The following is a 72,089-nucleotide window of genomic DNA, read 5'->3' on the forward strand; positions in this document are numbered from 1 at the left end:
TCAGCATATGCAGGGTGCTAAGATCAAATCGGCGTATTTTTCAAAAAATATTTAAATTCCGGTGGATTTACTTAAAATTTGCTTGAGTTGTACATATGAATATTAAAAAACAGCTCATTTGATGTATCCGTCTCTAGCAATAATCACAGTCTGTATCCAGGCCCGAAAGGAGGAGGAGGCGTTGACGAGGTAGTTCCTTGTCATGTTGGTCCTATTACCAACATGGAACCAATCAGAGAGTCCTTAATAACATGATATGATCTATTGGTTTTAGATTCAACGTAGCCCCAGAGATAATAATCTGGACTGCTAGGGTCCATATTTCCTATTAATTATTGAATTATTAAGTGTTCAGATTTCAATAATCATCCGGTAGTAGTAAATTTCTTCTAGTTTCTTGGAATAACCCATTGCTGGTTTTGCATTAGCAACGACTATTTGAGTGTGGTGAGTACATTTAATGTTGAACTATGACATATTTTCTGATCTTTAAGCCTCAAAAGTATTTTTTCATTTATCTATTTGTCTTTCAAAACTTTCAAGTTCGTATACACATTATATTTTATAAAATATAGCTATTTGTAAATTTTTTAAGAGATAAATTGAGTTAATTGATGAAGAACTTTAGATAGATATATTGTTTAGAGCCAAGGACTAGCTGGATGTCTTGGCATACTGATCATATTGGAGCACAAATCGAATCCAAGGAAAAATGAAACATTTCCGTTATTTTAAATACCAATTTATATTTTAATTTGTAATTAAATCACTTTAATTATGTCAAGTTTGATATATTTCGGAAGTTATTGCTTAATTTATACATCTATTTTAATAAATTAGATGATTGGGAACATATTTTTTGGGGTTAAATTAGTGACATATTTGCTGTATATTTTTATGAAATTTGCAACAAATTAGATTTTTTAAAAAAACTTGAAATAGAGTAATACACTAGAAAGTAAAAGTGGCCCAAGTACTAAACCTGTTCTCCTCTACAAACAAAAATACTATATTATACATCACAACCTCTCTTCTGAAAAGAAACAGAAATTTTTTTAAATGAGCCTGATTCAGACCATTTTTTTTCTTTTTTGTGAGACCGATAGAAACCGATTTTTTTCTTCAGGACCGATCAAAATCATACTTTCTTGGAGATATGTCTACCCGTTGTTATTTACCTATTTTAAATCACAAGCTATTGAAGTCCTACGTGAAATAGGAAAAAAACTTAGTTACAATAAATTGAAACCCGAAGAACACATTTCAGTAAATGTATCCACCCTCAGAATTGATGGTGAGCTCCAGGCAGTGAAGGAAGCAGCTACAGACTCTCTCGATGTACTCGTATCTCATGGATTCCGAGGTCTTGATGACGGAGGTCTTCAGGGCATTGGACCCCACGTGCTCCTAGATGGAATAGTCTAGTGGTTTGTGGTATGGGCTCTGAGGCACCCAAAAGTATCTTATCCAGAATGGCATGTTGTCCTGGATCCAATCTTGGATTTTCTTTTAGGGTTGGGCAGTTGCTCTATCTTGTTGGAACACCCAGGGAGAATCCCTTATAATGAATTTGATCAATGGGAGAACTTTGGTGTCCAGAATTTCAGCCTGTTTCCTAAAAGGAACCACAGGAGATTTATGGACTTCCAGTTGGATAAAACCAGGCTTTAATTTCATAACTGAAGTAGGGTGTTTGGCGATGGAGACAAATCAGTACTCTTCTACTACGCTCCCAGATGTCACTACTCGATCAGTCTGTCAGTTGAAGACCGGGTGAGCAGTAAACGTTTTCTTATCAGATAATTCTTGTTCTGTCTACAGAGACCGCGGAATACGCCGTATAGACTTTCCTACAGCATTTTTTTTTACCTCTAGATACCTCTGATCAGGACTTTTTCTTTTCTTGAGCATGACAGCCATTGAGAAGTTCAGCTTTTTCTTGAAGGCTGATATCAGGTCATTGACGTACACAAAGGGGTTCTTGCCTGCTCCTAGAGAGTGTCTGAGGTCTTCTCCGAGCTTCAACCGCATTGGGACATTGTCAATTATCTTCTTCGATACCCCAGTCTGCTTTCAAATGGCCTTATAGGACAATCCCGTGCAGAGGAGTGCTGCGATCTCTATCCTCTTCCCAAATTGTATGGTCATGGTGGCGACTAGGACGATGTATTTATTAATAATCGACAGCTATTTTATACAATATAGCTCATCGAAACATTGTAAAAAATGACTCTTAATCCCTCAAAATTTACATAATGGAGATGAGTAAATATTAACGGTTGACCTGTTATTTAAAGGCCAATTAGTTAGGCCCAAAAAAGATCGTAATGGTTTTTTGACTGATCCCAACAACAAAATGTACATGCATTTTGGGTTGTCAAATCTCGATCTTTCTGCTTTTCTTTTCTTTTTGATTAGTTGAATTAGAATTTGCTCCTTTTAACAATTCCCAACATTTATTGACTAACAATTCTATAGCTCGGAAGAACTGACTCACTCCATACTGATTCCGAGACTTTTTTTTGTTGTTTCTCTGAGGAAAACATGCATGATACAATAAAGGTAATGACGTGGATGATTATTGGGAATGGGGTATAAGCAAACTATAAAATAAAGCAAGAAGGTACAACAACCTAAGGCCCTGTTTATATACTTAGGAACAACTTTTAGTAAGTAGTAGCCATTCACAAATTAAACACGCACTAAAATTTCAATGATTCTACAGTATAACCATTGTTAATTAAATGGTATTTACTCTATAAGTTGGTCAGAATTCTGAGTGATGTACTTCATTTTGATCAGACAAAATTTATGAGCTCTGGAGGTCAAGCTTGTTTTTTCACAAATAAGTTGATGTTTTTCATAAAACAAGATTGATTACTCGTGTTTTTGATAAGATATAGGCTGTCGATTTTAAAATGCACCAAAAAAATTAAAGATCCAAAATAACGAAGGCTTGTCCCAACGAAAAAAAGGAGATCGTATATTGAATACGAATTAAAAATAGGAATTAGGAAGAGGATTAGCAAGTTAATCTTCGTATATATCTTCATTATGGTTGAAGGAGGTACACATTTAGAATATAGAACTCGGCTATGTACTCTAGTATACATATTTAAGAAATATATTGCTTAATTTGCTATAACCCCTCAAGGCCATCCTTGCAAAAACTCCAGACTTATTATTAATGTATTCAGTATTCTAAGGCCTAACATATAGCTATTTGATTATTTAAAAAAAAAAACTTTTATATCTCACGCTTCATTATTCACAGCTTAACAAGAGCTCATTCTAATTCGAAAAATCGACGTTGCAAACCCTGATTACTTGCAAGGCGGCAGAAACATTGACAGCTGACAATAAAATACACCGTATATTTTTTTGTTAGCAAGGGAACGGATAATTAAATTCTGAAAATATTAAATAGGGCCTGGACAATACATATATGTACGTGTCTAATGGATTTTTTATTTTCCTTTTTTTCGAATGTATGGATTGATTCAATCTTAAACGATCAACTCGGCGCAACTCTATTTTAAAGTGAATATATTTATGTGTATCTGTGTACAAATTCGATACAGTAATTACTGTTTACATAAGAAACATATGTACATGGACTTGATTTGTCAAATAAATAAACATTCCCAGCCTAGGACATGAGCCAATTTTCCTTAAATTGCACCTATATACACATAACATTTAATAGGATCATTGAACTATAAACACATCAAGGTGAATTGTACACTTCCTAGATTTAAGTCAGTAGTATTTGGTTTTTTTAATATCTATAATTAAATTAAGTTATAAAAAAACCTATTATAGAGATGAAATATAGAGAAAAAAGTGATAAATCAAATGATCTATAGCCAAATTCGCAGAATAGCTCAATTTTTTTCCTCAGACAAAAAAAAACAAACAAGAACGTTACTATATTTTGTAATTATAGTAACGGTACATTGTATGGCGTTACCATATCTATCATTACTGAATAAAAAGCGTTGTTACTATAATTTAAAAAATGGCACGAACAAATTAGCTTGACCTCTCAAAATTTAATGGGGTCTTACTGTTAACATATCACATAGGCTGAAAAGTCACGGGCTTCACAAATAGATGGTGCTATTATTTTTTATTTTGACTCATTTGCTGTTAGTATCAATCTTCAAGAGACAGCTGTCAAAATTCATGAGAATCTATTCCTTAGTTTGTGAGTTATTGGGCTAAGCGTTACGCTAATTTTGTTATTTAGAAAACGATGGATCAAAAACCATTTTGTGTTTTAATTTTACACTGCTTCTTGATAGTCAAAAATACCATTCAACCTAATTAATATCTTCAAAAGTGTTATGAAGACTCCGTTCTATAAAGTGAATAAAAAAATATTATAACAACTTTTTTTTAAACCAATTTTATACCAAAAAACAAAACAAAAGGTTTTCTTTGTTAAACCCGGGACTTTTGAGCCTAAGTGATAAATAATCTTCCTAAAATGTAGTTTTTTCAGTAATCCCACAAACAAATGGACTCACAAATGACTTTCACCTCTCGAATTTAGTTGCCTCTTAGTCTTTCCTGAACTTTTTACTTGTTCTTTCTCACAAAAAATCTTAGGCTAAAACATAGACTTCATCGACGGAGGCAACTATTTAAATAAGTAGAGCTTTTAAATTTATGACATCACATCAATTCCAATAATTTTAGACAGAAAATTAAACAAATTTACAAATATGCTAATACATCACTTACAGCATACATAAGTATTGATAACATAATAGGCATACAGCGTATCTACGAACATTGACTCGACGTACATTATTGCCATTTGGGTGAGATTGAAAGAAAAATCTACTGTACATTTGAATTTATGAATAAAATAAACAATTAAAATAAAAAAATGACAGATTTAACGGACTAAATACTATGTCTAAAATTTAATTATCAACTATTTCATCGAATAAATAAATATCTTTGGATATACATATATGCTAAAGAGAATATATGTATAGTTATATTTCAGGGTGCGGCCATAACATGTTTATTTATCATCTGTTACTCGGCAAATAGTTTGATGAATTGAATTGGATTTTTAATTGCTTTAGATTTTTGAAATATTGTCAAGGGTTGGTAATGTACGTAAGTGTATCTTCGTCTGAAGACCCCGAAGGAAAGTTTTTATAGACCTTGAGTTTTAAAAGGTACAAAAAACATAGAATAACTCAAATAAGTTATTGAAAAATAAGAAAAATGCATTAAATTAAAGGATATAGACCATGATTAATTTGCAGTGCATTCACTCTTAAAATATCACTTCGCAGATATAACTTGAGAAAAGAAGAGGCTTTTTGAAACCCCTGCACCTTGTCATTAAATCAATTATTTCGTGAATATTCGTAGAATCAATGGCTGTAAAATATTTATATCCAATATGATATCCGTCAAAGATAAATTAAACTGACATAATAATAAAAGCACGTGACTGAGGACTACATCCGAAGCAGTTGCCTTGCTTTTCGCCACCACCTGGAAGCCATCTTATGGCGACTACATTAATAATGAAGAGAGCTCAGAAACACACTCATTTATAGTATTAATTTTGTTGACATTCTTTTGTTAATTAATAAATTATATCTTCTTTAAGTTTAAAATTCAAAGTGTTTAGAGTTTAAAGGACCAACTCGGAACTACAATGTTGACTTATAAATTACCAGTGGAACTCTAATTGACCAATTAAAGGAACAGTTAAAAAAATTATACATTTCAACTCAAAAACTTATCGAAATTGTCAAGAAGCCCCAAATCAGCCCAAAAAAAAAAACCAACAACCTTGGGTTCTTCTGGTGACGTAACCATTATAGAAACCCCTTCCACTTGCAAATGCATTCCGGGGCCGCTTTCCCATACCTATGTATATGAATGAGGTCTTTGCAGAAGCCGTCATGCCGATTTCTTGATACAAAGAAGGGAATTTATGTGTTGTCAAATGCATTGCAGTATTTGTTATTCATTTCATGTAAAATGTGTTTGTATATGACCTGTGAAATGTTTTTTCGATAAATTGAATGTGTATAAATTTTTCTGTGAGTAGGTCATACGTTTATTTCCCTCATGTAAAAAATAGAAAACTTTAAGCCCGACGAAGTTACCATACGGTGTAAAAATAATGTTAGTTATTGATCTGATTAATAACTATTTTAAGAAAGTATTAGGCACAGACATAAATTACTATGGTTGCTATCCTTCCATGTTCAGTGTTCACATGAATGAGCTGTTGAAAAGAAAAAGTGGGTCAAGAACAACGTATGCTCAACTTAGTATAATTTGATCCTTTGATTGCAAAACTGGCCTTATTTTTCCTCTCAGAGCCTCGTGGCCTTGAGAAAAAGACCAGACATTTTTTGTTATTTTTGGCTATTTTTAATGTTCAAAGCTGTTTTAAGCCCTTTATGCTGAAGATGAAGGAATAAATTATATATAGATATATTTTAAAGCCAAATGTTTAAAAATTCTATATCTATTTTTAAAATGTCTGCATCATAAATGTAACTCAAGTAATCGTTGTTTAAAGTTGTAAATAAGTACTTCTATTCAGAGGCTCATAGCTTCAAGACAAATATATTTAAAAAGTTTAAAAGTATCGCATTGGATAGCTGAAAATATGAACTTTAATTTAAAACAGAGAGCTTCCCCTAAAACGCTCTATATCGTTGTCAATTTGAGATAAGGCCACGAAAATATGTATTTCCAGGATAAAACTCATTTTTTAATATATATATATTGATATGCCCCAGCTAGAAGTGATAAAAACAAAGAGAGAGAAGAAGAAAAAGGAGGTGTATCAATTAAAAATGTGAAATGCAATCCCTTCGGAGTTTGGAATTCGGGATCGATGTTCATCAATGAATAAGAGTGCACTCGAGTCGGTAGGATTGTCTTCAAAAACTCCCTCAAACTTCATTCATTTGGAATCCCTCACTCACTATGGGTTTGCAACGAGTCATCTTGTGTCCATGGAGTTTGAAATAATAATGTATGTTCAGTATAATTCTTAATAGTGAATTTTTGAGTCAATGTAAAATAATAAATATCTTATCTGAGTTTAATTTGGGATCGGCTTTGGTGGATGGAGGTGTGCTGCCTAAGTTGTAACTAACTATTATTTACCTGATCAATGTGGATGCATCTAAACATCATGGGAAAAGGAGCCCTTGATATGTGATAACAAAATTTCTGGATAACGGCTCTTACTTACAAAGTTAAGAAGGTGTGAGGATCCACTTCAATATCAACTTCTATTGAGCTTTTTCATAGACGTTATAATTTCTATCAAAATTGAATAATCGACCATCACATTGGAGCAAATTGAGATGCATAACTCAATTAGATTTTAGGTGGAGGTTTTGCGCTCCACCGAGCTAAGTATTCAGTTTCATTAATTGATAATAATTTTGTACTTTCTTTGAATATTTGTTTTCTTTTTAATTTATTGGACTATTGTAACTATTTTGGTTACAACGGTTCTAATAGTGGTTCGAGCCAACTGTGGAAGGTTCCTATTAATAAAATGAATCAATTAGTGAATTAATGGAACCGTTCTCTCTACAAGTCTGACATAAATTCCAGAAACAGCCCAAGCCCTTGATCACTTCTAGCAGTTCTTTGAGACATATAAAGACTTATTTAAATGATTAATAATTAGTCTTTGCTCGCCTGAACAGAGAATATTCAGTGTATTTTGTAGTCCATTGTCAATGTTTCTACATATTTTTCCTAATCAGTCATTTTGAACGTTCATTGATCGAGTTACAATTAGCTCTTGTTCAGTCATGAAGAATTCTCTCATATTGAATAGTAAATCCATATTTAAAAAGAATAGGCACATTACGACTTTTCCGACGACCCATGTATATGGGTAATATCCAACCTAAAATTTTCATACATTTTTTTAAATGGCCCTTCAAGTATTGCCTAACTCAGTTTTTTTGATTTTCTGTAGGTGAAAAAGTATCTGCGTATTTTTGGATATTAGCTCAAAAACTAGACATTCTAATTTAAATAATAAATATCATGTTCGGCTGTTGAAATGAGTGACTTCTTCTTTTGCTATTATTTTATGAATGTTGTTAGATCACTCTCTACCCGCGGACTATACGTATTTACAACGTATATATAGGTAGAAATCGCCTTTCTCCTGTGAGATAAGTCATTTCTATATTGTACATATGACAATTTGTATTGTAAAGTGGAGTTTCGTTTGCAAAAAATAAAAGAAAATACATATTAGAATATACTTTTCTACAATCAGAGGCAAGGAAAATGTATTATACATTTCTTGTATGTGAAAACAAGAACGTAGTTGTCAAAATAACTTCTTGGCTTTAATGTGTGTCGCCTATGGGGGAATAAATATGTTTGCGTAGCTATGTAAAAAACACGAAGGTGTATTGTGATAGCTATAAAAGATTATAGCTAAATGCTATAAAGTTACCTTAGAGGGCTCATAGCAATCTTCCTTGCATCTCTCAAACTATTCTTCAAAAAGAGTACAAAAAAGCTCCAAAAATTAACAGCAGTTAACTAATTACGTCACTGTAATATTATTTATTTAATATGTATCCAAGTCCAAGTAAAGGGAAAGTCCTTGAATATTTTTATCGAAGCCAGTTCGAGTCCTCAAATTTATTTTGAGTTTATTTCCAGTCCATAATCTTTTATAAATTTAAAAGTATGTTTTTGATGTTATCAAACATGGAATACCAAAACGGTGGAATAGATATGTCTGAAGGTGGAGTGAGACTTATGGATTAACTGAATTAATACCTTTGTTAATATGAGCAGCCTACTATATGATTTTAGAGTAAACATGAATTAATTCTGTAAAAAGAATTAAGAACTTTCTACATTTAAAAGAACAATAGTGCAGGGAAAAAATTGTAATTATATTTAAATGCATGAATATTTTTATTTTAGCATGTATTATAAAATAAATAAGACCGAAGATAGGCAATAATGCTTACTCCAGAGGGAGACGCTAACACCAGAACAACGACCAATGAGCATTAAAGAACAAACGTTTTTCCTCTTCTAATTTCTAAATGTAGTTTTTTATTAGAAAAATACCAACTCTATTTATATGAGTCACTCCTATAACAATTTCAAAACGTGGAATTGTTATAAAATAGGAACCCTTGCTTTATAACGCTTTAGCTATATTTGCAATTGAGGGCCTTTGTCATGATGAGTAAGACTTGAGAGTTTAAATTCACATATGTTTATTGAAATTATACTAAACTCCTAATAAGAGGGTATTTCTGTAAATACCCATGATGATAATTACTAAATGGAACATTTCTTGTAACGTCAACTTTTTAACTTATTAAGGATCCCCTATTTTTTGTTTTAGAATAAGTATTTTCACCAAATCATCATTAATTAAAAAAATTCACAAAATTTATAAAAACTTGATTTAAAGAAGCTGGTCTGGCTATAAAAAATTTCTAAGACACGGTAAGGTTCTTTTGCCTTCCCTTTGTTGTTTGCTCCTGATCCCCCCTTTAGGTCCTAACATATCTGCCTTTGTGGTACATAATTTGAGCCCCCAAATCTATTTGGGACCACAAGAAGTTATTAACTTAAATGTTTCAAAGCATTCTCTTGATTTTGGTTGATTTTATATTACATTCGCCATCTTGTCTTAAATTAGATCCAGATTTTAGCAAAATATTTAGCTATGAAAATAAGAAATGATTGTGTTTGTCATAATTGCACTTTTACGTGACCATGAATATCTATTTCATACAAGGCCATTTCATAGCCAAAAGATTTGTAAATGGTGTAAATTACGAGACATTTCATAGAAAATAAACAATGCACACAGAAATGGATACCTTTTCAATATATATTAATTTTATTTTAGACAGTCTTAAAGATAATAATAATTAAGTATACCCATAATCAAGATTTTTTTAGTATTCTTGGGGGGAAAACAATCATATAACAGCCCCTTAGAGATATAAAGAAAATTAATTACAAAATGAACGACGTTCATTTATTCAAAATGAACTGAAACCGTGAACTCCGTCTATTTTCCTTTCAATTTGCCAGCCTGAATATAACTGATGAAAACATTGCTTTCATTGTACAACCTCCAGTATATCGAGTTTGACAATTATATTGCCATATATAATTATATCCAGGTACCATGTTTACAACCGGGGAATCGAACACCTACATCACCATCCTATTTTGTCTTGACCAGGAGATATACAATTACCATGTATGCAGTCATTGTTTGATAAGTAAGCTGATTTATTGTATAGAATATCTGGGATTTTATAGCCCTTCACGCAGATTAAATTAGCTTTTATACTCTAGATTTGAAGGTAAAAAATAGAGTTGTTTTTTGTTTTAAATTATGCTATTCTAAAAAAATTAATTTTTTGATATTTTTTTTTTTAAATATTAAATTTTTGGATAGAAATTTCAAAAATCCATAGATATTTATAGAAAAATACAATTTTTATTTATAAAAAAAAATTAATTTTTTGTTATAAATGAAAAATTTATTTGAATTTAAAATATTTAATCTTTTGAAAATAAAATACAAAATTAAATCACCAGAATTCCCTGGAGTAATTAGGAGTCGGCAAAGACAAATTTTGCTTTAATAACACGGAAGATAAATCCCGAAGAAATACTCTGTTATGACTTTTCTTTTTTCATGAGCACAGTTACACGTAACTACTCAATACTTATATCAATTCATATAAAGTGTTCTCTCCTTAATAATGAAATAATAATAATAAGAGATTGAGAAAAATAAATTATCACTCAGCTCATTAATATAACAATATTGTTATTTTATAGATCAAAAATATATATATGATATATCTGTATTTTATTTAAACAAGGATTCATACAGACAAACCTTGCTGTATTAATATAGCTATGTTCATGACTCTAGTAAAAAAACCCTGACAGTCTTTCATAAAGACCGATAAACTTTTCTTTATAACTTAATTTTACCAAAAAAAAGTTTTCCTACTATTTTTGATCCAGATAATAGAAATACAAGGTTATTCAATAACGCGACTCATGTTTGACTTCCACCACGCTTTTAATATTGACGTCATAGTAGATGAGTGTTTGCGTGTTTTGTCAAAATCTGTCTTTCTTCTCCAGCAGTCGGTACTTTATATCAAATTGAAAATTCTACCAATAGTGACGTGATAGACTATGAGTGGTTACGTATTTTCTCATAGTATGACTATCTTGCCCAGCAGTCGGTACAATACATCAGATTAAAAATTATAGTAAGCACATATAATGGTCTAACCTTGTATTTCTATTAACCTTGATTTTTTATATAAATCAAGAATCCAAACTTAGAGGTTTTGTGGATTTTACGGAAGGGATTCCTACATTTTCCTTCCTAATATGTAGTTTGGTATGTAATTTATACGTAGTTCACTCAAAGTAGCGTAGGCCCTTTTTTTTGCAGGAGATGCAACTCCTTGCAATTCACTCCCACTGCTTACATGCTTTATGTATTGAACATATCACATATGTAAGCAATGCTTTTACTCTCTAACTTCTTGTGCATGGGGGAAGGAAAGAAAGGTCAAGCTTTTTCTTTCACACGCCTAAAAAAAACAATCTCCTAGGCTGGATATGGGGAAAAAATACCTGAAATATTTTGAATTATTTTCTTTTTATTTCATTAAGGATATTAGTGAGGATTTATTTGTGCAAAGATGTGGATGTAATCAATTATTTCAATTGAGCCTAAGGGATTCGAGTTTTGTAATAATTATAATTTTGTTTGATGGTGTTGTTTGTATAGATTAAATATTAGTTAATTAACGATGGAGGATGGAAATCAGTCTGCAAGTGAGTTTCTATTCTTTTTTAGTGATGAATAATCATTATTTAAATAAAATTTGTCAAAAAGAGAAATAAATCGGAAATTTTTAATCTCTTCTAAACCTCTTATATTTAAGTATTTTTGGATAAATGATTAGTTTAAAAAGGTCAAATCAGATAATTACGTTAGGGGAGTAACAGATGATGAACAGTCGTTTTTACAGTATTAATATCTACAATGAAGCTTTTAGTATTTTTTTAAATGTCAAGATGAGCGAATAAAGACATTATTATTATAATTTACAATCTTTGTGATTTTTGTTTCTTATTTTTTTGGAAAAACTTCAATAATTAAATGCAAAGTAATCCTATACACATTCTTAGACCTTTATTATTTTATTTTAAAAGTTATTTTCTCCCATAAATATTTAAGGATGTAAAGACATTATTGTTTTTGTATGTACATCATAAAACCTTTCAAGGCATTATATTTTTTTCATTATATATTTAACAAGATAAATATGGATTCTTTTTATGCACATAGAAGTTAAATAGAGTGTCTCAACATAAAAACAATCCCAATTTTTTTTTTAAACTTTATATGTATGTTACATACAACCCAATATTTAATAGGCAGATTTGAGTCGATTATAAGCTTTTTTTTTTCAAATTTTTTGAAAGAGTTAAGATAACCAATAAGATTAGCTATAGTTTAAAAACTTTATTTGATTTAAAAATACTGATAATGTCCCCGATATAGGACTTTTTTTTAAATAAGATGGATCATTTTATTATTATTTTATTTTAATAATCCATTTTGCCTACATTAGGGAAAATTTGAAAGCTGGGGCCAATTGCTGCTTCAGCATTACTTAGCCCCCTCTGACAAGACATGCAATACTCACAAGTTGATCGTGTGATTTTGACACCCCCACACCTTGCTTCTTTAACTACCCCTCGTGGGTAGCCAGGTGGTCTTCATTTTATCTGTAGGGATATTTCTGTTTTGTAGAGACAGTATGAATTCATCCTCAGCTCAGTGTTTATGGCCTTGGATACTGTCACACGGCTTACTTGGAGGTTTTTAGCAAACGCGTTAATCGGAGTCCCAGGGGAGAACTTTAAAAAGATTTCAGGCCTACAAGGTGTATGGAAGTGTGTATTTTATCACTTCGGGACTTGTGAACTTTACACTTATATGCCCTTCCTCCTTCCAGCGGTTGGTGACGTCGTAGACTGTGCTATTGGTATATCTGCGTATTTTCTTGATGTATGCTGGGCTCTGTCCGACAAGCAAATTCGATGATGGTGATCCTTTGGGTCTCTTACTTCGTAAATACTTGTTTTGAATTAACAATTACGCAACTAACTTAAAGCCAAACTTACTTCAAAATTGACATAATCAATTTAAAATGTTAAAACCTATATGGGATGTAGTTAAAGATGGTAAGGATTTACCTGAACGACCCTCTACAAATGTAATTCACACTTAATTTTGAGAAAGATCATTCTAGCATATTTTTGTGCAAATATATACCTACAATAAGCTGGTTATTTAAATATTAAATCCGGGGTGTTTTTTTTTTTAAGAGTGTAGGGGGCAGCATAGTCCAAATTGGCCCATTCGAATGAAGAAATATGTATAAAATTTGAGAATTATCACGACGTTACCTTTATGAACCAAAAAAGGCCCAAAATCCTTTGGTAATCAACTGAATAAGTCAATCATTCAAACAGCTATTTTGCTGTTAAGTATTTCCAGACTAAAAAAAATCCACAACTTGATTATATCTTATAAAATTAAAATAATTAAACATAAAAAGTATTCCGCAAACATTTTTTGTATTAAATACAGTTTAAAGAGAAAAAGTGCATTCTTTGGAAAATGTCTCTCCAACATTTCGAAAAGAAACCAAATTTAAGAACCAATTTAAGGTACATATATCGATAATATGTATTTACTATAACGTCGCTCAGGGGTGGTGCTGTAGCCCCCCCCACCTCAAATTAATAAATTTCTTATTCGTTTTTTGGAATCCCTTACTCACCACTACGAGTATGCAACGAGTGAGTCCTCTTGTGTCCATGAAGCTTGAAATAATTTGTATACAGTTTGAGACATGAGGCTTAATGTTATATCAAATTGTATAATATATATTTTCTTTTTCTCTCTCTTTGTTTCTATCTCTTGTACTTGGGCATACGAATAATTATGGACTTTTGTTTTGAAATGAATTCAAAAATGAGTTATATCCCTGAAATATTGTCGTGGCTTTATCTCAAATTGACAACAATATACAGCATTTTTGGCGAGGCTCCTTTTATTCAATTAAAGTTCATATTTTCAGCTAGCCAATGAGATACTTTTAAACTTTTAGAATCTATTCGTCTTGAAGCTATGTGCCTCTGAATAAAAAGCACCTATTTTTCCACTTTAAACAAAGATAACTCGAGTTAAAAGTATGATGTAGACATTTTAAAAATGGTTTTTAAAATTTTTAACATTCAGCTTTAAAAGATATTATCATAATTTATCCCTATTTTCAACGCTGAGGGCTTAAAACAGCATTGAACCTTAAAAATAAATGGTCATTTTCTGATGGCTACAAGGCGATGAGAGAAAAAATAAGACCATATTTGGAATCACGGGATCAAATTCTAAAAAGTGTAATTTTCTTGGATAGTGTGATATGTATGTACTATAACGTGACTCAAGGGCGTCTGCAGGGGGAGGAGCTATAGGCCCTCCCTCCCAAAAAAATTAAAAACATTCTGATTCCTACTTAAAAATTTAATATTAGAATTATTTTTTTATCAAAAAATTTAATATTTGAAAATTATTTCTATTTTTCAAATTTTATTCCAAAAACTTCAACTTTCTGTGAGTAGATATTGATTTTGAAAATTCTCTAATCTGAAAAATTTAATATTTGAAATTTTTTCATAATTTTTAAAATTTTTTTCCCAAAAAATTTTATCCTTTAAATTTAATTTTAGAACTTTTGTAAAATATTTTGGATTTTGGAAATCTTTTTTAAAATAGCTATAGATATTTGAATTTTTTCATAAAAATAATAGTGAATTTTTGATATTTTTTTTCCAAAAAAAATAATATTTAAAAATTTTTTTTAAACAAATTTAATTTTTCAATTTTTTTAATAGTAAATTGTAATTTTTCATTTTTTTTGTTTTTAAATTCCGACAATCCCATCCTAACCCAAAAAAAAAGAAAAAAAAAATATATTTTCACTACTGACATGCTTCAATGAAAATTCCTTCATTGCACTTTTAGCTTATTTTTGACCTTGTATTTTTAATTATTATAAGTGTTATGCTACTGTTATTCCTGTAATGTAGCTTACCTATGTACAAGGATATCATTGATTATACATATATGTATATATATGTAATAACTACAAAATGACGTTCTAAAAGGTAGAAATGATACAAACTTCAAATTTACTTCAAGCAATTAATTTGATATTTTTTTAGAGAAAAAACCTTGTGTTTTGGTGTCCATTCTATGTCAAGGGAAATCATTTGAATACTTGCTTAATTATTCACACACTTATTTATGTGTACTATATACGCCCTATATAGCCATCTACATAGCCCATTTACAATTTTAGTTCCATCATCCAAACCAACAATGGATCAGCTGGAGAAAGAGTCAGGAATCACTTGGGAGGATGCCCTCGTCCGACTCAAGGGTTTGGAAACTTCCCTCAAACATCAAATTCAAACAGACATTCGGGAAATGAAACTATGCATGAGTTCGAATAAAATTGAAGACGTGAGTTTAAAGGCAGCTCGACTCCATGACATTCGACGCACTCTTGCAAGCTCTCGTGCCCTGGTTCGAGAGGAATGTGCCATCATGAAAGAGTTTGAGAAAATTAAAGGAATACTTGGAGATAGTCGAACCATGGATGAAGACGATTGGAGTAGTACAAAGGATCAAACTAGATACTGGGGTGACAAGTTAGCAGAGGTACGTCGGCGCCAAAGAAGGGTTTCTGGGGATGTAGAGGGATTAGATGGGGTTGTGTCAGATATTATTAGTCGAGGGAGTATGAAAAGTGATTCCATGGACTCACTCGATAACCTTTCCTTCCATTTAACAAACTATCCTCTATTTAATAATGCACCCTATGGGCATCATTTATCTGTGCCATCTCGTCCTGGATCAGCTATGTCAGATGTGTCTGCTGTTTCCACGGGCATTGCTGGGTATTTCAAGGGTCGTGATACGACAACAGACTTTTCACAGAGTGAAGCAGAGTCCAGCATTACTCCACAGACACAAAGAAAGAAGTTATTTACGAGAACGTCCAAAAAGGAGCCTAGTATCGATGGTTCTGAATGTGAAGAGTCTCAATACTCAATGCAGGAAATATATTTGATGGAGAAGCGTAAGTCAACCAAGGAGTTTAAAAGAAAGGCCATGTCAGAGAAGGAGGCTAATATTAAGGCCTTAGGTGATCATGAGGAAGCTTTGTCAGAGTATGAAAACTATGAGGATGAGGAGGAATATTTTTCCATACAGGATAGGTTGCCAGCTGAGCAAATCAAAATAGAGTCATGTAATGAAGAACTGGGATTGAAGGAAGAAAAGGAATTGAATTCTGAAATAGGAAAAAATCAAGATGAGTTAGAACCAAAGATAAAAGAAGAAAATGAAAGAATCGAAGCACTTAGATTAAAAGAAGAGGAGCAGTTTATAAAGATAGAGGCTGCTCAGAAGTTAAAGGCTGAAGAAGAGGAAATGATGCGGATTGAGTCTCAGAGGTTAAATGACGAACAGAAGGAAAAGGAAAAAATAGAAGCTCAGAAGAAGAAAGAAGCAGAAGAAAAACAAAACAAAGTGGAAGAAAAAAGGAGAAAAGAAGGAGAGAAAAAGAAGAAGTTAGAAGAAAAAACCCAAAAAGAAGAAGAAAAGAAAAGGAAAATGCAGTTAAAACAGAAAAAAGAAGAAGAAAAAAAAATGAAATTGGAATTAAAACAGAAAAAAGAAGAAGAAATGGAAAATACATTAGAGAAAAAGCAGGAAAAGATGGAGGAAAAAGAGAAGTTAAGACTCATAACAGAAAGTAAAAAGATGGAAGAAGAAGAAGAGTCCAAACTTGAGATAAAAGAAGAAAACCTGAAGGAAAAAGAAAAATTGTTAATCCAGGAGCAACAAAAAATAGAAGAGGTAAATGAAGGGGATCAATCAAGAAATGAAATTGATCAAAAAGGGAAAATGGATTTAAAAGAGGACAACACTAAAGGATCTGAGGTGGTAAAACCAAAACGAAGTAAAAGTAGGGAGCTAAAAGAAAAAAGAGCTACAGAACGTGAATACTCTCAATCTAGATCACAGTCCCAAGATCGGAAATCAACTCATTCCAACCAGGATGAAGTATTTGCTGTGCCAGAAAAAAATGAGACTGATGAAGAAGATGTCACTCAATCAACTAAAGAACCATTTATACTTAACAAGAAAACCACAAAATCCCGATCACAGTCACAAGATCGGAAATTGGTTCAGCCAAAGCAGGAAGAAGCATCACCTGAGTCAATACAAATGGATGAAGAAAATAACCCCAAGTCATTTGATGGACAGTCTAAACCCAAAAAGAATCCAATAAAATCCCGATCACACTCCCGAGATAGAAAGTATGAACCATCAAATAAGGAAGAAGCGCCAGTTGAATCAACACAAATTGAAATGGACGAAGTTAATGCCACACAGTCAACCCAAGAACAGTCCAAAACCAAAATAAAACCCACCAAATCACAGTCACGAGATTGGAAATCGGTTCAGTCGAAGCTGGAAGAACCATCATTTGAGTCAACACAAATTGAAATTAATGAAGATGATATCACTCAGTCATTTGAAGAACTATCCATAGCCAAAAAGAAAACAATACAATCCCCACCACAGTCACAAGATCGGAAATCTGTTCCATCGAACAAGGAAGAAGTGCTGTTTCAATCAACACAAATTGATATGAATGAAGTAGATGTCAAACAGTCAACTAAGGAACCTTCCTTGGCCAAAAAGAAAAAAATAAAATCCCGCTCACAGTCCCGAGATCGGAAATTTTCTCAAACAAAACAAAAAGAAGTGCCTGCTAACTCAACACAAATTGAAACGGGTGAAGTAGATGTCATTCCATTAAAGGAGGTACTAGCTGATCAACAAAATGGAAAAATGACAAAACAAGGATCAATTATCAATAAAGAATTTAAAACGCTTAAATCTCAACCACAATCCAGAGAAAATAGCATAAAGCAACCTGAAAATAAAAATGACTTATTAGAGGATAATGGGAATACCTTGTTTCCTAACGAAAATCGAGCCACAGCAATAGAATCGTCTCAAAAGCCAGAGGACCCATCAAAGACAAAAATTATTAAATCTCGATCCCAATCTAGAGAAAAGAAATCAATTGGGGTTGAAGAGCTCAAAACTGGTTTATCAACCAAACAAGTGGAATACAACAATGAAAACAACATTGAGGCATCACTAGTAGAAAATGAATTAGGAGATGGGTGTCAAGTAGCTAACCCCAGAAGAAGTAAGGGAAAGTTAGCAGAAAAACCAACTCTATCATATGTTGACCCTGAGAACCAGGACCAGGAGCTACAAACAGAAGGTTTCTCAAAATTACAAACTGTTAAATCGCGATCTCAATCTAGGGAGAAGAAATACATTGCGATTGAAGAGGACGATATTAGTTTATCCACGAAACAAGCAGAAAACAACAATGAAAACGACATTGAGGCATCACAAGTAGAAAATGAATTAGGAGATGGGTCTCAAGTAGCTAAACCCAGAAGAAGTAAGGGAAAGTTAGCAAAACAACCAACTCTATCATATGGTGACCCTGAGAACCAAGACCAGGAGCTACAAACAGAAGGTTTCTCAAAATTACAAAGTGCTAAATCGCGATCTCAATCTAGGGAGAAGAAATACATTGCGATTCAAGAGGACAATATTAGTTTATCCACGAAGCAAGCGAAATACAACAATGAGGCATCAGAAGTCGAACATGAATTAAGTGATTTGCCTCAAGTAGCTAAGCCCAGAAGAAGAAAGGGAAAATCAGCCGAACACCCTACTCTATCATCTTGTGAAACGAAGAACGAGGAACAACGAATAATTACAGAAGGTGATTCAAAATCACAAAGTGTTAAATCGCGATCTCAGTCTAGAGAGAAGAAATCAATTGCGATTGAAGAGGACGATATTAGTTTATCAACGAAACAAGCGGAATACAACAATGAAAATGACTTTCAGGCATCACACGTAAGAAATGAATTAGATGATGGGCCTCAAATTCCTAAGCCTAGAAGAAGTAAAGGAAAATTAGGAAAACAACCCACTGTATCAACAGAAACTTCAGAGAATATAAACCAATCTCAGTTCATTGAATCAAATTCGCAAAGAATGGATATTGTACAAATGGAGAGTTTATACCCGAAAGGAGCATATGTTGAGGATGGCAGCTATAATGAAGGGCAAGAAGGTACAAAGTTTTGTAATTCACCAAGATCAATATCAAGAGACAGATCTCAAATTTATGCGGAGGAAGCTGAATCAGAGTTGCTAAAAGAACAATTTTTTGAAGTATTTGAAATAGAAGACTTAACACTTACTAATACTCAAGTGGTAAAGCCACGGCGTTCGAAGGTGACAAATAAAAAATCTGCAGAGCCTCCAGAAAATTGTGATAAGTCTAGGTCTACATCAAGGAACATGAATCCCTTAAGTATACGAGATGTATTTGTAATCTCTTTGGATAAGGATAATGAATGTGATACTAATATAATACTGAACAGCAACTTTAAGCAAGGCAGTCCTGAATATGCAGAAATTGATTATGAACAAGGTACGACTAAATATATATTTAGTAATGTAATTTATAAAATTTTATATGTTTGTTTCAGATCAATTAATGACTGGAGAGAAGAATCTTGGTCAATATGGAATGGAAGAGCAAATAATGGCAACTACAAATGTAGAGTGTCAGTATGCAACCGTTCAGAAGAAAAAGAAAGGATCCAGAAATGGCTCACAGGATAGACAAGATGATTCTAATGCCCCTATTCAAGAGCCAATTTATGCAGAAGTGCAAAAGAAGACTTCCAGTAGGCCTACTTCTCTGGACAGAAATAATTCGAGGGAAGAAGGTCTTCAAGAATCTTCATTCAGAACATCGTCCATGGATCAAAGGAGTTTTCAAGATTCTACATCTTCTTCGAGACAAGCTTCAAGGGAGCGAAAAAATTCGGAGGGACAGCGTAGTCTTTCAGGAGAGAGAGGAAATATAACTGAATTTGAGTCCAAATGTAAAACTCCTTCCTCCGAGTCCTTGAAAAAACCAGTTAGATCTTCAAGAATGAAAAACAACGAAGAATTAAATCTTAATGATAGTAACTCAGAAAATATATGTAATGTCTTCGAATCTATGGGGAAAATCAAGAGCGATTTTTTGGGCCATGAAGATCAACACGAATCATCATCAGAGCTTCCAGATATGGTTCCCATTAAAAAACCAGAAAGGTCATCTCGTAAGCATGTTTTGGATATTGGATATCTAAAAGAGGATGAGTATCCCTTGGAGATCGTCCACACTGGGACTAAACCCTCATTAAAGGGCCAGAAATATTCCATAAATAACCAAGACTCACTTGACTTTGAGGAATTCGAGGATACAAATGAATACCTACAAGATATTGACTACGAACTTCGCTCGGCTGAATTAGCTGAAGAGGAGGAATTAAATTCGCTAAGAAGAACCAAAGAAATTAAATCATATTTGACCCCCCGAAATAGTGATACAAGAGATAACCTATACATTGATGAGGAAATGGAAAGGCCATTGAGTGCCTTGGGTACATATTCAGCTGATGATGAACCTGAAGACAGTGTCGATGATTTGATCTCATACCGAGAAAGGAACTTCATTCGTGAAAAGCCTGATGGAATGGATAAGGAGGAACTTCGTCAATTTGATCCCAGAGCCTTTCAACAAAGGAAAAGACAAAAGTCGGGACTATTATCTCCAGATTCATCATTTGAAGATGAAGAGTATTTCCACAACTTGAATCAGGGTTTGAAGTCTGGGAAAAAGGAACCCGAGAATACCCAATCACGGTTAACTCAATCAAGAAATCTCACTAGAGAGCGTCCAATGAAATTAGATCTCTCCGATCTCAAGCCAAGACTTGGCGAGAAAGTAAAAGGAAACTTCTATCAGGACGAGGCTCTCATGGATGAGCTTGATCTCCGAAACTCTTTAAATCAAATGTGGAACAAAGAACCTGGCCGACGGAGACGAACTGTTTCTCACTCCTTTCAATCTGAAGATAACGATTATATTGTTGGAGATGATGTTGTGGAATTCGACTCTGGCGTCAATAATTATCCTTTTCTTAAACCCCCCTCCGAGGAAGAGCAGATCCCGTTCTGTCTCTGTATCTCCCTTACCGAAAGAAAAAGAAAACATTGGACCTAAATTGGAGCGGATGTTTTCCAATGATCAGGATCTCATTGAGATTGAGTACGATGACAATGGAGTTAAAAAGATGAAAAAAGTATCTTTCGCTACGGAAAACGAAAAATTCGTTTTAAGACCAGATCCTGAGGTCCGATCCATTCCTGGAACTAGGTTATTTACATTTTCACCTAGTAAAACACATGAACAACCCCCAGACAGCCGGCAGCGAGGAAGACAAAATAAAAAAAAGTACAACAAAAACAAGAAGCAGTTCGGCAGATGTCTCCCTAACTTGGTCCAAAAACTCAGCCATTCACTTTTTAAAATCAATGGCCAACTTGTCTAAAGGCTCTAAAATTAAAGCAGACTCAAATGGCACTGATATAGCTCCAAAATGTACAGACTCGGAGGTATCTTCAAAGTTTGATGATGTCTTTGCTGCAGCTCCATCAGAATTGAGCTTTAACACAAATGAACTCATTAATGAAGTTGAGTCCCGCTCATATATGCAATCCAGTTCCTTAAATCGTTACTTTGATAAATTGAAAATGAATCAAAGTCTATCAGCCAGTCCCAAGACTACTCAAAGCCTCGACAATGTCAATTTGCAAAAGACTTTGCTGAGTCATGAGACACTTTGTAGACCCTACAGCACCGAGTCTCCCTCCATCACAGAGTCAAATAAAAATGATCATAAAAAACAAACATCTTCATTATTTGGAAGCATTATTCACAGAGCCAAGTCATTGTCTCGAGGAAACTCCAGACAAAACAGTGAAGAGCGATCTATTTTCAAGAATCTTTTTCAGCCCAAGTCAATCAATAAAAACAGTGATGTCATTCCACCCTCTCAGCATAAAAGGTCTCTAAGTTTTGACGGATTTGCTAGGAAATTATCCGGAGGAAGCAACACCGTGAAGACTGGAGGAGCTCCTTCTAACATCAGCACAGAAGAAAACTTTAATGACGGTCCCGAAACTGAATTCTTGACGGAATCGGAAGCTTCTCTTAAGAATCGTCTTAAAACAAAGAAGGGTTGTAAGGCTTCCGTGAATAAAACTGATTTTGATAAACTTTTTGCTAGAGGAATTGCACTAAGTACAGAAAAGGATTTAGTGACATTAGAGCCGACTTCAACAACAACAACAACCACGACTGCAGCGTCTCTTCTGGATATTGATCACCGTCCCACAACCCCTTTCGAGGTTTTTAGTAAAGATGAAGTTTTTAAAAAGAGTCAACAAGGAGCAGGGATAAGTTTTGAGGAAAAGGTCAAATATTTTCTGGATGATCTATCACACCAGCCACATACCTCAAACTTTCGAGCTCCAATGAATTGTTCTCCTGTAGCTGCAGCTGCAGCTGTTGCAGCCATGGCTCCACCTAGAACTACTATATCTCCTGGAATGAAGAAGAGAGGAGCCCCACTTCTCCACAAAGAGGAGCCTAAACCAGAGTCCAAAGAATCCCCACATCAATTTTTGAGGCGAGCTGAAGAGTTTGTGAAGTTAGCAGAGGTAGACTCTGAATACTCCCAACCTGTTTGGCCAGCAATTGTTCAATCACCTGAAGATTTGCCACCGCCCAAGCCCATAACTCTGCATTCCAATGTACCAGTCCGACCCAAGAGTCCTCTTTATCCAAACTTTACCAACCTTGTTCCAGCATTAAATAGTCAACCAGCACCTCCCTCTCCCAGTTCAGAAAATGTATTAAGTAAGTCATCCATTCCTGTAGAAGTATCACAGGCCCTTGCTCCAATGATGGCTGTCATGATGGAAATGAAAAAGTCAAGTAAATCCCCGGAGCCAAGGACAGGATCATTGAAAGTGAATAGTTTGACTATTAGTGGTGTCCCTAAAGCTGTCGCCGGAACACGCCAACGATCTGCATCATCTTTAGATCCCTTTCATGGTTCATACAAAACAGATCTAGGAAGAGCAGAATATGGAACTCTTACCCGTAATGACATGAAATCAAACAAGGGACGAGCAAGTTCTGTGTCTAATCGATTACCTTCCCGGGACAATAGCCTAGATCGTATTAACAAACTAAGAAGATCAACATCCAAAGACTCTGAAATCAACCATAGACGCCGATCTCAAGAACCTTTAATACTTGATCCCACTAGATCAGATTCACGAATTAGTAATTACTCAGCAGACGTCCCGGATCTTGAAGACGCGGATATAAGTAATGCCATGCTCAAATCAAGTTTAAATTTTGGAAAATCGAGGGAAGGGGAATTTCTACAACCCTCTTCAAACATTTTGGAAACAAAGGGAAGAGTCCTTGATCAAATGGAAAAGGAGAAATTAGCTCTTCAAGAAGCTAAATGTAAGTTATCTCAAAGTTACTTGAAATTCCATACGGATAATGCTGTTGTTTTTTTCTTCCAGCTTGGTTTCAAACAGTGCTCATGATCATTCTCTGTGTTTGTGCCATCATTTTCATTCAAAATGAAAAACGGTTGTGATGGACGCACTGACATGACGATTTTTTTAATTATTATATTGCCCTGCTCAATTCGTTTGGTCCTTTTTTTTTATTTATTGTCTTATTGGATTTATTCTTAAAATACTTATTATTTATTTTGAAATTAGAATGTGTAAATCAGACCCTTGTCAGGGACTTTTACAAATATTACATCCTTATCCGTAGAAATTCACATACTAAAATTATACATAAGTATAAATACTTATTAATTAATTAATTATAGATCCTTATACATTCATCATTTATGGTTTAATAATAAAAATAGATGCAAAAAAGTTATTAATAAATACCTATATTCTACAAATATTGAGTAAAACGACGTCGATTCAAGGTGTTGCTGTCATTTTTAAACCGTTTTATCAAGAAAGAAATGAGCTCTCTCTCTCTCTCTTCATTCTCTCCACGCTCTATTTTTACCACAATACTATTATTATTATTTTTTTTTAACTTCCCTCTCCTTAAAAACATGGAAATGCTCGTATATAAATACAGATGAAACTTAGCTCATATTATTCAAAGACTTTAGAACTGAGGAGTTGTTGACAACAAATGGAAGCAAATAGTATCATGATCTCCCGATTCCTAACATTTTCTCTCGTTATTTTTCTCTCGCTATCCTCCTTTCTACAAATCTCAGAGTCAAGATTCATTGAGAATCCCCAATCCAATCCGGAGAGAGAAACTCTTCCGGATCCCCTAAAATATTTGGAAGAACTCGAACAAATTTACTCACAATACGATCGACCCAAGTAATTATATAACTGTTTTTTTTTTTGGATCCCTTCTATATATTTATTTTGTTTGATCGTTTACAGAGAGCGACGTGTGGGAAACAATATGGCTTCAGCCCTAAAGAAACTATCACAAATCAAAGACTTTTATAATGAGGCAGGACGTCCACGGTGAGATCATATGATTTTAAAACCGAGTTCAATTTTATGCATATTGTTTAAAAAATACCTAATTTCTTCCACTTAGGTTTGGAAAGAGATCCGGTCGTGCTTATGAGCTTCCCCTCATATCATATTAGGAAGATCTCCATTGAACGAAATGTTTTTAGACTCTTTCTTTTTTCTTCGTTGAGATGACCGGTCCCTTAAAAGTTTTTCCTTACAATTTGTTTATACTATTTACACATATTATATGGCATTCATTTTGGTTTATGATTTCTAAAGGAATTATTTATTGTTCATCTTTTTAATAAGGAGAATGGAAGTTCATTCAAATATTATTATCAAATTAAAATTAAATTTGTTAAAAGAAAATCATCAAATAAATGTAGTTATTGTTTCATTATATAGAAATTAAGAGTACATAACATTATTTTCTAAAAATATATACATATAAAAACATATTAATAATAAAATTGTTTTCTTAAGTTGTGTGATAATTTAGAGCAGACACTTTCGTTCAAAACTAAATAGTAATAGTTACGATTTTGTATAAGTTGGATCTTCTTATTCGCCTACAAGTGGTTACCTTTATTGTAGCACGCAAACTTTTGTACGAAAAGAAATAGAAAAAGGGCTTAAATCAGTTGGTTGCTAACTTATTCTAATTCTTGCCAGTTTTGTAATTATTATATAATAATTACTGAGAAGTGTCCATATCTTAATGAGAATAATTCCCAACATAGCCAATCAACGCTCAGAACACGTATTAAGACAAAAAAATCGATAGCTTATAACAAAATACACTAGTAACACCGTGCCAAATTCAATAACTTAGACCTACAGTCATTTTACTGATTACCAACTATTCATTTGGGAACTCATTGAATTTTTACACAAACAAAAATATCAATAAAGAACCACATAACCTCAAAAAACTACTCCTGAAAAAATATGGAAGATAATCAACCGAGAAAAAACTGAAATAATCACCGATTTAAGGACAGTGAAAAATTTCTGTGATTCTTCATCTGTAATTACGGATGATATGATCCTCGTAAATGTTGTTTAGATGGGCGAATGGAAAAAAAAAATCAGATAAAATTAAAAGCCGCAATATGAGATTACAACTAAGGTTGCAGAACAATTGATTCATTAGAAAGGCAAACGTGGAAAAAAGAAGTATTGAATATATTGTAACTAAAAAGTCCATTACACATTGAAGAGTCATTGCTTACAAATTTAGAGGGGGGCTATATATGATTGATATTGAACTTCACTGTAATTTTTTTGTTATTTTCATGGTAGAGAAGAGACGTGGATAGGTGGATTACCCAAGGAGAAGTTAGTATATAAAGTATTTCAGAGACGACCACATAACTAAAGTAGCTTGCTCCTTCCAAAAAAGTGGACATATTCGATAAAACCCAGATGTGAAAATGTCCCTCCTAAAACAATGAAAGAATTGTCGATATTTTAACGATGAAAAATATTTATCATTCGACAACACATCTCCTTCACAGGGCACTAACAAAAGTATTTAACCCAACTAAGAAGCTACACCTACTAATGGTACTGCACAGTGTTTCAAATAATACTATGTAGGGACATATAAGAAAGAGAAATCCGCCTTTTGACCTCACCTTTTGAAAGCACCGACAAAAGAATATTTGACAAAATTATTTTTCCTCTCTGAAATTCAAAACAGGGGTTTGTGAAGTTAAGACAGGGGCATAATTCCATCAAAGTCAATTTTTAAACTAAAAACAATGCTTTTTACAGATCTTTTCAAAGATCACTAGCAATCACATCTCTAAACAAATTTGGATTTTTAACAGTGTTTGAAATTTTTCCTAATGTTTCTGTAAGAGGATATTGAATCATTTTGTCAGTTTATTTATCGATTAATGCATTTTGATAAATTTTAGAATTTACGCATTGAATTTCTTATGAAAGATTTAATTTTTTTGTCAACTTTTAGTATTTACGGGGCATTTTTTCCAGTTCAAAATAGGGAACAGTAATAAGCTAAAAAAAAAAATTGTATGGAAACATAAATTTACAAGTTTTTTTATGTTTTTTTCTATTACTTATATTTTTTATGACGAAAGATGACACTAGGTCATGTACATATTGAAAAAAAACACATATTTGTTAAAAAAAATATTTAGGCCACAAAACAAGAGATTTTGGATAATAAAGGTCATTTTTATGTTTATTGGGGGTAAAATCAATACACGCTATCTCACTTAAAATACTAAAAAATTAATTTAATTATTTTTTTTTAATGTACCTATAATTGGTCAGATGGAGTTGTACTGATTAAGGACATATAAGCAAAGTTGATAATTCTCTAAAGAAAAACGCGTCCAAGGAGAAGGGGGGGGGGGACTTATGGTATCATTGTTTGAAATACTGATGTGATTATCAGCTGCCTTCTTTGTTATGATTTTTGAGGGTATAACGAAAGTATTTATTTGCAAAATGTTTAATGAAGATAAAGTAAATATAATTGATTTAGACGTTTTTATCCATTACAGTAGATTTTATAATGTCACACTCCATGAAATTGTAATTCATTATGAACCACATTCTCAAAATAATAACTAATGAAAAGGCAAAGTAGAGTATTTAAAAATCTATTAGAAGTTCCAAGTTTAAAAAAGAAGGCTTAAATTAAATATAATCTACATACTAAAAAAATAAACCATCATACAATGTTATATATACAAAATTTAACAATTAGAATCAGATAACTAATAATAACAATAAATTATAAATACAGAATATTGAAATAATAGATTAATCCAAATAATATTTTCTTGTTCTGACATGAATTCAGTTAAATATGGCATAACTTTAAGTTGCTAAACACAAGCCAAACGTGGAGCTTAATGAAAAAGATAATCACCCCTTTTTCTTCATGTGGAAGTTGCTATATACAATTGTGCATAGGATAGATATATATCTACCGATGAATTCAAAATAATTATTAATAATAAAGTAAATGTCAAAAACACAAAATTAGACAATAAATATACTAATAAAAAAATGTTAAAATTAAATCCATCTCTTCTTCTAATCTTAGTACGAACAGCTTTTAGAATCCTACTTTCATTTATTTCATGTTTATCTATAAAAAGAAAAGTTAATCCATGCAGTCCAATTTTAAACCATAATTACTTATCTTAGATATAAAAATTAGACTCCTTCATAACTGATAAGACAATTTAGGGAACCATTCTTGACTCAATTAGTTTTTGAAATCGTAAAGATTTAGAGCAAAAGCTTAATTTAATGATGGGTTCTTGGGAAGGGACGGGTTTACCTGTAGAATGATTAGCAATGGATAAGGGTGTATTAAATGCAATAAGCATCTTTGTGAGATCAGAGTTGAAGTCTGACTTGCTGGACTCATCATTAACTTGATTTTATAGATGAATATCTATGCTCTTGGTATGAGATGAGGATAATGAGTGGCGTTTAATTCTAGACGGGAGACTAAAGGCACATTTATATCAACAAATCCGACAAGCCATCTGTTTCTCGTCCGGTAAGTATTTCCAAATTCCTGGGTCTCTATTTTCAGAAATCCAGACAGAGGGCGACGTTATTTTAGGCATTTTATTCTGTTCTCTATCGACCATCAGCATCTAATATTATATTAATATTGAATAATAAAGATGGGAATGATAACGTTCTTGATTGAAGAAGATGTATGTTATTTAATCAATGATGCCATAAGTATTTCTTCTCTTCTCCTCGCACGCTTTTCTATTCTTACCAAAATTATCATCCTGATAGTTTTGTTACAGTACAGTTTGAATAGAGTAAGTATTCATTTTTTTTTAAATCTAATCATAAAATATGATTCTATTTTAGCCAGAATTATCAAGAATTATGATGCACAACTCATTAAATGGCAAAAACAAGTGCTTAAATAGTCACAACAACGGGAGTAGTAGCTTTGGATGATTCGCAACTAGTTTGTCGGAGACTAGTTTCTTCACTTAAAGACTTGGGTATGATCATTAGGTTTTCCAATATTACATAGTCAATAAATATTACTTTTTTATCACTTAAGGATTAGCTATGGTTGATTAGCCCCAAGAAATGGTGTTCAGAAAACTCATAAAAGGCAAAACAACTTCTTAAATGGTCACAACAACGGGGGGAGTTACATTAGGTGTAGCATTGTAATTTGCAATTGTCCATATCCTTCATGAAAAAAGTATGTTGCTACACAAGCATAAATAACTGGGGAGATTTTTTGATGCCCTTAATAAGGAGTAATATCAAAATAAATAATTTCGTTATTCCCTCAAAAATCATAATAAAGCAGGCAGCTGACGACATCAGTATTTTAAACAGTGATACCATAAGCCCCCCCTTCTCCTTGCATGCGTTTTTCTCTAGAGAATTATCAACTTTACATATAGGTAAACATTGTAGTATTAGAGAAGAAGAATATAAAATAATGTTTGATTTGACAGACGTCCTTCTTCGGCTCTGATGGTTTAATCTATTAATTCAGTTGTGCTTGTGATTTTTTCAAAGTTTTTACATTAGTAAATTCTGTGCTTTAATGTCTTCCATAATGGAAACTTAAAGGGTCTAAGGAATGGAACTTTGTTTTGAGGTTAGTTTCAACTGTTTGTAACTGAAAAACAGACAAATAATTATGGATCTAAGAGAAATAGGAGGAAAATAGTGATTTTGGAAAAAGTTGATGCATTGAATGAAGTATCTAATGCAGAAATAAGTAAATGACAGGTACTTACTCTCGGTCGATGATGAAACAGGTAGACGTATAAATACACCTATAATAGGGAATGAAGACAACAATTGGAAGATATTGCATTAGATTCGAATGAAAATAGGAAATCGAATAAGAAAAAGAAGCCTCTAATCGATGTAGAACACACGTACAAGGTCAGGATCATTTACAAAAAGATACTAGTCTTTCACCACCGAAAGAGAATATCCCAAGAAAGTACAGAGTAATTAATATTTACAATAATGAATACCTATATTCAAAATAACTTCACTAAACACAAGAGTCTGAAGAAACAAAAAGACCAGACATGCTTTAATTAAAAAACTTATAAAGATTAATCCTAACATAATTTTCTGTGTCAGGAGAGCTCGCATACGGAAAATTTGTATAGTATAAGGCTCGCCCGGTGGACGACTCGCCTTCTTTTATTTAATATAAATCATAATCTCACTTATGTAATGACTAATGTGTTCGAACCAGACACAAAGTAAGTAATATTAATAAATATATGATTATAGAGAAAGAAACAAACACGACTTTAATTCGAATTGAACAAATGCTACTCATTTAATTATTATTAGCCTTTAGACATGATGCTTTTTTTATATTGGAAAAGACTCATGGGGGACGAACAAGCATAACATCCGATTAGGCAAGAGCAGTGATTTCCTCTTCGTCATGAGCCAGGATCTATAAGTGGAAGAGGTGGTTGGATGTGGTGAGGCAAATAACTGACAGGATTCGAAGAGTCGCTCAAAGGTTGGATCGTAGGAGAGCACGAGGAAATGATAAATCTAAGGCAAGAGAAATGTACAGCTCAGTACGTTTAGAGTAACCTAGAATTGAATTAATTATCTAGAACAGGGAATGCATACCTTCAATGGATCTCAAGCCAAGTTATGAGACCTTAACAAGTGTATTTTCATAATTTGACACAATGACAGTTGAATATGTAAACTCAATTATAATAGTAACTTCTCTGATATTTATAAAACAATATGTATAATAAAACTTTATGCATTCATTCATTCCAATTCAGAATGAGAATCCGGCTCCCACTTTATTAATGTGAAATGAAAGTCGAACATTAAGAATAGAACTTGTTTTAATTTTTCCAAGAATTTTCAAAAAAAAAAATTCATTAAATCGTCCAGAATCCTTTTCTGATCACAAGATCATTCAAGTGACATTTTGATTAACTCCTTCAATTCAGTACATAGTATAAAGGTGGGTTATAGAGCAAGAAGACATTATAAAAGCCCCAGAACACAGACTACACAGACACTTTGACCCATTTTAACCAACCAATTAGTTGGCTTGTCGTCTTATAAAAAAAATTACTGCTCATATGTTTAGAATGGCAAAAAGGAGATAATCGATACGCTTCGAAAAAAGGGCTAAAGAGAGAATAAGGTTTTGCATTTCATAATTATTATAATTTTTTTTTTTTTTGCAACTGATACTCCTTACTTGTATAGAATATCTGATATTGTAGAGGAAGAGATGGAGAGAAAGTAAAGTAAAGAGTAGGTTTGTTAAATATTCGAAGAAGAATCCTGCGTTTCAAAAACGTAAATTCGATTTCTAATGTTAAGGAGATCGTTTTGGAAGATAAGGTCTTAAATAAAACTAAGGATATTTTTGACTATTTCTATTCTTCATTTCAGAATATTATTGGAGGCCAACTAAACAATTTTCCTAGAAAACTGAAACATATCACATGATTCCTGTTTTCACATCACAAAATTTTTTTGTGTTACGTAAAAATAGTTTTAAAAGTAATAAAGTACCGGGACCTGATGGATTTGGTGATAATTTTTTTACATCCTCTCTAATGTTTTTTGTTCCGTTTCAAGATATAGTACTCTTGACTTGGTCATTGGAGGCCAATATTTGTTTTGAACGAAAAATATAAAATCCTAAAATGGGTAATCTCAAAAAAAAATATAATATCCAGACAAGAGTTGAATTGTATTGTTCTGAAATAGTTCCTCTAGTTTTATATAAGGCGCATTTTCTCTGCCTTTTTTAGCTGAATAGGCAATTAATGAAGACAATTCGTAGTTTGAGACCCTTTCTTATTCAAAGTACCTCCCTTTTCTCAAAAGGCCAAAAAAAATATAAAAGGGGGGGGGGCTAACTCCACTATCTTTTATAAGACCCAAGATATACCAAAAGATTTTTATTCACATAAAGAAAATTCCCTCTTCGAAGGGAGAGTTGCCGTATCAGGTACTTCCCTATACATACTTCTGATGAGGGGTACTATTTTATCAAACGGATCAGCCGAGAAAATCTTATTTTCATGGGGTATTGATCCTCATGTTTTGAGGTATGGAACGCCAACGTGTAATTCGAACACTATCATAGATACAATTTATCAAAACGTAGCATAGAAACATTTATTCAAATATTTCAGAGGATACGAGCTTTCAAGAAAATCTGTCTTTTTGTACTTTTAATGGTGGATTGTTTTTTATACTTTATTCTTATTTGCTTCTGTTTTGGTTTTTGTTATATGCTTGTAATTCTGTATGTTAAAGGATATGATTTAGTTGTTTTTGATATTAATATGTTTACAATGATTAGGTGTGTCTTTTAGAGGAATAATTAATTAAAAACTAATTATTAACTATATACTAAAATGTTTGTTTATTTGAACTTTTTACGTGATCCTTCTCCTTAATTAATTTCTTATATAATTTGTACAAATAGATTAAAAATATCAATACATAAAATAAAAATACATATAAACATTATAGTAGTAAATATAATTACTTCATCTGACCCAGAAATCTTCCTTGAAATCTATTATGATAATGCATATTTCCTTCTTTAGGAACTACTGGAGCCTGAATTTAAGAACATTGAGTATAAGTGAATAATTTCTACTGAGTGCGTTGTCCATTGAGCAGCCTCATTCCATTTTTTCAAGGTTAAAGTAATACGAAGTCATACCATAACGTGTGTATGACTAATATGATTGGTTGTCCAAATCTGGCTGTCTTGTCCAGCAATCGGTACGATACATCAAATTGAAAATATTAGCAAGCCCGATTACCTTTAGAAAATACTGTCTCAACAGTAGATGAGGACAGCCGTGTCTGTATAACACAAGGTAACATTTCTGCTTGATTATATCTAACGGCAATTCTGCCGAATATTCAATTTACTTTTAATAAAAATTATAAAATTGATAGAATAATTGATTACCCCCACATGCAAATCAAATAACATGTAGTGCTAATGGGTCTTGGTTCCTAAACAGCGTATCTTGTGGCAAGTTCAAGTGTGCCGTACAATTTGTGATAACTACACATTATTGACAATATCTTATAAAATCCAAATAGTTGGTTTAATTGAAATAGGTGTGCAAAGTGCATCTGTGAAGATATTTTTATTTGTCTTTCGGTGTGCCTTCGGTGTTTAGGGGACATTTAATTACAAGGTTTGGTGCTCTATTATCCAGTTAAGCCTGATTATAATTAGTTTGTTATAAAAGAAAGGGGTGTCGAGTTTATGACCTTTTAATTGTGTTACATTTTGAGAGCTAATGTCAGTATACAATATAAGAAAATTGTATTTCAGTTGGAAAAGTTCGTTTACAAAAAAAAAAAAAAAAAAGTGTATCTTCCAACAAAGTGTACACGAATGAAGCAGCTGGCAGTGTCTCTGAGGGAACGGATGACAGAGTCTTCTTAGAGTGGTCAGCCATGCAAACTCGTCAATTAATGACTGCAGAGAACCACAGATACAGCATAGATAAAAGATTCTATTTTATCTTGAGGCATAGCACCAAATGTTTTTTCTCGCAATCTTTAAAATCATTCTTTAACTCTCAAATTTTTTGATGTTATTTTATAAAAAGTAGAAATGGAAAAAGTTTTACAAACTCATCAAAATGAGCAAAATTTTGAAACTCTTCTAAAATGGAACACGTGCTCCTGTTCTCACTCTTTCTACAAAAAAAAAAAAAAAAATGAGTGCACTCACTAATACTTTGACCAAGTTTGTTCGTAGGAGACACTTTGCAGTGCTGGTTGTAAATGCAGTTAAGTTATCAGCTGTTAAAAATTTCATATGATATTCCCCTGCTCTCCCTACCTGGCATTACTCAAAGTTATTAGGCGTTAACCAACAGACAAACTTTGCTCTATGAATATAGAAAATAATTACCCAAGAAATCCTCTCCCTTTTTCATGAGGACACTCACACGTAGTTACTTCAAACTTAGATGTTCTTTAGTAGGGATTCCACAGAGTGCTCCATCCATCTCTTTTATGAATGCCATGAAAGATTAGGAATGAACATGGAATGGAGCTCAAACTAAAAGATTGGTTGGTGGCTATGCCACCGACACACCGGGTTCACTTAACAGCAGACGCAGTTATTGCTAAAGCTATGTGTAAATTATATTTCAGCCAAACAATGGATTCGATTAATAAGATGCTCAGGCTGGAACATTTTTTTAAATGACAGTAGAGGATGCTTCTGCCGTTATAGGCTATATAGTTTATTTACTAAATGTTGGATTATAAAACTTGATCATCTTTTATATTTTATTTCCAAAAAAATATTTTTAAGTTATAGAATTATTTTCATGATTTTAATTGACTAAATATATCAGTTTTATATTCAGCTATCAGTTATCTTTTATATTATTAGAGAAAAAAATGCCTTTTATCCTATTTACTCCAAGAAATACTTTTATATGGAGAAAAAAATAATTTACGACATTTGAAGAAATTACAATAATTTATCAACTTTGTTTCTCTAATATTACGAATAAATACTCTATAATTACAGAATATATGTTTTTTGCTAGATGAATAATGTAAAAAGTTATTGTACACCAGAGCTACCACATCGTTTCAGCTCACAAAAATATATACCAGACAGAAAATATTATAACTCAAAAGCAGTACAGAAAAGTTTAACTAAATTCTATAATACATTTTAACGCTAAACATTCATAGTCAGTTATTTACATTAAAAAGTCAAAAAAATATTATGTAGGATGCACGGTTTCTTCTTCACTCTCATTTATATTTTGTGGAACAGTTGAGGATGTACTCAGAGTGATAGTATATAGTACAACATTACCCATCTCTGTGATGGCTACCGTATTTATTGGTATAATAGTTGGGTGATGTGTACGTGGGATATTTTAAATTTAAATAAGCATCGAGCGAGTGTAGGTAAATGTTAGAGTTCTTTTTGTTTAAACCAATAATATGTCTCAAAGAAGGACTCTAATAAAATTAGTTGAAGTAAGGTAACTGACCTGTGTAGACTTCTTCATTGGTGACCCTAACATTTGAACACAATGCCAATCACTAGGTCAAAGAAACTTCCTTCAGAGCTCTCTACCATATGGGAGGCAAATGCTTCAAATCCTCCAATACGTCCCCTCCCAGATGTACCGGCGTTAGTACGATCTCGAATCACAGAGGTATGTCTTCCTCAGTTCGATGAAGAGGATTTGGAAATCTGGTTCACTTGAGTAGATTCAATCTTCAGGACAAATGGGATTGTAAAAGACAAAGAGAAGGCAAATATAATGATACCAACGCTACCCTACTATATCCTCAGAAACTTTCCACCAGAAGATTTTGGGGGTTCTTAAGAGGAAATCCATTAAGAAGTACATCACTTCCCCCCCAAGAACGGATTCGGACCTGGATCTTCCAAAGGACGAATCTCTTTCCCGGAGTAAGGTAATGACAAAGGTCCGCCGACTACTCGATCCAGCATTCGTACCTGACTCGTGGGATTCCTTATGCAGGGAGATTGTGATACGATCCATCCTGGACTCACACAGACCCATGACCCGGGCCCAGACAAAACATTAAGTCTGAAGAATTTGTGAAGGCTTGTGGTAGCTTAAAGGAATAAGCTACGGGTGGGAAATCATATTTTAATTTTCCTTACTCGAGCCCAGGTGAAATATTTGAAGCGTCTATTGTAAGAAGAAAAAGAGATGTGAATTGGAAAGAGAAGAAAAAGCAAACTTCGATTTGCTATAAGCACATGACTGACGGTGATGCGCCAAAGACGGGCTCCGGACCCCATGTCCCTTCTTTTCTCTCATCTCAAAAAAGTAAGTAGTAAGTATTGAACCAAGACAAGCATCCAATTTAGGCGATCGACACAAAAAACAAAATTAAGCTCCTGATCGATTCAGGAGCTCAGGTTCTGTTTTACCCAAAAAATTAGCACTTAAAGGCTTTAGAAAGACTAAGCTACCGTCCTTGGTCGTCTTCCAAGGACAAAGAGTTGTTTCTTTCGGGTTGTCGTCCCTAGATCTCGCCCTTGACGGGTAGAACTACTCTTGGGTTTTTATCTCCAAAATACCGGCGTGCCTTCACCTCAATCAAATCACATTTGAGGACGAGTTCATTGAGTAGTTCCCTTTGCTCTTCTCTTTCTGGGATTCTCACACACCTGTTGGGCACTCTTTGAAACACTCGATAGTTACTTCTGGACCACACTGTCTTGCTAGAGCTCGGTGACTTAGTGGACACAAATTGGTTTTTCTGAAGAAAGAAGTGGGCGAGCTCCTGAAGCTTGGAGTTCTGCAAAGTCATCACACTCCTTCTCATCGGTGGTGCACTTCGTACAGAAGCCAAGTCGAGGATTCTGCATCTTTGGGGACTTCCGTGGCCTGAATCGTATGTCATAGCTGGATCAATATCCCCTTCCCAATATGAGGGACATTTCTCGAGGCCTGGGAGGATCCAAAGTATTCAGTAAGTTGGATTTATGCAAAGCATGCCATCAGATGTCTGTATAGGATCCAGACGCTCACAAGACGGCAATCATTACTCGAATTGGCGTCTTCGAGATACTGCCATGTTTTTTGGGCTCAAAAATGTAGCACAGTCTGTCCATGGATTCATTATTCAGACATGTGCCGGAAGTTTTTGTTTATTTAGACGATAACCTTATCGCGTCCAGGTCCAGAGAGGAACATCGAGGATTACTCTTTGAAGTGTTGTCGAAGCTCCAAGAAGCAGGTTTCTATCTCTCGGGAGATAAATGTAAATGGTTAGTACACTCTTTGGATTACCTGGGCCACCACATCTCAGCAGAGGGAATTAAACCTCTTTCAAGAGTATTCGAGTATTAGCTCCTCCCAAGTCTCGTAAAGAACTTCAGGCCTTTTTGGGGATAGTTCAACATTATGCAAGGTTCATACTGGGCTTCTCTAACTACACAGGAACTATGCATCCCGTATTGCAAAACCATAACAAGTTCGAATGGGAAGAAAATCTGCAGGAAGCCTTTCAAAAAATTAAAAAGACTCTTTCTGATCGTACTTTCTTGAGCTTTGGCACTGACAACAGACGCATCGTTGATTGGGATGGGAGCTTCCTAATAGCAATGTATAGAAATAGAATAGGGACCATAGGCTTTTTGGTCCAAATCGTGGACTCCTGCTCAACAAAAGTACTTGGCATTTGATAAAGGGCTGCTCGTAATCAAGGAGGCCCTGGCACATTTCCGCTGATCGCTGGAAGGATTTGAATGTACATTATTTTCCGTCCACAAGGCCTTGAGTTCCGCATTGGAATCGAGGAACCCCTCGTGGACGGCAAGACAGTTTAGATGTTTTTCCTTTATATTTGATTTTCATTGTCAGATAGACACAAATCGGGAAAACAGAACGTCGTGGCTGACACCTTGTCGAGACTTATAGCTCCAGTCGGATCTGAAATGTTTCCCCTCCTTGAAGATCTGTTACAGGACCAGTTTTCAAACGATCCATATAGTCTAGATTTTAAAGCAAGATCTTTTGTTACTAGGAAGTTTGGAAGTGATGTTTTGGTCGGTTTTGGGACAGATATAAATTTTTAGAACATAGCATCGTCAAACAAGTTGTGTAAAAAAATATTTTACTAAACTAACAACAGTCTTTCACACCCAGGCTTAAAGTTACTTTGTGTGAGGTCCCCAAATCATTTGATTGAACTAATTTGAGAGAAAAAGTCAAAATTCAGAAGTGTTTATCTTGTCAGAAGAACAAAGCCGTAACTCACATAAGGCCTCTGGTCCTACTCCATTTTCTACAGATCTTCCATATTTTGTACACTTCAAATAGATATTGTTGGTCCCTAACCTCCAACAAATGGTTACATGTATTTTTTAACAGTTTTAGTTAGGGTCACAAGATGGACTGAAGTCATTCCTATATGTGATACTGAGACCATTGTAGCGTCTTCCTTTTCGGCGTGCGAATTTCTGTTCACTCTGACAGGGGAGCTCAATTTACTTGAGGACTTTGAAAGAGACTGGGAGAAGTCCTCGTATCAAACAACAGGGAATATATTGAGTTGATGTCATTATTATTTGATATTAGCTCGCATTTTTCTATATTAATTTTTAGGGCTGACAAAATATCGAACTTTGACAGAAGCCTATATATTTCAATGGTGAGTGCTATCGTTAAAACTGTTCCATCTGTTATGATTGCTGATGTATCATCTACATAAGCATAAATTGATTCCCAGACACTAATCCCTGTTTTTGTTTATGTTTTTCAATACTTCGTTATCCCTCATTTGTAACAATAAGAGTAACTATAAAAAGAATTGCTGCTATGGGATCTCCTTGTTTGCATCCATGTTCTACGTGGAAAGATATTAATATGTGTCCTGACTTGTATTGGAATTTACAAGGATTGTAACAACAGCTCTTATCATGAATTCACCAAATCATTTGCCTTTCAGTGTTCTTATAATGTGAGTATGCGAGACACAGCCAAAAGCATTTTGAAAGTCAATGGTCAATATAGTACCATTGACAAAATTATCGATAACAGTTTGCAAGTTTGCAACAATGTCTTTCATTCTCTGACCAGCTACAAATCCTCTCTGGGAATTATGTGCTGTATCTTTCCAATATTACATCTGAAAATACTTTGTACAAAGTGTTTTGAAGTGTGATTGGCCTCAAATTCTTAATGAATTTAATATCTTTTCCTTTTTTGGTTATTGTAATAAGTAGACCATCGTTATTACATGATGGAAAGGAACCCATCATCCGTATCCACTCAAATAGCTCCTTTAGAATCGATGCAAGTTCATCAGCATTAAGTTGATAAAACCAAAAGCCTGATAAGCCAGGAGATTTACCTTTTTCCCCACACCTTCTTATTGCATCTACAATTTCTTCCTCTGAGAAGTGTTTCACATTTTCCTGAAGAGACTATGGTATGCATTCTGGAGGTTCAACACGAATATAATTGGCAAAGCTGGCATTATTCAGTATACACTTTTGCACTTAATAGCTAACACACAGTCTCGGTATCTGCATCCTTCTTGGTAATTTTTAACCACATCATCAGAGTCAAATTCACCCGTCTCATATCTGGAACTGTGTTTATGATGAGGGAACTTTATCCCCGGATAACATCCTTTTCTAAATTGTTGTATCGCTCTTTTCTTAACTTTCGACTTTGTATCACGATAATTAACATTCAAGAGACCACTAATCAATTGCTTGTTCCTATAATCTCATCCTAGCTTGATAAGATTTATGAGGTTTGCTTTTTTTTTCCCCGCATTCCTACAAGTATATTTTATAGGAAATTTTTTCCATATGAAATCAACATTTAAATTCATGGACTCCGATGCAGATTTTATCATTTTCTCTCTCCTTGCAGCAATCCTAGCAATTAACATCTTTTTCATATGTCCGCTTGTGTCCGGCAGACGTGTGCAATGAAGTTCCTCCATCCCATTTTATATATATTTTGTCAAAGTACCCAAATTTGTACGAAAGAAAAATGAAGTAAAAAAAATAAGAAGGCATCAAACTTTGATAAAGTAACTTTACGGAGTGGATTATACGAATACACCACATTGTCAGACCACTAACCATTAGTATTAATCAAATGTAGAAAAAAGAAGAAAAAGGAAGAAGAACACCCTCCCCGATTTTCTTCTCTTTGTATATTCCGAGTGCAATGAATTGAGATGAAACAATAATAATACTATTTCTTAAAAGATGGCGAATATTTTTCCCAGATAATACGTGAAAGAATAAGGATTCCAGAGAGTAGAAACCTATGAGAGGTTAAAAACCTCGTTTAAAAGGCCTCTGACAACAATAAAAACTATTTGTGAACACTAATTGAAGTACTTAAAAGTTTATAATTCCAAATAGTCCCTTTTCAACTTCACAAGCAATCTCTAACCTCACTTTTTAGATTTATTTATGCACCATGAAGGACTGGCACGTCTTCACTGATCAATACATAAAAACCTCATCATATACCGTCATATTCTTATTATTTTCTCAAAATGTTATTTTTTCATAATTGAAGAGAAAACATCTATGTATTTAGTAACTATGTACGGGTTTCCTCGTGAAAAACGATGAATAATGCAGTGGATTTTGTGGGTACTTATCTTCTATTTTGTATGCAAAATTCGTTTTTTTTTTACCTAGGCAAATATGTTCCGATTAACTAGACAAAAATGTCGAAATTTTATGTCAATGTTTATTACTTCAACAATCACTTAACAACTGACACCAGGCAACTACCAATAAGTAATACTTCCAAGCTTACTTGACGGGGTTGTTTGAATATAGTTTTGTACTGATACTAAATGTATTCCCAAAAAATATTAAATACAAGTAAAAAAATATATATATACGAAACTTGAAAATAATTTAGAAAATAGTCTACAATGTTTTTTCTACTTCTAAACTTCTTTAAATTAACCTGGATTTAGATTTTTAAAACGCAAGTTATGAAATATATATTTTTGATACACAGCAAAGTTTAAAACCTATTATTTTTTTCCCCATTTGGACATGGGTTCATCGTTTTAACACATGGCTATTTGGGCTTCCAAAATGGCCGACATCAACAAAGTTTCGTATTCTCATGAAACTCAACTCAATCACGACACAAAGGCTAATAGAAGAAGGACTTGAGACATAATTGAGTCAGCTGATGATTTCAGTCTGAAAATAATCATATTCTTTATTTACCTATTCTTTGTGACGTGCTGTTTCTTATTTTGGAATGAAAACTGCTGTCCCGTCCCTTTCAGTCTCTGTCCGTTCCAGTTCAGTCCTAAAAACTGGATGACATTACCAACTTTTGCTCCATTTCCAAAAGGAAACAGAGGAATATTACTTTCTTGCTGATCCCTTGTGATAAATTGCATTCTCTTAAAGTAATTGGATGTGGAAATTGCATTGACTTGCTCGATGCTACATGCAAAATGCCTGGAAGATTGTGTAAATATGACAACATGTTATGTACCAATTTATTCCGTTATTCAGAGCTGTATTTGAGTCAACCTTTTCAGTGTTCAGATAAAGTCCGAGGTCTCATGCTCCAGGTTTTTCTGATTTCCGAATGTTAGGGATCTACCTTTAAGCTCGTCTAAGGAAAGAAAAACATCCTTTCCTACAAGTTCTTCCTTATTCTTTGACAACACTACTTTACTTTGACACTCTGTTGACTTTGTGATGGCGTAGTCAGAATTGACCACAAGTTATTATATGGGGTGTAGAAAAGTAGAGAGACCTGACTCTATGAGGTCATTAAATACCCATAATTGATCAGGATGATATTGTACAATCAAAATTATATTCTATAATATCTTTTACTATAACAAAGAAAATTAATTATGAATCTGGTCACCATCAGTCTCAATGACAGTTTCCAACATCCTCCGGAACCACTTGCACAGATTTGCAACGTAGTCCTTTTTCATGATCCTCCACTGCTGATTAATGGATGTATTCAGGGGATCAATATTTGGGTGGGGCCTTTGAAGGAATTCTTCTCAATTTCACATCAAGTTGAGTAATCTGGATGTTGGCTCTGAGGAACCAAAGGTTCTTCGACCAGAAGTTCATGTTAATAACCCATCTACTCTTGTATTATATTAGGAGCATGACTGGAGCTCTGTCCTAAGTGCATGGCATTGTTGGACTTTTTCATGGTTTTGGTGATCTATGGGACCACATTTTCCATCAACACCATCAAGTAGTTAACCGCAGGCAACGAGTTTCCAACAGGAAAACAAATTGCAGGCATTTTTTTGCAGTTGATACCACACCTCCAATATCAACACAGATGACGAATGTTTTTTTTTTTTTTTTCTGACTGTCGTGATGCTGTTGTCAGCCTTAACAAATGATACCACCCGATCATTTTGCTTATTATAGACGGGGTCAACGGTAAAGGTCTTTTAATTGGAGAAAAAAAAATTACCTGGGGGCTGTTGTCCTTCAGATTATTCAAGAGTTGTTGACATCGCTGAAAACGGAATTCTTTTTGACATTGGGGAAGGAGTGGCCTCTCAATTCTTCTAAACAACCTTCCTCTAGCCTTTTGGATGGTCTTGCCCACCGTATACCGATGTTCTTTCTTCTTGTACACTGACATTTTTATCCTCGGGTTGACCTTCAATGCCTCCCTTATGTCTTCAGGCTTTACTTTGATGGGTCTTCCACTCTTGGGTTTGTCCTTAAGGTTGTCCCGCACAGCCAAACGATTTCTTACCCGACAGACAGTAGCCTTGCTGACATCTAAGGCCTTCATGATGTACAAGGTGGTCCTCTTTGAACATATCAAATTACCTATTATGGCTCTTCTTGCTTCTATCACAACATATATATAATTTTTGTTTGCAACATGTACATCAATGTAAGGCTTAGAATCTAAGCTATTCAAAAATAATCGGGAGTTTAAGATTTAATCGACAGCACTTATTCAAAACTGTATTTTTGGAAGGTTTCATTGCCTTTTCTATACTGGGTGGAGGCTGGTTTGGACTAATACAGAAAATAATTAATGAACATGGAAGCCGACAATTTGTTACGGAGGAAACAGTGAATAAGATGTTATAATTTTGGAGGAAAATGTTAGTGCAGAATGCAAAGAATTAAGAGAAGATATGGATGCTCTGGAAGAGAAAGAAAATGATATTACTTTTATACAAAAAATCGAGATCGACTGTGAAAAAGTAGAATTAATCAAGAGACAAGCCAAGTATGCTTGGAAGACATAACCAGACTAGGAAGGAAGAAAAGCGGACGAAATATCGGAATTTCAACATACACATGTCAGAAAAACACCAATTCAGAGAACAGAAATTCAACTGCACATGGAAGGTGGCGACTTGATTGAGCTTAATACCCTACTAAACATAGGGTTGTACAGTTGTGGGGAAGTAGGAAAACAAATAGGGCTGAACAAGGAGAAATGTACAGTCTGTGAACAGCTTGGGGAAAGTTTGCACTCAAGTAGACAGTGAAAGTAGCACCATCAAATACGAATTTCATTATGAATAATTTAAGAGTACTAAGTGCAAATGTTAATAGAATTTGGGAGTTCAGTAAGCGTAAAAGATTTTACGATTATCTTAATGTTTTTAACTATCCTGAAATAGTCGCCTTCTGTGACACCAGGATAATGAATAATTGAAACTACGACATATATGAATGATATCATCTTTATTTTCATTCACAAATTTATAAATGAGACAAATTTCACCATTATATTTTGGATTCTTAAAAAGAATATCAAGAATAACTAAAAACTAAGCTAAATATACCTTTGTCTCAATCATTATTTTCTTCCTAAGCTACCTTTGGACAAAATTTTATGTGTTCCACTTCTGGCAAATTTCCCCCTTGGACAATTTTTCTAGTTCTATGTATATAGTATATGTACTTATTAGTCTTGAGTTGATATTGATTTTTTCTATGTCACTGATTCAGACCAAGCTTCTTTGAAATAACGAATTAATTCAGTCAAACAAAACTGTCTTGCTATCTTCAAGATATCAGGGCTGTTATTAATTAATAATCCCTCCAAATTAGGAAATTTAAACGTAAGTTGCCCTATCGCTTTTATAGTAATCTTTGTCTACAAATATTTCATCTATCAAAGTAGAATTTTCCGGCTCCTCTTTCTAAAAGATATTGAATAAAGAGGATCGATTGGCCGACATTTCTGCTCCTTGTTCCGTATTGAAGGGAGAGGTCGAGTCAGCATTTGCCATTTTGCTATATTTGAGGTTTATATTTATCATTAAGTTGCTCTTAGGACACCTGTGTTATCATATAACTGCTGTACTACTCCAGTCAAACTGTTATCCTCGCAATATTCTCGGAGCAGAAATAAAAAAGATTCAACGATTTATACAAGAAAAAATCTTGAAATCAAGAGAATCCTGCTTAACTGATTAAACAGAGAAGCGATCTTAGTAAAAGTATTTCACTTGTGATGTAAACATTTCATTTCTATTCTTACCCCCGAGGTGATCCACCAAAATAAGAGACTACAGTCAAAATCAAGCAGCTGCCATCCTTTTCATTTCTTTTAGATTTACACTCACGAAAAAGGTTGTGCCTTTAGTGGTCTTGCTGTTCTAGCGGTCCAAGCGGTTCCGGTTTCCTTGAATCGCTAGAACTGGAACCGACAAAGTCGAACCGAAACAGCAATATACTGCTTTTCAGTCTCGGTTCTTGTTCTTTTGGTCCTATATATAACATATAATTTATAAATAAAATGAAACATATATTATAAAAAAATTAATTAGCTTTTTTTTTTTTCAATTAAAGCGTTTTCCAATGATTTTTTACGTCGCCAGGGTAATACAATTGTATCTTAGTTCCAAATAGCTAAGGGCTTCTTAGACATCTGGAAAAGGGGTTTTAAGCAGCAGACGCTGTAAATACGAGAGAGAAGGTGTGGGGTAGATTATGGACCCAGGTCTGCTACTAAGCTCATCAGACCCCAATCATATGATAATTATTTTTTTTTTATGACAGGGATCTGAAATTTCAAATACTAAGGGCCCCTTAATACAAAACATGTGTACTATTTATGTTTAGACTGAAAGCAATCCTCAATTACACATTCCTGTACCACAACCCCACCCCGCTAGCCTCCCCTTACAACCCCCACTTTGAAAAACATTGTCTTAAGCAACCTTAGCTTTTAGGGCTCCTGTAGGAACTTGGAGTACTACGTAGAAGGTACCTACGGCCCTGTTAGTATCTAACATCATTTTTTAGTCCGAATTTTCTAGACGTGACCCTTGTTTTAAGTCCCTGTTACCAAACTGAGCCTGTATAAAAAATAACTGAGACCGAAGACCGGAAGCGAGAACAAAACCGTTAAAATCAAAAAACCTAGACCGGGACGGATAGAACCGATGAACCTGAACCGGGCACAACCTTGCTCACAAGGATTAAAACTATTTTTATTTACCAAAATAATTAATTAATTTGTCATTGTTTGGAGGGAAGATCTATATATAAAGTGTGTGAGCTCATGGAAATTATGTGTAATACTGAAGATTGGAGGGGAGCTATACGTGTAAGTTCTGGAAGAATAAGAGTAGGATTTTATTGAAATAGAGATAGAAATCTTTGAAAAGAACTCCTATTCAGGGTTTTTCGAGTCATAGAAGTCATTTAATTTTGTTGTCACTAGGAAAATAATTATTTATTTAAAGAGAAGACTTGTTAGAGTCCTCATTGGAACAAAAATGCATACAAAATTTCAAAAAAAATATATTGAGAGCTTGCAAAATAATTATTTATCCATACGGATTGGCTCATTACTTTTTTTCAGTATGGATTTAACTTAGGAATTCATTATTCCTCCCCTTTTCTGTTCAAAATCTTAATGTATCTGTCCCCATAACAGATCTTGAAAAGGAAAACGTCTTTCTTCTGATTCAAACTCCTATGGGGTGGGATACCATTCAAATTTCGGTAGTGTATCATAAGTTTGATGGACTTGGATCTCTACGAAATTTATGGAACCAAAGACAGGTTTAGTGCTCTTATTTAAGCAGCCGTATGCATAACAATTTAGAGCCATGATGATTATGTCAAATGATAATTCAAACCAAGGATTACTAAAACAACAAGCTGTTAAGATATTATTCTCGAAACTAATAGCAAAAGCTAAATTAAATACGTTAATTATAATTTATAGCTGCTGAACGAATCGCTGTAAATAGTTTGAGTCATCCTTCGTTCATAATCTGTCATTATTTGTAAATAAACGAATAACGTCAAAACAGCTATAAATTGAGAAAAAACTAAATAGATATTCCTGTAAATAGAATTAAGATGATGTTTTAAGTAGTTAAAAATGTGCTTAAGTCAAATCAAGTTCTATTTCTTTCCTTCGGATTAGAACATATCCACACATTACAACAGCTGTACACCATTTTTTAAGATCAAAATGTTTGTTCTCTGTCTGACTAACTAAGTCAAGCAGCAAGAAAAAAATTCTTGTCATCCCTATACATTTCTTTCTCTATGGTTGCACAGGGTATATCTCTATTCATAGTTTACCCTCTAGACGGATCCTTTCTTTACTCACCAGTAGAGTTGAGTAGTTACTTATAAAGAAACTACTTTTAAAAATTAAAAAAGAAAAAAATTGATGTTGTGTCCACTCTTTCTTTGTTCGTGTTCATTATACAATAAGTAGGGGTATATTAACATTTCCCTCTAAAAGAAGAATTCTCGTCTATCTTTGGTGTAGGTTGTTTTTAAAAACGCATAATAATGAATTATTAAATATCATTACATTATTTTCACTACAATAATGCTACTTGAATCTCTTTATTGCAGTAATTTATTTTCTCTGTCCAAAATCATATAACAGGCCGCTGATATTAACATAGATCTTAATTTAGTAATACCAAATGTCTCGCTCCTGCCTTCTCCTTGCGCTCTTTTTTTCCTTAGAAACATATCAACTCTACAAATAAAATATACAGCTGTTAAACCAGGTTTGTTCATATTTTTTTTTTTAAAGTAACTATAGGTTTTATGATATCTATATTTAATACTATACTCAAATGCATTTACATGGATTAGTTCCGAATTTATTGGATTTGTTGCCATGCAGACGTGGGACCATTCAACTTTACTGAGAAATATACAAAGATAGAAGGTAAATAAGGCTTTATTTCGTTCAAAAACGGCCTTTTAATGACCTTCTAGGCCCCCAAAAATATCATAGGAACATGGTTGATTATTTTATGCGTATACTAGCTAAATTTCAGACATCTTGATTCCACTGCTTTGGATTCCATGTGTGATAACAACAGAACCATATTTATAAATTTAATAAAAAATTTGTACTGAAAATAAACTCAATAGAAATTTGAGGGTTTCAGTGGTACCATATGTCTTGCTCCTCTCTTCTCCTCGCCCTCTTTCTTTTGTTACAATAAACTCAACTCTTCTCATAAGAAATCCCAACATATTCTTCTTCTTTTTCTTTTTTTTTTTTTTGTCAAATTTGTCTTATTCTTCTTTCATTTTTGAGGCCATCACACATGTGAATTGATATGATTATTGAGTAGTTACGCGCGAGTGTGCTCATGAAAATTTAGTGTAACACTAATGTTTTCTCTGGTAGGGATTTTTTTTATTAATAAAGAAAATATTACGCCGAATTACCATGGGCAATGCCGGGTACTTTTGTCTGTAAATGATATATACAGATTAAATGGTTCCTGCCACGTACAGAATTGAGGCCAACGTCTTCTAAAACGAGGATTAGATGGAATGAATAGTGAGATGCATTATGACAACTATGCAATTGTGGGGCCACACTTTTTTTTTAAAGTTATCTTTATCCTTTTCGGGATGGAGATGAATCCAAGCATAGATTTACACTTTCATCGAAGCTCATTGATTCCATGGCCAACCAACACTAATTACTTAACAATACTTAAGAAGATAGTAAATTAGTAGTGAAGTATTACTAATAAGATAATCTGGAAGATGTTGTTTTCAACGGAAAATAGGTAGTGATAAATTTTGGGCGTGTTAAAAAAGAAACTGAAAATCAACATGGTAACCCTGACAATTTGAAAAAACAATTTTAAATGAAAGCAGCTTAGCTTTCATAACGTTTCATTCAATCAGCTAGAATCAGCTTTGACGAGGAAGGAGTGGAAGAATGAAGTAAACAAGGACATTTTCAAGAATATCTCCGATTTTGATCCTCAATTCTACATTGAGGGGCTTATAATTATAATTTTGCGACCACCGTCTTTTATTAGCACAAACGAATGTTCAAACAGGTTTTGAATATAATTTAATATATGTAGTAGGAAAGTACGTTAACTACTCAGTCATTAAATAATAATGACAACTACTAAGGAAAAGAAAGTTCAGTCGTCAGACTACCAATTACAAAAAAACGGAACGGCTAAAAATCCACATAATGTACATCACTAAAGTTGGATATACTTCTCTTAATCCTTATATTTATTATTCTTATTACGTAAATATAAAATATACAAAGAACTCATTAGAACAATAAAAACTCATTTTGATTTTTAACTTTTTTCAAAGTTGTTTGTAAAAATATTTAGTTTATTAAGTAACCAAGTTATTTTCTCAACTTTAGAACTTCCTTTGTGACGTCATTTTGTCATTTCTGCTCTTGTAGGTTGAGGGAATATATCTCTAAGTTACTTTGTCTACTATATGTATCTAGATTGTGCCAAAAGAAACATTCTCATGAAGGTTAATATTATATTTGCGCACTGCTCATATTTTATAAAATTAAAGTCTGTATGTGCACAAATAAAAATGTTTGACTGTCAAAATATTCTACATAATGCTATAAAATATCAAACATAACTCAAAGAGTTGAAATAATATAAATAAATTGTTATTAAAAATAGTAGATAAGGAAAAAATAAAAGGGAATATGATAATGTCTATTTTGTTTTGTTTTTTTCTTCATTCTGTCAAAGAAGGAGCATGACTTTAATTAATTGGCTTCTAGGCGAAAAAGTTAAACGCATATTATTTATGAATATTAACATATTTTCTTCTAAATGCTGTATTGGTTTTATTTGGGACTGAAGACTACAGTACACATAAGGATAAGTACCTTATCGTGACTGGTAATGTCAATCCCTACCTTTTCATTCCTAGTAATTTCACTCCCAGTCAATTTATTCCCTGTAGAATTTATCCCCAGGTATTTCATTCCCACCTTGAAGAAGGATATTGAGTGTAGAGGAAATTGGGGAGTACGCACTGGAGATAATTGATGAATAGTGATAGTTGGTAGACGGATATGAATGTATTGTGTTTATGGATTAGAAATTAAGCCATCATTAATTTTAATGGTGAATAGGAATGGAATCCTGATCATTGGATGACATTTAAATCTAGGGAAATACAAGTACATCCAGGCATTACTCTTTTTCTTCTCCTATTTCCCATGGCATAAACACCATGGATCATTCATATCAGTCTCCCATCTATCACTAGTCATCGACGACTCACCACTCATCTTCAGTTTCGACTGCCCAGCCCTACACAATACTAATAAGTAGTTTAGAAACATATTGGCACTTAATATCCCTCTTCAAAGTGGGATTGAAATGACCGGCTATGAATTTTACGGGTAATATAATACTATGCCACGACATTTACCCCATAAAGTACATGGGCAAAACTTGAATCTATGTATGGTCATCGGAAATTTAAGGTCAGACCCCCACGACCCACAATGTATCCCAAAAAATCTTAAAAATTGACAGGCTTTTTTTGTCCGAAAAACCCCTTTTGAAAATATAAATTTGACGGTTTTTCGGGCTACATTGTGAGTGGGTCTGATCCCAAGATTCCGACGGGATGTATGGGGTCAAATAAACCAGAGAGAGGCTATTTTCAGGGGGGCCTGGGGTTCAACCATTTGTACCTGATGAGGTAAAATATTTAATTGCAGCCTCTGAAACTAACAGGAGGAAACCTTTCTTTCACTAATAAGAAAATTAGCACTTTCGGTAGAGAAAAAAAAAAAAAGTAACTGCAAATTCATAGAGTTACCCTGACGCAGCTTAAATAATAAACTTGAGGATATTTCCTTAGTTGTTGTAATGTTTGATAGATTAGCTGCTAGTAACTATGAGAGGAAATAAATTAACACAAATCCCACTCCATCATATCTAGAAAGGACAAAGACAAGAATAACTCCGATATCAATTGTTAAATCTGAACTAATTGTGAGAACAACATGGAATTACAACTATAATTATTAGAGTTGTGTAAAATATAACTTTAGACAAGTTTGTTAATTAGTTATTTGTTGCAACCTTCGGATTTTTTAAAAATCCCAATATCCCGAAGCCAAACCCAGGATCTCCGAGTATATAAATTTATGTGTACTGTACATGAGTATTTCGAACCCAGATCGAAGATCCCTTTTAACTATATTAAGTAATATTGTAAGATTTTTAAGATTCAAAAAATCCCTGGGATTTTTTTTTAAATTCGTAAAAACTTCAAGTACACGAAGGAAGTTCGAATCTTGGATAATAAAAATTTACTTATACCGTACTTGAGCACTTTGGATACGGATCCATTATCCATTTTATCTCTATTAATTAATACCTTATGCTTTTTAAGATCCGTAATATCCTCGGATCTTTATTAAGATCCATAAAACTTCAAATATCGCAGCCTGATTAGGATCTTGAATAATACAAATGTAATTGTACCGTACATGAGTACTTCAGATCCGGATCCAACATCTGTTCTATCTTTATTAACCAATACTTTTAGCTTTTTAAGAACCGGAAAATCCTATAATATGTTTTAATATCCATAAAATTTCGAATACCTGAATTTATTTTGAATAATACAAAGATCCGTTCTATCTTTATTAAATAATACTATAAGCTTTTTAATATACAAAAAATACTCGAATCTTTTTTAAGATTTGTAAAACTTCTAGTTCACAAAGCCGGATCAGATCTTGGTGATACAAATTTACCTCACGCACATTTGTCCTTTGAATATGGATCCAAGATAAGGTTCATCTAAAGTAAGAAATACTATTGGCTTTTTAAAATCTGGAAAATCCCTCGAATCTTTTTTTAAGATCCATAAAAGTTCAAGTGCTCCAAGCCAGTTCAGCTCTTAGATTTGTTCGTGAATACATATTTAATTAAACGCAGTACCTGGGTTCCTTGGATCCGGATTCAAAACACGTCCTATTTCTAGTCATGGATGATTAGTACGTCAGATGACCCAAGATATGATTTGGGGAGTAGTTATTTGTATGTACAATACATGCATAGGTGTGTAAGTATATGGGTAGGATAAAAGACAAGTCCTTGAGGTCATTGCTCATATATTTATATTAAAAACTTACTTCATTTAATAAGTATATTAATGTTTTTCTATCTCTCTCAAAACAAAAATAGAAGGAAAACAAGCCAAGGGACAATGAGTGATGTATTACAACATATATATTATGTTTTTTGATTATATTGAAGAAATATTATATTATCCGAATTAAGAGCATCTCTTTTATGAAGAAACTTTTGTTTTTAACTTAGGAATTGGTATTGGATCGGTCATAGGACTGTTCAGCAGAAAATAAAAAAAATAAACTTCAAATATTAAATATTTTTGGAAAAAAAATTTCAAAAATCCACATCTATTCTTCAAAAACTTAACTTTTTTTGGGAAAAATCCCCTAAAGACACTCCTGTAACTACACACCTTTTGTGACGTAATTAATATACTGCGTCATTTCAGCTGTTGTAAATACCATACAAGACCGATAAGAAATCGTCCTAGGATTGCATTTAACACAGCTCCCATAGCCCAATTAATCCGGAACTTATGCAATATATTTATTTACAACGTTTATTGAAAAAGTATTTTCTCAATATTTTCCTCCGTAGTTATTAGAGCCCGTATTTTGGAAGACAGTGTAACCAGAGCATGAGCCCCTCCAGGCCGACATGCAACAACGCTTCTACCATAAATTGTCTAAAGTAAGAACCAACGTTGCTGTTGGGTATAGTGTTTATCTTTCTGAAACGAGAATTCAAAATGTTAATTGAAGAAAAGAAAAAAGCGAAGGTAATCATTCGGAAGACACCAAGAGTATCTAAATTGGCTTCTTAAACATTATGACGTAATCACGTAGTCGGGAATAAGATCAAATTAATATATCATTTGAAAGAAAATTTGAGTAATATTCTATTTGCTATATATATAAGTCAGTTTCTCCGAATGTGACAAGATTTTTTAATCGAAAAATGAAGGTGTGTGTAACATCAGAGTGTCAGAATAGTTTTGTTTTTACAAATAATATAATAACTAGTGTCCTTCCATCTTTTCCTTTTCAATCTCAGTTTTGATATCATTTTTTTCTGAAAATAATATCTATTTTAAGGTTTATTATTTCAAAAGTTTAATTCATAATAAAGTTTTCTAATACCATCATGTCAACATTTAATACTGTGCCTAAATAGTAACTAGTCATTATATATTATACCTAGGAGAAGTATTACAACATTTCATTTATTATATAGATTATGACAGCTTCAAGCATTATATACATTACCTAGGTATTTTATATAATTGCCTAATTATACATATTGCCGGTTTATATACATATTTATATGACTCAAATTTGAGAATTCTCTTTCCCAAAAAATCCTAAAATATCCTTAAAATTATTTGGCTAAATCTTTAAAATATGTTCAGATATGTTGACAAATATTGCATCTTGCATATGCAAATTTTGCATTTACCTACTATATTGGATGTTTTCAACGTCTTAACCGAGGGGTAGATCTAATAAACGGAAGATCATTATCGTTTCTCAAGGTTTTGCTAGCTGTTTCTCTATAAAAATTAATGGAAACTAGATCAATATGACGGGAAAAGTAATAAACATATATACATTTATACTAATTTTCATGTGTCGCCAGGATTGAACAGTAAAAGTATTACTGAACTGTTAAATGTAGTGTACCACTCATTCCTTCGTCTAATTTTCCCTCCATAGACAGTTCTTATTCCATCTAAGATATCAACTCTTCCTATAGCCTGGTTATATTTAGAAATAAGGAAATTACAGTTTCATAAACTCTTTTCAGTTCTATTCTACACTCTTGTTTTAGAAAATGGAATATCTTTGAAACTGTGACTAAAATTTCGTTGACAGTAAGCTATTTCATATGAAAACAATATATTTTTATAAATCACTATGCTCACCCTACTGACAAGAGGTTAATTTTTAAGCACTTAATTTCAAAATTAAGTAAAGCTGTAAAAAATGAATGGAAATGATTAAAAATTGATTCGGAGACACATATAGGTTCAATAAAAAAATATAAAACTTAAAATTTGATATGTAGATCCTATCCCTCACGAGATATTTGCCTTTTCTTGGAAGTCAGAATTTTCATTTAAACAACACTCTCGATTCGAGCTAGACTATTGAGTAATGTAGCACTTCTGTTAATAATTGATACTTTTCTTTTTTATATAATATTAATTAAAGTACTCCAAACGACAGATAAACTAAAATTAATTGTTAAATGTTCCATGAAGATTGAAAAATTCATACTTATATGTAGTTGTAAATTAATTAACCTATTGCTTGGAATATATTTTTTAGCATTATTGAATTAGATACTTATCACTTCAACTTTTTTTTTTTTATGTTTTAATATTTAATACATAAATAATGATATCCTTATGGTCCTATAAATATATTTTTGTATTCTAAAATCGATTTCATTTTATTTATTTAGTATTGACCCTATAATTGTGCTTATTAAGTTAAGAGTTTAAATGCAATTATTTATTTTATGATCCATTGGTTGGAGCTAACACCAAATTATTTGATTTAAGTATTATTTCATCTCTTGTTTGAATATTAGATCATTCTCGTATTTGGGAACTTCCACTTAAAGTCCTCTGACATGTAGAGGTATATGATGTCATTGGGGAAGAACAGATCAATTCCCTTATATTGATAATACATAAAGTTTAACCATGTTCTAAGACTTTTCCGACTGATATACACTGCATTTTAAACATAATGTCAATCTCAATATCATCTCTGTTTGTTTTTTTGTAACTTCATCAATGTGAGGAATAACTCGTCACTCGAGTTAAGAACTCATTTTAAAAAAAATATGAATAAAGATATATAAGAAAAAATGAGTTTTACCATTTTTCTTTTACAAACCCACAGATGCTGCTTTAAAATGTAACTTTAGTATCCTTCTATAGAGTATCTCAGCAAATGTAGTATTTTATTCATCTATCTGATGGATTTTTAACAAAGTTTTGGATTGAGAACATAGCTTGAAGGAGTTCCTCTTTGGTACACGTAGTTTGAGCAGCATGGAAATCAAAATCTTTTCTTCACATTTGAAAATACTTATATTTGAGGAAATTATATTAAGGACTAAATTCTTCAATGAGGATACAATAAATAATTGGTCCACCCAAGGGAGTTTAATGGCGGTAGAGTTCCCCTTGAAGTCCAACTATCCTCTCTATGTATTCTTTTAGAAGCAATTTTTCTGTCATTCATGACTGGAGACATCATGCGTTGGAGTTAAAATACCCTTGTTAAATTTTCTCAGTTTGTACCTCCTCCACTAACACATCCAAGTATTGATCAGGAGTCAGGATCATGGTGTTGTCATAGATACTAATTATATTACCATTCTATAAAAAACTATGGGTTTATAAATTAAAATTTCGTAGGAAGATTTAAAGACCTTAAACTTCCCCATTTTCAATAATGATCAAACGAAAATTTTCTTCAATTGGAGTTTACTTACTTGTGACCAAGGCAAAAGAGATGGGACTGCATCTCGTTTGAAATATCAATATGCTTTTCCGGAAGCTAGAGTTTGTCTTGGCACTCGGATATCTTCTGGTTTGAAGTGTTTTTCACATAATACAAAGTATAGTGATGACCTCCAAAGGGAACCATTATCCTCTTCTAGTCTTAGAGCAATCCGCTAAATAAGACATGTACCTTCATTTGAAGGGAATCGAAATGATCCTCCTCTCGAGCAACCAGGGATAACACAAGACGATGGCATATGTATAAATTACAATAATAACTATCATCTTACAAAAAAAAAAAAAAACGTTGACTTAATTTTAAACGATACTAGCAACCTTAAGCAATCCATACTTAGATTAGCCCAAACAACAGTGAGTCAATCCCCTTAAAAAGCTTATATAGGGTTTTCCACTAAGAGGTGTTATTTTGGATTGCCCACTATTTCGGTAGATGGTACTTTTGATGCTCTAATTTGTTAACATTTGACAGGTTCAAACTACGCTATTAATAAAAATTGAACAATACACGTTTCAACAACGCATTAGAATTCTTTATAAAAATCGGGAAAACCTGGCAGACGGTTCCTAAAACTAAAATATTGTTGGGTCGTCGTGAAACACATTGTCGGACTGCAAAACAGAAATTGGTGGAAAAGTTGAAGCTATTGGGATAGGTTAGTGATATAAAGAATAAAACACGTCCACGTCGCTCAAGAACAACTGAGGATATTGTTACTGAGCCCAAAGTGTTGAATAAACCACACGTTTTTTCATTCATCGTTGCTCTTTGGAATTGGGCAAACCATAAACGTCATTACACCGTATTTTGCATACAGATTTGTGTCTTAAGACTTATAAAGTTCAGTTAACACAAGAATTTAAGCCGACCAATCATCGACAACGTTGGGTTATTCTCTGGATGGGTCCTTGATGGGTCCTTGAAATACATGAAAATGATCCAGAATTTCATCGAAAAATCGTTTTGACTGATGAGGCATATTTCCACCTCAATGGCTACGTCAACTAGCAAAATATCGTATCTGGGGCTCGGAAACCCCGAGATTTATTGTAACCTCTCTCCCCTCAATTTGTAACTGCTTTGGTTTGGTTTATATTTGGCTAATATTGTTTTCCATTTGAAAAAAATACCATTTTCCTTTGAATATCAAAATAATTATTGGAAAGCCCTTTATTATTGCTTAATAAAGATAGGAAGGGTATTGGATCTGGATTCGAAGTACTCGTGTACATCATAAGTAACCTGTACCTTTGGAAAATAAAAAGTCCTATTCAGATTACTAACTTAAACAAGTAGAATCACAAACAATGAATACCAGGACTCCTAGACATATTTTCTGTATTCCCTTTGTAAATATTTACCTTTCAGCTCCCATTCATGTATTTAGCGGCAACGTAAGGATTATAAATCATTAATTTATTTATTAAACATATATATTTATCAAAACCATTGGATAAAATCCTTTTATTAAGAGGCATTTCACTGCTTTTGCGTAAGGAGTCATTCCATGTAGGGATCATAAATTAGTACGTCTCTAATTGTAATGATGATTTTGCCGATGAGGAAGTTACTCTTATACCGAATACGAATTGCGAACCATAAAAATAAGTTGTTGATGAATTTGAGCTATCATTTATAAAAAAGGAAATAGTGAACCATTATAAATCAAAATGGGATCAACAAACAAAAGACTTTGGCTTACATTCTATTAAAAATCTGTCACTCTATTGTGTAGTTTTATTATACATCAGACCCTAAAACGTATTAAAATATTTTGTTAGATCATCGTTCAATCTTATTTCCATATTATAGACAATAAATTAATTATCAAAATGGAAGGAATAATATATTTTCCTTTAATTATCTTATTTTCGTTGTCCCTAATCGATTCAACAACAACAACAAAAAAATATGATTATACAAATTTAGACAACAGATAAGAATTTTCAGTATGATGGGTTGGGCAAAAAGTAATTTTGTATTTCCCAACTTTTATTCAAAATTAAGTATATCTTACTCATTATTGCTCACATCAGATTATACGATAAGGTATGAGTATATGGTACAAACTCTTTTTAGACAGTATCACGCTTGGCCAGTTCAGTCGTGAATTATCGTGCTCCGTGTATGTTGGTCTCAAAGTAAAATATTCGACATATCTAAATTTTTTACAAGCTTAAACGGAAAAACGAGTCAAAACAACAAAGAAAAATTATATGCAATTTATAAAGGGCCTATACTCGTTTGGTTCGTGTTCCACAACAGTGGTTTGAGCGGTCGAATAATGCCCTGTCAGCCCAAATTGGTACGCAATAACAGAAAACTACACTCTCAGTTGGTGCCAAGCCTTTTACCGCCCTTAGAATCCATCATTGCCGTAAATTATGTAGAAATCTCAGACACTATTTATCTATTTATAGTATTAATTTTGTTAAAATTCTAATGTTAATTAGTAAATTATATATTTTTGAACTTGAAATATTAAGTTTTCAGATTTTAATGGTCCAGTCGGTAACTGATATTAACAGGGCTTTGAATAAAACTCTTATATCTTTTTTCGCTTACAAACATATCAATAAACTTTGTTTATTTATCAAAAGAATCCATTATCCCACTCGGTATTAAGCAATGGCATTGTCAAAAATTACTCCAATATTGATCCTCAATGTTATTCCAAGTCACACAAGGACTTAAAATTCCAGAGAAAATCCTCAGAGTTATTCTTTTTCTTCCAGGCACAAGTAATTACTTTATACTGTTCTCTCTTTAACCCTCTATTAGTTAACATCCTTTTTATAACGCGGCGGTTAGTGAACTGGCTATTAAATAAACCCCAAAAATAAAAATTATTTAATTACATGATAAATTTTCAAAAAATTTCAGTAAAAAACATATACTTATTTTTAAATAATCTTATCAAGATTAAATATTGGGTTTCAACACGATATAATTTGTTCATCTAATATTAAAAACATTAGATTCTTAATTTTGACAAAAATTACTATGAAATATTCATTACGGTAAGACAATTGGGAATTAAGTTAGTATCTATCAGTTTTGATGATGTTTCGTGTATTTTATATAATAATAATTAAAATATTACGTATATAATATATATTGTGATTACCATTCTACCCTCAGTCCTCACATTGAAACAAACATAAAATCCAAGAAGTCAAAATGAAAAACTAAGGAATGTCTTTTAAGCAAAACAGTTACTTAAATTAATTAAGCTTCAATTAAAAATGGCTAAATATACGAATATATCCTAAAAAAAAGGAATTACCAAGACCAATAAAAAATTGCCTAAGATCTAATATAATGTTTCAGGAGCATACTTAAACATATTGGCGAAACAATGCTGATTCAAAAGAATAAGAAGCATTTTATAAATCAAGGAGTGTACTAAAATGTTGAAAAATATATCTTTGACCTAGAATATTTATGTTTTCAGGCTTCACCATTCAAAAAATCCCAGTTTAACACTGTTTTTAGTCGAAAATTTTCGTCAAATCCCCAAACATAAAACATGGAAAATTGCCATGTTGCAAAATTCCTTGAATTTTGCAACCCTAATCGAAATCCCTCTGCTGTATCTACGGTAAAATCCTGTTAAATCATTCCTAAAAAAAATTGATTTGATAGCCACCAGGTAGTAGATAGTATATACAACAGAGGTACATTCCACATCTTTAAAGTTATTGGTAAATATGTTACTTATGACATGATGTACTTTTCATAGTATTAAAAGTGATTATATTGCATCTTTTGTCATGTTAAAGAGAACCCTCTTCAAACCAAGAGGATTCTATATACATATGTAGGTACCGTGTGGTCTATTGAAATCTGAATACTTACTAATTAAATCATTAAGAAAGGTTGGGCGATTGAAAGTAATTCATATTTTGATATATAAAAGCATGAACAGTTAGTTACAAAGTAAAACAAACCAGAGCCTTCTAGCATAAGTACAAATAATACTTGAGCATAATGAACGAATTTCAATTTGCACACTCAAAGTAGTTGGATCTCTTCAGGACCACCAGTTCGCCATCAGCAATCCCAAAACGTTGGAGAAGAAGAAAGACTCTGTCAAAAAGGCGAAACTGGATACAGAGGAGTGAAAGAAAACATCCCAGGTAAGTCCCCTAAAGTCTATGAGGGGCCATGCAAGAGATATTTGAATTTCACTAAAGACTGTCCAGAGTGCAGTCAAAAAAGTGGGTGGAAAGAGCCTAATGAGGATGAAGAGGATACTAGAAGCCACCTGGAAGCCATCATTCCCTCTAGTTAACTATTAAGAAACGCTCATACACACATCTATTTGTAGTACATTAATTTTGTTGAAATTCTATCATTAATTAATAAATTATATCTTGTTGAAGTTTAAAATTCAAAGTGCTCAGATTTTATAGCAAATGCTATTGTAATATATTATAAAAATACACATGAAAATAAATCACTCGTCATACCTGTTTATCATACTGACATTTCAAATTAAATTAAAATATGAAATGAAATATATCAATAAATTAAATATCATTTTTCGACAAAATGGTCCTTTGGCGAAATGTACATTCGGCATAATCTCCTTTTAAGAAAATATATTCGTAAATTATCCAATCACGATCTTACTCTATCTTTATCAATGATATAATCAGGAATTACTCCAATGTCGATCCTCCATTCTACTCTTAATAGTCCAACAAGGACTCATTATTCGCCAAAAATTCATGATGAACTCAATCACTTTATACCTAAATATTCCCTCTTCAATAATTAATGAATAATAATAAGAGCTTTTAAAAATAAAAACCTAGTTCAAGTTCTAGCTACAAAAGTATCGCGTTCGTTTATGGGCGTATCTTTTAAAACTATTGTCATGAGATCATTTTAATGATCATGGATTTTTGTCATGTGAATTAGTTATAGAATAAAAGTCATGATAATAATTTATTTTTGGAGTGGATTAAATTTTATGTACGTTCGGTCATAAATGGAGTTTAAACTCATCCGCCACCGTGTTTCTAGGTACAAAGGAACACTTATGATATTCTTTAATACGCAAAATATACCCCAGCACTCAGGTTGTACAGGTGAAGTACTGGGCCTCATTCCAGTTAAAACTGCCACGTCAACGTATTTCTAAGCAACAAGAACCCTTTTAATATGCTAAAATACACCCTCCCCCACTAAACGCCGTTTCATTGAGTATCAAAGAAAGCTTTTAATATCCAAAATACCTCTTGCCCTCAGTTTGTACTGGTAAAGTCCTAAAAAAAAACCTATTTTAAGGCTGCCATGGCCTTAAAGGACAAAAAGATCTTACCAGAGCCGTTTTTGGAGTGTTGAGAGCCAGCCTACATAAAAATTGATTTGGCTCGGATTGAAGGACATTCACATTTAATACATAGATTTTTTTTTAGTTGCTTACATTTTAACTACGTTTGTTCATGTATTGTGATGCTCCTAAACCTTCAATGATTCCCCAATGAGATTTGAAGGAACTTGAAAAAGAATCAAGAATAAAAGGACATACATACATAACATCAGGGGTTTTGTTCTACTAATAACGAATATGTTTGAAGATATATTGTAAAGATAAGTCCCATTTTGAAGCATCATATTTCTTTGCTTAATTGTAAATGTATATGCTTAAACAAACACAAATCACTCTAATGTTTGGAGTGATTTGTGTTAATTACACTATAGTATATCAGGTTAAGTAAAAAGTTTTGATCGTTGTTCGCTAGATGTCTTTAGTGAGCTCTATCTCACGGTTAATACATTATATTTAAAAATGTTTGAGGTACTAAGACCTAGGGGAAAAGGCGGTGCAGGTCCCCAGAGAAATGTTTGCTGTTTATGGACTCAATACAATATCGAATGTAACAGCAACGTGTTGGTTCCAGCGATTCCGTTCTGGTAATATGGACGTCGAAAATATCGGTAAACTAAGGAAAATTGTTCAGTTGCACAGGCATGTGAGCACTTATTCTATTGCCCCCAAACTGGAAATTAGCCAGAAAACTGTTTCGAACCATCGAAATGGGATAGTCCAAACTATGTTAATTTTATTATCAAAATAAATCGGAAAAAAAACGCTCTACACTTTTTACATTACCCACTATTTTCTACTAAAAAGCACACAGAAAACACTATTTTCATAATATCAGACAGGGCCAGACTTAACTAACTCTTTGCAATACGGGCCCAAATCAGAATTTGTGGAGATATCAGTCAAGAAAGGATTTATATTCCATGTGTAAAGAGTATTTAGAGTATGTCAACAAAAATGCATACAAAAACTTTGGGGTAATATCAATGCCTAGTAAAATCATGATGTACATATATTTTCATTGAGAGAAAAAATGGTTCTGGGTAATATCATCGTGAAGCAGCATCATTGTAAGCAATATAGTTGTGAGTAATTGCATTGCAAGACAATATTATCGGGTGCAATGTCGTTGCGATTTACATTATATTCGGGCAATCAAAATATTGAATGATAAAATAAATTTTCTGAAGCAATTTACATAACCTGTGGGCATGGTATGTATCATAGCATATTAATAGGGATTCTTCCTACTTAAAAATGAAGCGGCAGTAGAGTTTGCACTAAAGTGGGACACAGTATTTTACCTGTACAACCTGAGGCAGAGGTGTATTTTTGGATATAAGAAGGTTGTTTCGATGCTCAGGATAGCAGCCACTGAATAATTATTTAACACACACTGGGACCCAAGACTTCACCTGTACAATTTTAGGGGTGGGGTGTACTTTTATAAATAAAAAAAAAGTGTCCATTGATACTCACGTAAGTGGCGGCGGAAGAATTTAACCTGCTTTGGACCACGCACCTCATCTATTCAACTTGTGGGCCAAATAACATATTAAAAGACGTATTTGAACATTAAAAAGGCGGTGATGGTGGAGTTTAAACTGCTTTGAGGTCCAACAGCACTTCACCAGGACAATCTGAGACCCGTGGTATATTTTTAGATATTAGAAGTGTTTTTGATGCTCAGAGAGGCTGATACTGAGAATTTTGGCCTACCTGGGGATCTGCATCTCATTTACACAACCCCTTGGCTTGGATTTATTATAGTATATCAGAAGGATTCGTTCATCCTTACATACACCCCAGCTGTTGAGTTTAAACTGCTTTAGGGACCAGCACTTCACCCTTACAACAGAGTATTAAATGGGGACTTTCATGGCAAGTTTCTTCATTATTCAATATTATTATATCCGAATATAATATAAACTAGAGTAGGTTTTGCCCGGCGTTGTCGGGACATTAAGAAATTAAAATTTAAATCTGCTGCTTCATATAAAAGAAAAAAGAAATAATCATTCTAGCTGCATTTTGGGTTGTATCTTTGCATACTTTTTATTTAAAGGAGACTACTATAAGGTTCAGAGAAGAAAAAATATTCAAGTTGAATTGTTGTTCCCTCTCAAGAGACTCAAAAAGAAAGAGGAACCAAGATGGTTGAAATAAAAAGTATAATATATATATATTAACAAAAAATATATACATAAATTATGTTCAGGATTCACGTAACCTCAATTTAAAAATTTAGAATTTAAATACTCTTAATAGATGATTAGGGTTACGAATTTTTGTTTTAAAATAAATTTAATGATTTTTAAGAGCTTCATTATGATTCAAATACCATGAACTAGGGTTTTAATTAATAATTTATGTTTCTTGTTTATTCTATAGAAAAATACATATCCCTGTCCCAAACGTTTACTTCCCTTCAATTGCATTGCATGAATCTTATTCAAAAGACGTTATATAACAATGAACTCCACAATAGACGAAAAAGTTAAATATACTCAATTGTAGACGAATCAGAATTAGAGATAAGAAAAAAAACATTCTTGAGAGATATATGTCCATTTTTCCATTAAGTCTCTTTAGTTCGCTCAACTTTCATATAATTGTCAATAATCCTTTGTCTTATTCTTTCATCTTTAAACCTGGTCATCTTTTTTTAATAAAAAGTGTGCAAAAAACAAGAAAACTTTATATAATTTTAAGGTCTACATTTTTGTTTTATATAAAATAGTAGTTAGTTTGTAAAAAAATTTATTTTTTTTTTTATTAAAATGCCATCTTAAAGCCACCATGGCCTGAAATGCCAACAAAATTATTATCAAAACCATTTTCGGTCCCTTAAAAGTATACATGAAAGATTTCAGGTAAATCCATTCATTGGTTTGGGCGTGATTGCCAGACAAACTAAGACATTTGCATTTAATATCTAGATTGCAATGAAATTGCACACAATATTATTGTTTTGTATGTCAAAGATTGTCAATTTTATTTTATTTGATGATTTGTATGTCGGCCTATGGAAAAAAATATTGCAGCTTTTGCCTGTAGAATCAATTAAGGACTTTTATTATGTTGCAAAATAATTTTTTGAGATGTACATTTGTTCTTAAAAGTTACACATCAGCATTAAATTTTCAGGATTATTATTTCCCCAAAAAAATGTGTAAAATCAATTTTTGATGTGATATGTATTATGTATAATAATTTATTGTAATATCTAATAAAATTATGAGTCACCATTCACGATTAACAACAGGTCCTTCCTCCTTGTATTCCTATGCATAAGTTATCTACTCAATATTTTAGCTCTAATGAAACCTTTTCTTCTTTCTTGGTGCTTACTTTCTTTACTAACTTGCTGGAAACACCGTTTTGTAAGTTGCATGTGAGAGGTCATCGGCTATCACTTCTGCTGCTTTTAGGTTAAACAATTTAAACAAGCACCCTGGCTCAAAGCAACAAGACTACTGACAAGTAAAGAGACATCATCACGTGCGATTAAACCACAATTAATCGGTATGATGTCTTGTACTTACAAGTGCTTTATAAAAAATGCTTTTCATCTTACGAGTACACCGACTTTGATTTTTTATCAACTGGTATGCTTTTATTCCGAATTGTATTTGTTTGTTTTTTTGTCTTGATATGTAATTATGCTATCCGTCAGTTTTAAATTCCTCATTTTGAAGCACTTCATGAAGTTTTTCTTTTCTTTTTACAAGCTACATATCGCTTAATTTTGTTTACCAAAGCAGTTTCTTGTTTTTTTACCCCTGAATATCCTTACTAGATATCATAAGTCCGCCGTAACTGCCAATTTTTTCTCATTGAGCTTTAATGAATACCAATGATATTGCTAGAATGTTTGCTTCACGATTGCATTTGCAATTGATATGAACCTTCACTTTACAATTAAGGTCACAGTCAACATCAGTGCAAAGAAGTCTTGAGCATATGTAGGATATGATGTCAAACAATTAGTCAATATTTTAGGAAAGGCGTCCATAACTGTGAGTTTTCCCCTACCAAGTGATATGGCAAAAGTGTTTTCCCAGTTTGATATGAGTCTTTCGTTTATCTTCTTTTTACTTATGATCACAGAACGGTAGAATTGAGAATTAGCCAGCTTATACTGAGATCATACTGTTTCAGTCACTGCCTTGGCTATAACTTTATTGCTGTAATTTCTTTCATTTATTTCACATGTTTGTCAGATTAAAATTCCATACCTTTAAATATATCACTCAATGTATCTAGTCCCTAAGTGACTAAAATAGGTTGAACATTCATTTCTTGTATTGACAGAGGCGGTGATTACACTTTACTTTTTAAACAGATTTTTCCATCTTTATCATACAGCTTTACAATTACTTTATTAATCATACACATAAATACCAGAATAAATATTCGTATCTTATCAAAATACTTCCCTCTTTTGGTCTTACAGAGTATAAAGTGATTTTCTGGATAATTTGTATCACCATTTGTAGTCCAATTTTTGATATTTGTTCTCTGATTAACAAGTAAATACCATATCTACGATTTCGAATATAAAAATTAAACCTGACTGTTCGTTAAAAGTCATAGTAATTTCAAGACCAAGTACAAAGTGTATCTCTCGTATAATCATGTTTAATACAATAATCAAGAATTGACCTAGGTAAATATAAGGATTTGTAAAAATTATAATCATTTTTGTCCTTTATAGACTTTAATGTATCAAAAAAAGGGAAGGGCCGTTTAATTATATTGAATTTTGTTTGTAGTAAACGCTCTAACACAATTAAATTACTCACAATCATATTGATTAAGGATGCAATTACACACAACCTTTTTGTCTCACAATGAAAATGTACACAAAGAGTTTACAAAGCAATGATATTACCCCCAACAAATGTGTCCGCAATCTTTTTACCATAATGGTTTTAAGTGACCATTATTTAATATGCTTATGTTTTATATTTAATATGTACTCTTAATGTAATTGGTACTATAAATACCCTGAAGTCAGTATCATTATCAAAGTAGTATAACATCTGTATTCTTATGTAATACACTGCTATACACAGATTGGAGTTTTTTATACCTAAATATCTTGGGAATTCTGAGATCTATGTTTATGAAAGCGTGCTCATTACGTTTACCTGACAAAACTCTATAAGAAAACATACAAAATTCTTGAGATATTCTCCAAATATGAACGCTGTGCAGCCATTATTGTGTGCCTCATTGCCGGGCGACGCCCAAGAACACAAATAACCACTGAAGCAGTTATGTAACAGAGCTTAAATTGATGTCAACAGATCTTGTGTCCTCATCAAACTTTAAATTGTTGTGGTTTGCTCAAATTGGGCATTTGGAACCGGATTTATTCGTGAAAAATTAACACTTTCAATGCCTTTATGTTTTGGGCAATGGAAATGTCGCCTTCTAGCTCCCCGGATCTGAACCCCATGGACTACTATTTCTGTAGCATCTTGGAAGAAGAGTCCAATTAATGTGTACATACCATTTTTGACTCCTTCCAGGGTTCCATTATCGAGGCAATGGACAACGTGGATAAAGAGTTACTTGTCAAGGCATATGCCAGGTTCAGAACCAGATTAAAGGCTGTATTTGAAGTGGGTGTTGGTTGGTTTGAGTGATTGACTCTACGGATTTAACAAAAGCCGGACTTGATTGCCGATCCCTCTTACCTTTTTGAAATGATACCAGCACTTTGAATATAAAAAATAATGTTTTTTTGCGAGAAAATAGTTTTTTCTTGGACTTGTTGAAGAAGAATTTATATATCTATAGCAAATTAATGCAATAGTTTTTGGTTTCCTTAAATTCTCTACTGTTTCCTACAGCTATGCAAGGGAGTCAAAACGCAGAAGATATCACATATCATTTGTTGCAAAACATGCTTTAAAACTATGGGTTGACCGTTGTAGGCTTAATATTACATGTAGGTATACATGGACCAATACAGACTCTTGTGAACTTTGACATCTAAATAAACTATTTCAATTCAAACTTCAAAATATGGTTTTGACTGCAAATAAAATATGATATTTTTTACTATTTTGACTTCCTTGCAAGGAAGACGGTGGAAATTTTAGGGAAAGCGCAAGCACTATTTAATTAATTAGCTATATACTTGTATGTATAAATTATAGTCCCAAATAATCGGTCAAAATTGATGTTATATCCCTTAATACATTGTAGATCTTTATCGTATCACGCAACCTTTTCTCGAAAAAGAAACAGGAAGAAAGGCCCGAAATCCTCTGGTAGTTAGCCAAATTAGTCAATCAATCCAATTGCTATTTATCTTTTACACATACACTCCCAGACTATCACTTTCATATTATTAATTCCCCATTTTTAAAATGAATTACATATTATTAAAATCTACATAGAATTTTATTCGATACCGTATTATAATATTCTTTTGTAATATTTTATTAAAAGAGTAGTTATACATTAGTAGCTGTGTATTATACCCAAATCAAAAAACAATATGATGTGGACTGCAGTCACATTGACCTAAGTGGGCAATTGATATGACGCATTATAGACCATTAGTACTTGAGACCTATTCTTAAGATTAATTATATATATATATTTATCTACAATGATTTTACAATTTTATCCATTTATTTCTAAAAAGAATGTCATTATATATATACGAAATGTTAAATTTTCTGTTATTGATTTTAAAAAAATTAGATGTCAAAATTCGTTAATTCAATATTCTGTTGTAGTTTGATAAAAAAGGTATTTTCGAAAAGTCATTTTTGTGATCTATAAAGCTATTTGATTTGATTTTTTTTTTTTTTTTTCTACATTCTCTGTTTGTAAATTTATTTAGATTTTTCAATTTTAAAGTCATGTTGCTGAATTTCAAAAATTTAACAAAAGGAATGATATAAAAGAATATGAAACTGATCTTTCATTAACTACTTCTAATACACAAGATTAGAAACATTGCACTGAACTCCAACTCAAATCAAATAAGTATCAGACTTTAATCCTAAATTTTATTGCATTCCATAGAAAAGGAGCTGAACATCGATCATAAAACCGTTTTGAACCATTTTGATATTTTTGAAAATATCTTTGATGACGCGCCAGAAGCTCCTAAAGCACGGTTGGGAAGTTCTTCTGCATCCACTTTAAGGTTCGAACCTGTTACCACGTGACTACCAGCTGTTACTGTCTATGACACTGAAAATTTTGATGTCCTAGTTTTTTTACCAATAGGGACAAAGACTTCTACAAAGAGGTCATTATGAATTTGGATTCTCCTTAGCAACAAGTTATCGAACAAAATGAGGCATAATTAACTTAAATTAGATTATTGTAACCCTTCTTATAAAACCAGGGTCGGAAACCTATGGCACGCATGCCACTGCTAACGCGCAGAGGTACATTCACTGGTACGCACTACGCTGGACCAGTCTCAGAAAAAAACTCATACTAAAGTACGATATGCCAATCAAATTCGCTCCGTTTATGAAGAAAAGGGATACCTTTCTAATGTCCTAAGTTTAGACTAAACTGATATTTATTCATGAAAATGAAACGTTTATATAAGTTATTTACAGAATTAAAGAAAAGGAAAAAAAGAACTGCCACACTCCTCAATGCTCTGCACTCAACTCCAACCCCTTTCCCAGAGCCGCACGTGCATGTATAAATTTGACCCTACTACAACATAATCAAAACAAAGAACGTAGATCTAACATAATCAAAATCAATTAACCATAAGTAGATAACAGATTACAGAGCCTCCGGCAAAAAAAAAAGTTAGGGCATTTCTAACCCTTCCGGACGGCAGAATAGGGTTTTGTGTACGTCAAAGATAGCGCTGTGTGCACACTCTGCTGTGACAATGTTGTGTGACGAACTTCCAGTATTAAGAGGCACTTCGACACAAAACAAGAGAAAACTGTATAAAGACCCCACCCAAAGATCTGAGGTCGTTAAACGTGTCATGGCTAGATATAGCAAAAATCTATCTTTCTTAAACTATTTGTGTACATCCAAGGCCAGTTATAATCTGGACAGTTGCATTGCTAAGCAAGGGAAGGCGTTTACTGATGGGGAGTATATAAATGAGGCCTTTCTCAGCAGAGCATACACTCTTTTAGACGAATTGCCCAACAAAGATAGCATCACAACACAGATAAAGGGCAGGACAAGGTCGTCTCGAACTGTTCAGTGGCGCCACGATGACATGGCAGGTGATGTTAGAGTTTAACAAACGAAGGGACTATCCTAACTTTTTAGCCTAGCCCTAGAAGAGAGTGTTGACGTGAATGACATCCCTCAATTAGCTTCATGCCAAGATACAGTGACAGTACAACTATGAGAGAGGGGATCTGCTGTTTACAGTCCATGCCAGACACAACCAGGGGCGAGGACGTAGCTACGTTAATTACACGGAATTTTGAGGATAGGGGAGTTACTATGAGGAAGGTATTTTCTGTAACTACAGACGGCGCCCCTCCAATGGTTGGCAACCAGAAGGGAGCTTTAAAATTAATTAAATAAAAAGTTGGCACCCTGTCATGAACTGCCACTACACAACTCATCAAGAAAACCTGTTGCAGTGGCAAAGGTAATCAACATGCTATATTAACCTTCATGTACAGTTTAGATCCTGGGAGAAATTCACAGTGCACACACCGATCTCCCTCTACAATCGGCAGTGAGATGGCTGTGCTGTGGAATAGTTTTTGAGCACTTTGTAAGCTGCATTGGTACCATCAAGGTTCTTCTGGCAGAGAAAGGACAACATTATCCACGACTGGAGGATAAGTACTGGATTATGGAAGTTATATTTCTTGCAGACTTCACCAGACACCTTAACGAGCTCAATCTCAGACTGGAAGGGGCAGGAAAAGTTGTTTCCGGACATATTCGAAACGTGGAATGCTTTTGTCACCAAGCTTGCAGTATTCTAAGGAGACATTGCGCCCACCACTTTCCGCTACTTCCGATACGTAAGGAAGTGGTCCTCAAAAGACAACATCTGCACCTCTGAAATAGCCGAATACGTCCAATGTGTTCCTTCTTGATCAAGCCTGATAGATTTGATGGACAAGACCTGGACACAGCTCTGATCGATGCGTTGGATGTACAGGACGTGGAGATGCAGTTGATAGAGATGAAGAGCTCATCACTGTGTGAAGTTTGCAGAGCTCCAAAAACAATTGGAATTTATCTGTGTACAACAACGCGGAGCCTGCATCCTGCAATGCTAGTGGTCTCCTCCAGCTAAGTTAGGCTCTCTAAAGAACATTGCATTGGACATCCTCTCAATGTTTGGCTCAGCTTACTTGTGTGAACAGGAGATATCGCATATGATAATTGTGCTAAAAAAATATATATTGCCGATATTAATGACGTTAAAATGAGAAAAAAAAATTGGAGCAATGATTCTGATTTACTTCAGCGAAGATTTTTACTCTGTAAGTCATAGTTTTATCTTAAGTATTGATAGGAAATACCTTCCAAGAAATTATTATTTTAATTCAAGCCGTGCTCTCCTATTCAATGGAACTTTAACTATAGTAATAGATGGATTACAATGTAATGATATAATCATAAGAAAAAGCTTTAGATGAATATGTCCCGTTTATCCATTGCAATTTGTGGCTGCAATGGAACAATTAAGTTGTACAGATATGCAGAAATATGAAGGTTTTGGTGTTTCCATAGGAAGTAAAAAGCATTCGATTGATCTGTATGCAGATGACCTGATGACCTTACACTGACAGAAGAGGGAAATATTAAAAATAATAGAGAAATTACTCTCCTATTTCGATAAGCTTTGTCTATTTTCGTAGATGGTGCCCTGGTTTATTATTATTAATAATGATTGGAGGATGTAACGTAGTTGAACGCGTTAAGATTTTGGGAATATAATTGGGGAAAAATGGATCTTCTTTATCTAACTTTGTAGCTAAACTCTCAAGCCACAAGTGGTGTCAGACCTGGAGATGATTTAACATGAAAAAGAGAGTAGACCTATAAAACTCCAAATTATTTGTTCAAATGATTTATGTGGCCACAGCTCTACCACTTGGCAAGAGGTCTTAAGGAAGAGGAAGGGTGGTTGAATAGATAATTTGATAAAATATATGTCCATACCCTGAAGAGACCTCGGATCTCAACTAGGAGGAGGACTAGTAATTATCTCAAATATTTTACCAAAATTTAATGTAAAGATTTTTACGGAACTCACGTCCATACTTTAGTAGGAATTGAAGAGATTCATCACTGAGTCATCCGTCTAAAAGAGGTAAATGCTTGTTACGGAATATTCCAACAATGCAGAGGCATTGCAATGGACTGGGAAGCTGAACAAAAAATTATATGGAGTAAATCACTTATGTTTGATTCCAATAGTACAAAAGATGTCATCCGCCAAAATACAAACAAAAAGTAATTCTTAAATAACCTACAAACCAAACGAGAGAGCTGTAAACGATTACCATCAACCAGGACGTTCTTACATTTCATGATATGGGTCACAAATCGATTTTAGATAATGTAAGATTATACTACTCTCTGCAAAGATCAGCAAAGTGGCATCTTCCACTTACTCCTTGGTATCTTGAACTTTAATTGTGAAGTATTGAACTCTCTTGTTACGTGTCTTATCATTAAGGAATATATAAGGAGCATAGATCTTCCACAAACACGTTCTTAAAAGTTATTGGAATTTCACCTCACAATTTCAGATATTGACTAGATTGATTAGTTTTTGACTTTCTTTGTGGTTAAAGTTGATGATTCCATCACGAAAATATGCGGGTCTCTACAGGGAATTTCCGTATAGCTTATAGTAGCAAGTTTAAATTTAACCATAATGTACTTTCAAATTGATATAAATAACTCAAACTAGTATATTTACGGAGAAAAATCCTAAATTACACAAAAATTAACCTAAAATATAACACGAAAAGATAGTTGAAAACACAATCAATAAAATATTGATTTTTAGTTGTATCAGATTACAAATTTTGGTTAAAAAAATAATATAATTTATAGAATTAGTCATATTTACTGAAATTTAAAGTTTTGCATGTGCTAACACCATAAAATTTGTACCAATTTTACCCTTCAAAATAAAAAGTATACCGTCTGAACGGATTCATATTTAACTGAGTTGTTCTAATTGTAATTTGAGCACATACACTACACACTATATGTTTCGCTGGGTTTAAAATAGGATATATGATCCCTAACGTCAGAGCTCGAGTACGTTTATCTTCCATAGTCTGGTAGCAATAGTTTAGTAATGAAGGGTCCACAAATTTGGAGGGCAGAAATCGGTGAATTTTGCCTTGCACCAAGCTTGAGTTGTTATAAATTTATAGCTAGGTGCTGAGTTGTGTTGCCAACACTAGGCTCCTTCGGAGTATTTGGCATCCCACTAGGGCTTCACAACCTCTTTCATCAGCTCCTGGTACTCTTTGGCTTCGATTTCAAAGGCCACTCGGGTCAAGAAGTCTTCAATGACAATCTTAGTAATCTGTAAGTAGCCCTGGCCCAAGGTAACACTTTACCGTTCAAGTATTGACAGTACGTCTCGGAGTTAAGCCTCTCGTGGTCCTTCAAGAAGATCAGATCACATTTCTGACCGTCGTACGCAACAACGGCCAGGATTTGGAGGTTGGCGAAGTGCCGTTCCTTACCCTCATATACCACGTCATCATCCCTGGCACTGATAGACTCTGCCGGATAAAATATAGTGTCGTTGGCCACCATCTCGCCTAGGCTGAAAGGTGTTTCATCACAGAACAAAAAGACGACATCGGCTGGCTTTTTCTTAAGCTTGTTGAGAAGAATCTTCGACCTTGCGAGGCGTTTTTCCTTGTTTACAGGCTTGAGGGGTTGACGAGGGGTTCTCTTGTAGACCTTAAGGCCAAGATCTTTCTTAACTAAACGGTCCATGGTCCTTCTGCTGACGTTGAACTCCCTGGAGAGGCTGCTGACTGTAACCTTGCCTCTCTTGTCCTCGACCGACTTTTTCACGGCAGCAACCATTTGGCCCGGCCTTTGTGGCCTTGACTTAGATCTTGTGGTCGCCTCAGGAGTCTCTTTGGCTACCACGGTGTGAACGTTGGTGCGACTGCAGTTCAGAACCCTGGCAATTTCAGTGGGAATTTTTTCCCGCGCGGAAAGTTCCAAAATTGCGACTCGACGTCTCTCCATATTATCAGCTGTTGTTTCACTGTTGTTATTTAGATTTTGCTGGAGTTTTGTTCCCAACTAGTCAATACCCTTTCCTCGAAGTATACACTGGTTTCAACACAATAAAATCACGAATATGTGCATGGCGTAAAATTTATAGGGGTGTTCAGTTTTAGATGTGCACACCTGTGTTTAATAAAATTGAAAAAAAATGTAAAATTAACAACTTTAAAAATTTGCCATAAAAATGGCACAAAATAAAAATATGGTGAAGTGAAAACGGCTTGTAAAATTTTCCAATTTTTGAGTCCTCACTCTCTTTCTACGAGTATTAAATAAACTGGGGTTCCTCTTTTTTTTCTTGATTTTTGGT

The 72,089-nt window shown here is 33.4% G+C and overlaps 3 protein-coding genes across 3 annotated transcripts; all 3 read left to right on the top strand.

The window, feature by feature from the left end:
* The first annotated feature begins 11,696 nt into the window (after window positions 1–11,696).
* LOC121126398 (uncharacterized) lies at window positions 11,697–21,611 on the top strand. Its single transcript, XM_040721725.2, has 3 exons — window positions 11,697–11,886; window positions 15,489–19,736; window positions 19,795–21,611. Exons 1-3 carry the CDS (start codon window positions 11,862–11,864, stop codon window positions 21,363–21,365), a joined length of 5,844 nt encoding a protein of 1,947 aa, XP_040577659.1. The 5' UTR covers window positions 11,697–11,861; the 3' UTR covers window positions 21,366–21,611.
* Window positions 21,548–24,147, top strand: LOC139904677 (uncharacterized). Its single transcript, XM_071891792.1, has 2 exons — window positions 21,548–23,684; window positions 23,747–24,147. Exons 1-2 carry the CDS (start codon window positions 21,548–21,550, stop codon window positions 23,821–23,823), a joined length of 2,214 nt encoding a protein of 737 aa, XP_071747893.1. The 3' UTR covers window positions 23,824–24,147.
* A 245-nt stretch (window positions 24,148–24,392) lies between these two features.
* LOC121126399 (uncharacterized) lies at window positions 24,393–25,195 on the top strand. Its single transcript, XM_040721726.2, has 3 exons — window positions 24,393–24,592; window positions 24,659–24,745; window positions 24,822–25,195. Exons 1-3 carry the CDS (start codon window positions 24,393–24,395, stop codon window positions 24,871–24,873), a joined length of 339 nt encoding a protein of 112 aa, XP_040577660.2. The 3' UTR covers window positions 24,874–25,195.
* Window positions 25,196–72,089: the final 46,894 nt, after the last annotated feature.

This window comes from Lepeophtheirus salmonis, chromosome 11 (assembly GCF_016086655.4).
Source record: "Lepeophtheirus salmonis chromosome 11, UVic_Lsal_1.4, whole genome shotgun sequence".
Taxonomy (NCBI): Eukaryota; Metazoa; Arthropoda; class Copepoda; order Siphonostomatoida; family Caligidae; genus Lepeophtheirus; species Lepeophtheirus salmonis.

Bases quoted from the DNA above. Each gene is read 5' to 3' on its own strand.
- LOC121126399 (XM_040721726.2), top strand. From the start codon at position 24,393: ATGGAAGCAAATAGTATCATGATCTCCCGATTCCTAACATTTTCTCTC. The intron at 24,593-24,658 runs GTAATTATATAA...GATCGTTTACAG, and splicing joins TCACAATACGATCGACCCAA to AGAGCGACGTGTGGGAAACA. The intron at 24,746-24,821 runs GTGAGATCATAT...TCTTCCACTTAG, and splicing joins AATGAGGCAGGACGTCCACG to GTTTGGAAAGAGATCCGGTC.
- LOC139904677 (XM_071891792.1), top strand. From the start codon at position 21,548: ATGAACAACCCCCAGACAGCCGGCAGCGAGGAAGACAAAATAAAAAAA. The intron at 23,685-23,746 runs GTAAGTTATCTC...TTTTTCTTCCAG, and splicing joins AGCTCTTCAAGAAGCTAAAT to CTTGGTTTCAAACAGTGCTC.
- LOC121126398 (XM_040721725.2), top strand. From the start codon at position 11,862: ATGGAGGATGGAAATCAGTCTGCAA. The intron at 11,887-15,488 runs GTGAGTTTCTAT...TTACAATTTTAG, and splicing joins GGATGGAAATCAGTCTGCAA to TTCCATCATCCAAACCAACA. The intron at 19,737-19,794 runs GTACGACTAAAT...TGTTTGTTTCAG, and splicing joins AGAAATTGATTATGAACAAG to ATCAATTAATGACTGGAGAG.